This window comes from Salvelinus sp. IW2-2015, linkage group LG5, assembly GCF_002910315.2.
Source record: "Salvelinus sp. IW2-2015 linkage group LG5, ASM291031v2, whole genome shotgun sequence".
NCBI lineage: Eukaryota > Metazoa > Chordata > Actinopteri > Salmoniformes > Salmonidae > Salvelinus > Salvelinus sp. IW2-2015.
In genome coordinates this window covers 30,381,128-30,451,252 of record NC_036844.1, presented here as the reverse complement: position 1 = coordinate 30,451,252, position 70,125 = coordinate 30,381,128, and the positions used below count along the sequence as shown (strand labels likewise).

Genomic DNA, 70,125 nt, shown 5'->3' with positions numbered 1-70,125 from the left:
ATTTTCTAAATGTAAATTTATATAGTATTCGTGATGTATTTGGGGGGATTGTGCAAACATCACTCTAACTTGCGACAGATGACCATGTGAAAAGACAAAATAATTTGTATGTTTCATTACAAAAATTGATAGTATAGTTAGTTTCCTCCATACCTATACTGTGGATATTGATCAGAAAATATGGAATTACCATCATTGTATCTCCTCTGACCACAATACATCTTAACTTGATAATAATTTTATCCTTTGACCTCTGAGTGTCTGATGTCTGTCGTTGTGCAGCTCCCTGCAGCCCCCACAGGTCACCCTATCGGGGCTCACCAAGCCGGGCTAATCGACGGAGGCTCCAGGGCTCTCCAGAGGAGTCAGCAGGGGGGTCTATCTCCACCCCTCAAACCCCCAAGGTCAGACTTGTTTTACCTACCCACTTTGTTGTGGAATAGACAGAAACCAGTGAAGAGTTGGCAGGGCCATGTTGGCAGGGCCATGTTGGCAGGGCCATGTTGGCAGGATTACATACACATGCACACACACTGACATTCTCTCTGGTGTGTTTTCAGAAGGAGAGGTTGCGCAGAGAGAGAAGGACTGGCTCCCCGGCGACAGGCTCCCCTGTGAGAAGAGCAGAATCCCCAGCCATGTTCACCAGACGCTCAGCCTCCCCCGCCACCCCCAAGTAAGACTCGCTGTCCTGCTGCTGAATCCATGTGGTCGGTCCTAGTTATTGTGACAGAGGGTGATGATGTCTTTCTTGTTGCTAGGTTGCTGAGCTGTACCCAGTCTCCCTGCACTGTGCGCCAGTACCACTCTTCTCCCATCAGGCACAGACCCACCACCCCGGTTACCAACGGCAACAAGAAGGAGGACGGACAAGTTGAAGAAGCCAAAGGGCACAACAACATCAGTGACAGAAATGTCTCCAAGCCAGAGACCCCTGTGAAAAAGATGTCTGATATTCAGAGCCCTGAGAAGTCTTCTCAAGCCGACACCGCTGAAAAAAAACTGTCCAACACCGAGACCCCAGAAAAGAGATTCCCAAAAACTGAGACCCCCAGTAATAACTTAAAAGGTGAGATTTCTGAAAAGAAGGACAACCCTGATAAGAAGAGTCCTATGGCTGAGACTACTGATAGGAAAGCATCCAAAATAGACCCTCCAGACAAGAAGATGCCAAAGTCCACCTGCAGCGACCTGAATGCAGATAAGAGCACAGGTGAAACTCTTTACCAATCGTTTTGTGTATATCAATATTTATGTACATCTATCAGTGCATTGTCGCAAGGGCACGAGTTTCAATGCACACTGATTTGGGCATTTATCTTTGTGACAGAGCCATCGTCAGTGACGCCAACAGGAAAAGGAATTGCTGGAACGACAAGCGCAGAGGAAGCATCTAGACTGCTAGCGGAGCGTAGGCGTCTGGCCAGGGTGCAGAAGGAGCTGGAGGAGAAACAACATCGTGAGCAGGAGGAGGATGAGCGGTAAGGAGACTGTTTGTCTCAGTGGTTAGTGTCACCATGCGTCTCTTTGTTTGTCAGTACATGACGGACAGATGGTGTGTCTGCGTGTCTGTGGATGTGACTGATAGCATATACTGCAAGTCATCATGTCTGTCTCTGTGTCACTCAGTCTGAAGGCGGAGCAGCTGAGGAGGAGAAAGGCAGAGGAGCGGGCACGGCAGGAGGAGGAGAAGAGCAGACAGGAGGACCTCCGCAGGAGGAGAGCGGAAGAGGAGAAACGGCAGAGGGAGGTCCGGGAGAAGGAGCTACAGGTCCAGATGGACAGAGAGGTCAGGGGTCACAGTGGGGGGGTCACTTTATGTATGGTGATATGTTTCTCTGGTGTATGTGCATGTTTGTGTGTAAGGTTGTGTATATGCACAGTACATGTCTTACATTATTCCAAGCATAAATCCTGCGTCTTTATCAATACAGAAGGAAGAGGGCGAGTTTCAGGCTCAGAAGGATGCAGAGCGTCAGCATCAGGAGAGAGAGATACTGAAGCTGCAAGAGGAGGAGGAGAGACAGCTGAGGAAGAAGGTTTTTATGACTCCAAATTCAATTATTATTGAATTAATCAGTATATCTGATACCCAGTCTGCAGCACTCAGTACATATCAAAGTCTGTATGTTGCTACATCTCCACAGAGAATTGAGGAGATAATGAAGAGAACCAGGAAGAGTGATGAGAACCAGGAAGAGATGAAGGTACTGTAGAGATGCCTGCCGTTCTCATAGCTCTGCACGCCTCAAGCAAAGAGACCTGCTGACTCCTATAATACCCACGTGATGTTTTGTGATCTTGTCAGGTATTGCATACCAANGGGGGGGGGGGGGGGGTCACTATGTTGTGACTGTCTGTATGGTGATATGCAGAAAGTATACTCTGGTGCATGCTTAACATGGGTTGTTTGCACAGTACACTGTACTGTTCCACTTCCAAGCATAAATCCTCTATCTTCATCAATACAGAAGGAGGAGGCCGAGTTACAGGCACAGAAGGATGCGGAGCATCAGCGTCAGGAGAGAGAGATACTGAAGCTACAACAAGAAGAGGAGAGACATCTGCGGAAGAAGGTTTTTATGACTCAGAACTCAATGCTTATTACTGAATAAATCAGCCTCTGAAACCCAGTCTGCACCGCTCAATACACGTCATCAAAGTCTGAACCAGTCCTTAATCAAATGTTGATGCAATCCCCACAGAGAATTGAGGAGATAATGAAGAGAACCAGGAAGAGTGATGAGAACCAGGCTGAGATGAAGGTACTGTAGATGTGCCTGCCGTTCTCATAGCTCTGCACGGCTTCAAGGAAGGGACCTGCTGACTGCTGTATTATCCATGTGATGTTGTGTGATCTTGTAAGGTATTGCATACTAACATAGTATGTGCTTTGCAGCTTGAGCTTTTGTTTTTATATCTATGTTGTGATCATTATCAGGATTAAATTGTATCATTGTTGATACATTGGTTTATGCGTCCTGATTACTACAGGTCTTAATCACACAACATTGTACATCATTTTGTTCTTATTTGCTGTGGAATAATAAATGTTCCCTCCATCTTTGTTCCATATTGAAGCAGAATGAGGAAGGGCAGGTGGATACTCTGCCTCAGCCTGTCTCACCACCAGGTAGGTGATCCATTCCACTCATCCACTGATACTCTGCCTGCCCAAGCAGGAAAGACCCCCTATGAATGTATAAATGCTTACTAAAGCATGTTGTATAGGAGTCCCACCCAGTGGCAGCAGTGGGTTAGTCTGGGCATGGTGGGTGAGAGACCCCAGTACTTTTCCATCAACATAGGAGACTCCTGCATGGCTGTAATTTAGCAGTGTTTTTCCAATACCTGTCCTCAGGAGAGGATTGGATTCGCTCTGCATCCTAGATTATGTTCAAGGTCTTTGGCTATTTATAACTCCTCTGTTCCTGCCACAATGCAGCCCTCAGCATGTAACTTCATCCTTACTATTTTTCACTAGAAAGGTTGAACATCAAATCAAATGTTATTTGTCACATGCGCCGAATACAACAGGTGAAACAACCTTACAGTGAAATGCTTACTTACAAGCCCTTAACCAACAATGCAGTTTTAAGAAAATACAAAAAAAAAGGGAGATAAGAAAAACAAATAATTAAAGAGCAGCAGTAAATAACAATAGCGGGGCTATATACAAGTGGAATCGGTACAGAGTCAATGTGTCAATGTGCGGGGGCACCGGTGTCGAGGTAATTGAGATAATTATGTACATGCAGGTAGGTTGTTAAAGTGGCTATGCATAGATAATAACAGAGAGTAGCAGCAGCGGGGGGGGGGGGGGGTGCAAATAGTCTGAGTAGCCATTTGATTAGCTGTTCAGGAGTCTTATGGCTTGGGGGTAGTAGCTGTTTAGAAGCCTCTTGGACCGAGACTTGGCGCTCCGGTACCGCTTGCCGTGCGGTAGCAGATAGAACAGTCTATGACTAGGGTAGCTGGAGTCTTTGACAAATTTTAGGGCCTTCCTCTGATACCGCCTGGTATAGAGGTCCTGGACGGCAGGAAGCTTGGCCCCGGTGATGTACTGGGCCGTACGCACTACCCTCCTGAGAGGGAATAGGTTTTGTCGTGCCCAATTCATGACTGTCTTGGTGTGCTTGGACCATGTTAGTTTGTTGTTGATGTGGACGCCAAGGAACTTGAAGCTCTCAACCTGCTCCACTGCAGCCCCGTTGATGAGAATGGGGGCGTGCTCGGTCCTCCTTTTCCTGTAGTCCACAATCAACTCCTTTGTCTTGATCACGTTGAGGCGGAGGTTGTTGTCCTTGCACCACATGGTCAGGTCTCTGACCTCCTCCCTATAGGCTGTCTCATCGTTGTCGGTGATCAGGCCCACAAATGTTGAGTCATCAGCAAACTTAATGATGATGTTGGAGTTGTGCCTGGCTGTGCAGTCATGAGTGAACAGGGAGTACAGGAGGGGACTGAGCACGCATCCCTGAGGGGCCCCCGTGTTGATGATCAGCGTGGCGGATGTGTTGTTACCTAATACATACAGTATTTAGAAAATGTAATGAAATTGAAGAGAAAGACGAATCTGCATTTCTTGTTCTATTTGATTAGCTGATGTAGAACAGAGGGCAGTAGCAAATCTGCCTGTCTACTTGATCTTGGAAACCCCTCTGGCTCACAAAGGTAGTCATGTATGATATGTTGCCACAGTGGTGTATATAGGTTAAGGAATGGGACAATTTCAAGGGGTAATAGTGGCCAGGGATTTAACAAATTCTGACATGATTCTAGGGGAGGCATGGGATTTGTGTATATTTAGCATATTTTTAAGCCGTCCTTGGTCAGGTCTTGTGGTGCTCTTTCTCAGGGAATAGTCCTGTGCAATGTGATAATTTTGTTCTCTACAGGGGAAATGCAAATGAACTCAAAGATGAAGATTGAAACTAATGCTCAGGTGAATGTGCAAGAAAACCCAAAGGTTGAGTCTCAGGTTAATGAACAGGTCACTATCCATGTCAACAAGCAGGACAGTGCCATGGTGAAGGGACAAGCCACCTACCAGGTAACCCCACTGAAGAATGATCTGCAAAAGGGACAGCACGCTAAACAAATAAATAAACAACAGACAGCCCAAGTGAATGGACAGGGTGCAGCCCAGGTTCTCAAGCAAGAGAGTGTCTTTGTGAAGGGACGGGTCGCTTCCAAAGTGAACCAGCAAGAGAGTGCACAGGTGAATGCAAAGACCATTGACCAAATTAATCATCTGGATAATACAAAGAGACCCGATGCTCCCCAAGCGGGAAAACAGGAGAGTGTCCAAGTGAATGTACAGGTGAAGAAACCGGAGGAAACCCAGGTGAGCAGCCAAGCCACTGCTCAGCTCAAAATCCAGAAGAGTACCCAAGTAAACGTGAAGTTGACCACACAGACAATCGGACAAGAGGTGCAGCCCAAGAAACCGTCCATGGCGTCCCTACCGGTGGGCCGACCCCCACCTCCACTCATCAACCTGGAGCCATTGGTTGTGAAAAGCAGCGGGGTGTATGACGAGGTGCAGTCCATGGAGGTCAGGTAAGCCATCAGAGCAAGGCCATGTCTATCTACAGGAATACATGATGATGTACGTATAACTGATTCAAACAATAAATGCAACTGATACTGGTTAGTATGAACATTTGCATATGTATTGCCCACCATACCAGCTACCTATGCGTGTTACCCTCAGGGCATATTAGGGATTTTGTATCAACAGAATCCTATTTGGAGCTTTTCCACAGCACTTCGTCATACCCTGAGGAATATTGATAATGAAAATGGCTTCACATTTAACACTTTGCATAATAAATTATTCACCTCATATCCGCCCTTGATTACTCAAGGGCAGCATGCTCCATAGTAGTATACCATCGAGGGAATAACCATTATGAAATTTACAAATTTGCTCCATCCCTTGTCCTCTCTCAGCCCAGTTTCCAAGGAGGAGCTCGTCTCCATCCCAGAGTACTCCCCAGTCAATGAGGTCCAGCACAACGGCATGAGTAATGCCCGAGCCCTGGAAGATCTGCTGGACCTGACGGGCCATGTGGCCTACCCCAAACTCTCCCCCATTGGAAGCCTAGGAGACTGCAACAAGAACCTGATTGAGGGGCTCTGTAGCCCCGGTGCCGATTCCAAGCTCATCCAATCTCATCCTCCACCCTCACACAAGTTCAACTACCAGTAGTCCGGTACATAAAAATTAATGTGAGGATGAGAATGTGAATCTATGAGAATGTTCACAGGTGCATGTTTACACACTTTACATCACAAACGCAAGTTGTCAGATACCGTAGCTCGCCCACACTAGCTTCTCTCAAACACACAGAATCTTATGATGACCTTTTTCTTTTCAGAGCCCTGGACTGGCAAGCCATGATGGAGAGAGCAGAGGGAATGCATCTATGTTGTCTGGTGTTATTGAGGATGGAAATCTCTGCACCTCTTGAGATGAGAGAGAAAGGCACTCTGAATTTAGTTTTTGATCCTCCTTGTTGGTCTCCAACCTTGAATGTCCATTAACCTTCAACCTCCTACAATGCATCTGTCTTTATAGCCTTGGACCACGGAGCATAAGTGACAATAATATTCATAGATTTACTGTACTTGTCAGATAATACCTTGATGATAGTCATAGCTATCTGTGTCATGTCATGTATTGCATAGAGCCGTTGTTAGTGTCTGAAACGTGTGTGTGTGTGTAGGACTGTCTCAATGAAACAAAGTGCCCATGAAGCAATTTACTTTTGACTATCTGTCATGATATATAGCAGTTAGCTAAGAAAGTTCAATCTAATTTAAAAACAAAAGCTCTTATTCTGTAGTTGAGTAGAAACACAGACTGGTGATTGCCTCTCTTCTCCTTAAATAATTGTTATAGTGAAAGACCCCACATACCCATGTAGAGAATCATATCAGTAAGTTGCCTTTGCTACTGCAGTATTGTTCCTCTTACGACAGAAGTATTGTTCCTTTAATGATTGAAAGATTAATGTTGGTCTGTATCCACCCACTGTAGTTTAGTATGTACTGATCTTTCAATTAGATTGTTCCACTGAAAAGTCCAGTTTTGTCTGGCTGTGGATGCCTCAGGCTAGCTTGTATCTCCCTGGACATAATTCACTCCCAAGAGACTCAAGCTTGTTGTCACAATGTATGTATCCAACCTGCTGTGCGATTGGGATTGTAGCATGTGTGCCATAATACTTGAACCCAGGTCAAACAGTAGGCCCTACTGCAACTCAAAAGTCAACATAAAGAAGCTGTACAGAAACATTCCTCAGTATAATCCAGATTGTCACTAACCCATGCATTGCAGGTTTTGTTCTCTCTTTCCTCCTCGATCAACAAAGTACGGAGCTGTGCCTGATCCCTCAAAAGTCTGAAACCAGTGAGCTGGTATCATTTGAATGTTAAATGGCTTGCAAGATGGAATCCAGTTGGCTGTGTTGTCAAAATTAAGTAATTTTGGTGTGTATATGCACAGATGTGAGTGGTCAGTCACTGGTTCCACTTTGACTGTATTGTGTTTTGAGAAATAATGCACCAAAAGATGGCAAGATTTTTACTTGAAGACTAAGCAACCAGGGATGTAGAAAATCAGTTTTAAAGAGAAAAAATGTTATTAACAGTTCAAACCTACTGTGTCTGCCGTATCTCTAACTAAAGCAGCATTGCAAGGAATAAAAAAATGTGACTATTGTAGACATTGTGCATGGGTCATTAGCATGATATGATAAATATCAGTACTATTAATAAACCTTAAAACAATAATGTATTGTTGTATCTGAATGCCTACAGTAGGTCACAATGCCACTTAAAAATGTAACAATTTATATTTGATAAAAATCTGAATATGAAATGTCAAAAACAAGACTAGCTAGTGTGTGCCCAGTGGGTAAATACCAATGCCTTAATGGTTTCATGTCCTGTACAATCATTTGATAATAACTAATGAAAAAATGTTGTACAAAGTCAGTGTACCAACCCAAACTTCATCCTACAATCAATTTTTCATCAATTGTTAGAAAACAGCCCGATGCCTCTACCAACTGTTAGACTTTTTCTTATCCTATTGGCTATAGCACTTTAGGTGTTGTGCTCTTCATTCCAATTATGAAAGTGGAAAGGTTTAGCCATATACAATGCATTCGGAAAGTATTCAGACCCCTTGACTTTTTCCGCATTTTGTTACGTTACAGCCTTATTCTAAAATGTATGAAATTGTTTTTTCCCCCTCATCAATCTACACACAATACCCTATAATGACAAAGCAAAAACAGGTTTTTTGACATTTTTGCAAATGTACACTACCGGTCAAAGGTTTTAGAACACCTACTCATTCAAGGGGTTTTCTTTATTTTTTACTATTTTATATATTGTAGAATAATAGTGAAGACATCAAAACTATGAAATAACACATATGGAATCATGTAGTAACCAAAACAGTGTGAAACATATCAAAATATATTTTATATTTGAGATTCTTCAAATAGCCACCATTTGCCACACAATTTGCACACACTGGAATTATCTCAACCAGCTTCATGAGGTGATCACCTGGAATGCATTTTAATTAACAGGTCTGTCTTGTTAAAAGTTAATTTGTGGATTTCTTTCCTTCTTAAAACCGCTTAAGGATCCGCCCCTTTTTTTAAATTTTCGCCTAAAATGACATACCCAAATCGAACTGCCTGTAGCTCAGGCATTGAAGCAAGGATATGCATATTCTTGATACCATTTGAAAGGAAACACTTTGACGTTTGTGGAAATGTGAAATGAATGTAGGAGAATATAACACATTGGATCTGGTAAAAGAAAATCCAAAGAAAAAATCTACCGTTTCATTGTATTTTTTTTGTACCATCTTTGAAATGCAAGATAAAGGCCTTAATGTATTATTCCAGCCCAGGCGCAATTTAGATTTTGTCCAATAGATGGCAGCAGTGTAGCTGCAAAGTTTTAGACTGATCCAATGAACCATTGTATTTCTGTTCAAAATTTTGTTTCAAGACTGAACAAATGTGCCTAATTGGTTTATGAATAACTTTTCAAGTTCATAACTGTGCACTCTCCTCAAACAATAGCATGGTATTATTTCCCTGTAATAGCTACTGTAAATTGGACAGTGAAGTTAGATTAACAAGAATTTAAGCTTTCTGCCAATATCAGATACAGTGGGGAGAACAAGTATTTGATACACTGCCGATTTTGCAGGTTTTCCTACTTACAAAGCATGTAGAGGTCTGTAATTTTTATCATAGGTACACTTCAACTGTGAGAGACGGAATCTAAAACAAAAATCCAGAAAATCACATTGTATGATTTTTAAATAATTAATTTGCATTTTATTGCATGACATAAGTATTTGATCACCTACCAACCAGTAAGAATTCCGGCTCTCACAGACCTGTTAGTTTGTTCTTTAAGAAGCCCTCCTGTTCTCCACTCATTACCTGTATTAACTGCACCTGTTTGAACTCGTTACCTGTTATAAAAGACACCTGTCCACACACTCAATCAAACAGATTCCAACCTCTCCACAATGGCCAAGACCAGAGAGCTGTGTAAGGACATCAGGGATAAAATTGTAGACCTGCACAAGGCTGGGATGGGCTACAGGACAATAGGCAAGCAGCTTGGTGAGAAGGAAACAACTGTTGCGCAATTATTAGAAAAATGAAGAAGTTCAAGATGACGGTCAATCACCCTCGGTCTGGGGCTCCATGCAAGATTTCACCTCGTGGGGCATCAATGATCATGGGAAGGTGAGGATCAGCCCAGAACTACACGGCAGGACTCGGTCAATGACCTGAAGGAGCTGGACCACAGTCTCAAAGAAAACCATTAGTAACACACTACGCCGTCATGGATTAAAATCCTGCAGCGCACGCAGGTCCCCCTGCTTAAGCCAGTGCATGTCCAGGCCTGTCTGAAGTTTGCCAATGACCATCTGGATGATCCAGAGGAGGGATGGGAGAAGGTCATGTGGTCTGATGAGACAAAAATAGAGGCTTTTGGTCTAACTCCACTCACCGTGTTTTGAGGAAGAAGAAGTAGAGTACAACCCCAAGAACACCATCCCAACCGTGAAGCATGAAGTGGAACATCATTCTTTGGGATGCTTTTCTGCAAGGGGACAGGACGACTGCACCGTATTGAGGGGAGGATGGATGGGGCCATGTATCGCGAGAATCTTGGCCAACAACCTCCTTCCCTCAGTAAGAGCATTGAAGATGGGTCGTGGCTGGGTCTTCCAGCATGACAACGACACGAAGCACACAGCCATGGCAACTAAGGAGGGGCTCCGTAAGAAGCATCTCAAGGTCCTGGAGTGGCCTAGCAGTCCCAGACCTGAACCCATAGAAAATCTTTGGAGGGAGCTGAACGTCCGTATTGCCAGCGACAGCCCGAAACCTGAAGGATCTGGAGAAGATCTGTAGGGAGGAGTGGGCCAAAATCCCTGCTGCAGTGTGTGCAAACCTAGTCAAGAACTACAGGAAACGTATGATCTCTGTAATTGCAAACAAAGGTTTCTGTACCAAATATTAAGTTCTGCTTTTCTGATGTATCAAATACTTATGTCATGCAATAAAATGCAAATTAATTACTTAAAATCATACAATGGTGTTTTCTGAGTTTTTGTTTTAGATTCCGTCTCTCATAGTTGAAGTGTACCTATGATAAAATTACAGACCTCTACATGCTTTGTAAGTAGGAAAACCTGCAAAATCGGCAGTGTATCAAATACTTGTTCTCCCCACTGTATGTCTATGTCCCTGGAAATGTTCTTGTTACTTACAACCTCATGCTAATCGCATTAGCCTATGTTAGCTCAACCGTCCTGGGACCCACCAATCCTGAAGAAGTTTAATGCGTTTGAGCCAATCAGTTGTGTTGTGACAAGGTAGGGGTGGTATACAGAAGATAGCCCTCTTTGGTAAAAGACCAAGTCCATATTATGGAAAGAACAGCTCAAATAAGGAAAGAGAAACGACAGTCCATCATTACTTTAACACATGAAGGTCAGTGAATATGGAAAATTTCAAGAACTCTTAAAGTTTCTTCAAGTGCAGTCGTAAAAAACATCAAGCGCTATGATGAAACTGGCTCTCATGAGGACCACCACAGGAATGGAAGACCCAGAGTTGCCTCTGCTGCAGAGGATAAGTTAATTCGTTACCAGCCTCAGAAATTGCAGCCCAAATAAATGCTTCACAGAGTTCAAGTAACAGACACATCTCAACATCAACTGTTCAGAGGAGACTGTGTGAATCAGGCCTTCATAGTTGACTTGCTGCAAAGAAACCACTACTAAAGGGACACCAATAAGAAGAAGAGACTTGCTTGGGCCAAGAAACACGAGCAACGGACATTAGACCGGTGGAAATTTGTCCTTTGGTCTGGAGTCCAAATTGGACATTTTTGGTTCCAACCACCGTGTCTTTGTGAGACGAGGTGTGGGTGAACGGATGATCTCTGCATGTGTATTTCCCACCATAAAGCATGGAGGAGGAGTTGGTATGGTGTGGGGGTGCTTTGCTGGTGACACTGTCTGTGATTTATTTAGAATTCAAGGCACACTTAACTAGCATGGCTACCACAGCATTCTGCAGTGATACGCCATCCCATCTGGTTTGGGCTTAGTGGGACTCTTTTTCAACAGGACAATGACCCATGTCGTGGCAATTTCCTGTATTACCAAATGAGGAGAGTTACAAACCACACACCAGTCAGAGTTATACTTAAACTTAATCTTTTAATAATATGAGCTTCACCATAGCCCTTTGACTCTCAGATCAATTCAGTGTCTAATGAATTCTGAGAGTCCCTACAGTCGAATACAAAGATATTTTATAGCCAAGATACACCCCTCTCAATTTACATGACGAACCACAGATCTTAGGAAAACTTCACAAAGGGCCTTTTACTTGAGAAAGGAGTATCCCATAGCCAGATAGCATTAGCTATAAATTATCGTTCAGTTTGGTCTCGAAGACGAGGTTCTAATCTCGTTCCTGGTACTTCATAGTACCAAAACATTACCTCATCCAAGGCATAACTCAATTGTCAACTCTATATTCTCCCATCTCAAGTAAACCCCCTCTTCTCCCCACTCCTGGACAAGCTCACTGAGGGGAGTGACTTGCGCACAGACATTGTGGAGCCAAGAGATAATTGGTTCCCCCTTAATCACACCATCCCTTCACATGGTTTAACAGATACATTCACATATGAAGACAATGTTCCATTCTGACCTCTCCCCTCTCTGGGCCCCAAGTGACTTTTCCCTAGCTGAGAAGGGAAAAGTGCAACTGCCAACAGTATAGTCCAAAAGGAGACATTCTAATGACAAGTATCTCACATAAGCATATTATGTAAATAAAACATCTTATTTATCTATGTTACCCAACTAATTCGGATTCATCCTCCACACCCAACACACCTCCAGGCTGTGTAAGGGCTATTTGACCAAGACGGAGAGTGATGGAGTGCTGTATCAAATGACCTGGCCTCCACAATCACCCGACCTCAACCAAATTGAGATGGTTTGGGATGAGTTGGACCGCAGAGTGAAGGAAAAGCAGCCAACAAGTGCTCAGCATATGTGGGAACTCATTCAAGACTGCAAGCATTCCAGTTGAAGCTGGTTGAGAGAATGCCAAGAGTGTGCAAAGCTCTCATCGAGGCAAAGGGTGGCTATTTGAAGAATCTCAAATATAAAATATATTTTGATTTCTTTAACACTTTTTTGGTTACTACATGATTCCATATGTGTTATTTCATAGTTTTGATGTCTGTAAATATTATTCTACAATGTAGAACATAGTACAAATAAAGAAAAACCCTTGAACGAGTAGGTGTTCTAAAACTTTTGACTGGTAGTGTATATACACTGCTCAAAAAATAAAGGGAACACTAAAATAACACATCCTAGATCTGAATGAATGAACTATTCTTAATAATATTTTTCTTTACATAGTTGAATTGTGCTGACAACAAAATCACACAAAAATGATCAATGGAAATCAAATTGATCAACCCATGGAGGTCTGAATTTGGAGTCACACTCAAAATTAAAGTGGAAAACCACACTACAGGCTGATCCAACGTTGATGTAATGTCCTTAAAAACAGTCAAATGAGGCTCAGTAGTGTGTGTGGCCTCCACGTGCCTGTATGACCTCCTACAACGCCTGGGCATGCTGCCTGATGAGGTGGCGGATGGTCTCCTGAGGGATCTCCTCCCAGACCTGGACTAAAGCATCCGCCAACACCTGGACAGTCTGTGGTGCAACGTGGGCGTTGGTGGATGGAGCGAGACATGATGTCCCAGATGTGCTCAATTGGATTCAGGTCTGGGGAACGGGCGGGCCAGTCCATAGCATCAATGCCTTCCTCTTGCAGAAACTGCTGACACACTCCAGGCACATGAGGTCTAGCATGTCTTGCATTAGGAGGAACCCAGGGCCAACCGCACCAGCATAATGGTCTCACAAGGGGTCTGAGGATCTCACTCGGTACCTAATGGCAGTCAGGCTACCTCTGGCGAGCCCATGGAGGGCTGTGCGGCCCCCAAAGAATGCCACCCCACGACTGACCCACGCAAACGTCATGCTGGAGGATGTTGCAGGCAGCAGAACGTCTCCACAGGCATCTCCAGACTGTCACGTCTGTCACATGTGCTCAGTGTGAACCTGCTTTCATCTGTGAAGATCACAAGGCGCCAGTGGCGAATTTGCCAATCTTGGTGTTCTCTGGCAAATGCCAAACGTCCTGCACGGTGTTGGGCTGTATGCACAACCCCCACCTGTGGACGTCGGGCCTCATACCACCCTCATGGAGTCTGTTTCTGACCGTTTGAGCAGACACATGCACATTTGTGGCCTGCTGGAGGTCATTTTGCAGGGCTCTGGCAGTGCTCCTCCAGCTCAAAGGCGGAGGTACGGTCCTGCTGCTGGGTTGTTGCCCTCCTACGGCCTCCTCCACGTCTCCTGATGTACTGGCCTGTCTCCTGGTAGCGCCTCCATGCTCTGGACACTACGCTGACAGACACAGCAAACCTTCTTGCCACAGCTCGCATTGATGTGCCATCCTGGATGAGCTGCACTACCTGAGCCACTTGTGTGGGTTGTAGACCCGTCTCATGCTACCACTAGGAGTGAAAGCACCGCTAGCATTCAAAAGTGACCAAAACATCAGCCAGGAAGCATAGGAACTGAGAAGTGGTCTGTGCTCACCCCTGCAGAACCACTCCTTATTTGGGGTGTCTTGCTAATTGCCTATAATTTCCACCTGTTGTCTATTCCATTTGCACAACAGCATGTGAAATTTATTGTCAATCAGTGTTGCTTCCTAAGTGGACAGTTTGATTTCACAGAAGTGTGATTGACTTGGAGTTACATTGTGTTGTTTAAGTGTTCCCTTTATTTTTTTGAGCAGTGTATATACAAAAATATATATCACATTTACATAGTATTCAACCATTTACTCAGTACTTTGTTGAAGCACCTTTGTCAGCGATTAAAGCCTTGAGTCTTCTTGGGTATGACGCTACAAGCTTGGCACCCCTGTATTTGGGGAGTTTCTACCATTCTTCTCTGCAGATCCTCTCAAGCTTGCCAGTTTGATGAGGAGCGTTGCTGCACAGCTATTTTCAGGCCTCTCCAGAGATGTTTTGATCGGGTTCAAGTCCAGCTCTGGCTGGATCACCCAACTAAATTCAGAGACTAGGCCCGAAGCCACTCCTGTGTTGTCTTGGCTGTTGCTTAAGGTCGTTGTCCTGTTGGAAGTGAACCTCTGCTTTTAACCAGGGCAAGTGACCGGAAACATGACCGAATACAAACAGTGTAGCTATTCCCTCCGCAAGCAATCAAACAAGCAGTGCCAGTATAGAGACAAAGTAGAGTCGCAATTCAACAGCTCAGACACAAGAGGTATGTGGCAGGGTCTACAGTCAATCACGGATTACAAAAAGAAAACCAGCCCCGGCGCGACCAGGATGTCTTGCTCCCAGACAGACTAAATAACTTTTTTGCTCGCTTTGAGGACAATACAGTGCCACTGACACGGCCCGCTACCAAAAACCTGCGGGCTCTCTCTTCACTGTCAGCCGAGGTGAGTAAAACATTTAAACGTGTTAACCCTCGCAAGGCTGCAGGCCAGACACGCATTCCCAGCCGCGTCCTCAGAGCATGCGCAGATCAGCTGGCTGGTGTATTTAAGGACATATTCAATCAATTCTTATCCCCATCTGCTGTTCCCACATGCTTCAAGAGGGCCACCATTGTTCCTGTTCCCAAGAAAGCTAAGGTAACTGAGCTAAATGACTACCGCCCCGTAGCATCCACTTCCGTCATCATGAAGTGCTTTGAGAGACTAGTCAAGGACCATATCACCTCCACTCTACCTGACACCCTAGACCCACTCCAATTTGCTTACCGACCCAATAGTCCACAGACGACGCAACGCAACCACACTGCACACTGCCCTAACCCATCTGGACAAGAGGAATACCTATGTGAGAATGCTGTTCATCGACTACAGCTCAGCATTTAACACCATAGTACCCTCCAAACTCGTCATCAAGCTCGAGACCCTGGGTCTCGACCCCGCCCTGTGCAACTGGGTCCTGGACTTCCTGACGTGCCGCCCCCAGGTGGTGAGGGTAGGTAACAACATCTCCACCCTGCTGATCCTCAACACTGGGGCCCCACAAGGGTGCATTCTGAGCCCCTCCTGTACTCCCTGTTCACCCACGACTGCCTGGCCATGCACGCCTCCAACTCAATCATCAAGTTTGCGGACGACACTACAGTGGTAGGCTTGATTACAACAACGACGAGACGGCCTACAGGGAGAGAGGTGGGCCTCGGAGTGTGGTGTCAGGAAAATAACCTCACACTCAACGTCAACAAAAACAAAGGAGATGATTGTGGACTTCAGGAAACAGCAGAGGGAGCACCCCCCTATCCACATCGACGGGACAGTAGTGGAGAAGGTGGAAAGTTTTTAAGTTCCTCGGTGTACACATCACGGACAAACTGAATTGGTCCACCACACAGACAGCGTTGTGAAGAAGGCGCAGCAACGCCTCTTCAACTCAGGATGCTGAAGAAATCGGCTTGTCACCAAAAGCACTCACAAACTTCTACAGATGCACAATCGAGAGAGCATCCTGTCAGGCTGTATCACCGCTGGTACGGCAACTGCACCGCTCACAACCGTAAGGCTCTCCAGAGGGTAGTGAAAGTCGCACAACGCATCACCGGGGGCAAACTACCTGCCCTCCAGGACACCTACACCACCCGATGTCACAGGAAGGCCATAAAGATCATCAAGGACAACAACCACCCGAGCCACTGCCTGTTCACCCCGCTATCGTCCAGAAGGCGAGGTCAGTACAGGTGCATCAAAGCAGGGACCGAGAGACTGAAAAACAGCTTCTATCTCAAGGCCATCAGACTGTTAAACAGCCACCACTAACATTTAGTGGCCGCTGCCAACATACTGACTCAACTCCAGCCACTTCAATAATGGGAATTGATGGACATTATGTAAAAATGTATCACTAGCCACTTTAAACAATGCCACTTAATATAATGTTTACATACCCTACATTACTCATCTCATATGTAAATGTATATACTGTACTCTATATCATCTACTGCATCTTGCCATCTTTATGTAATACATGTATCACTAGCCACTTTAAACTATGCCACTTTATGTTTATATACCCTACATTACTCATCTCATATGTATAGACTGTACTCTATACCATCTACTGCATCTTGCCTATGCCGTTCTGTACCATCACTCATTCATATATCTTTATGTACATATTCTTTATCCCTTTACACTTCTGTGTATAAGGTAGTAGTTGTGGAATTGTTAGGTTAGATTACTTGTTGGTTGTTACTGCATTGTCGGAACTAGAAGCACAAGCATTTCGCTACACTCGCATTAACATCTGCTAACCATGTGTATGTGACAAATACATTTGATTTGATTTGATTTGACCTTCGCCCCAGTCTAAGGTCCTGAGCGCTCTGCAGCAGGTTTTCATTAAGGATCTCTCTGTACTTTGCTACGTTCATCTTTTCCCTCAATCCTGACTAGTCTCCCAGTCCCTGCCACTGAAAAATCATCCCCACAGAATGATGCTGCAACCACCATGCTTCACCGTAGGGATGGTGTCAGATTTCCTCCAGATGTGACACTTGGCATTCAGTCTAAAGAGTTCAATCTTGGTTTCATCAGATCAGAGCATCTTTTTTCTCATGGTCTGAGAGTCCTTTAGGTGCCTTTTGGCAAACTCCAAGCGGGCTGTCATGTGTCTTCTACTGAGGAGTGGCTTCTGTCTGGCCACTCTACCAGAAAGGCCTGATTGGTGAAAGTGCTGCAGAGACAGTTGTAGTTCTGGAAGGTCATCTCATCCCCACAGAGGAACTCTGTCAGAGTGAACATTGGGTTCTTTGTCATCTCCCTGACCAAGGCCCTTCTCTCCCTGATTGCTCAGTTTGGCCGGGCAGCCAGCTCTAGTCTTGGTGGTTCAAAACTTATTCCATTTAAGAATGATGGAGGCCACTGTATTCTTGGGGACCTTTAATGCTGCAGAAATGTTTTGGTACCCTTCCCCAGATCTGTGCCTCGACACAATCCTGTCTCGAAGCTCTATGGACAATTCCTTCAATCTAATGGCTTGGTTTTTGCTCTGACATGTACTGTCAACTGTGGGAGCTTATATAGACAGTTATGTGCTTTTCCAAATCATGTCCAATCAATTGAATTTACCAGAGGTGGACTCCAATCAAGATGTAGAAACATCATAATGATGATCAATGGAAACAGGATGCACCTGAGCTCAATTTCAAGTCTCAGCAAAGTCTGAACACTTAATGTTGAAGTCGGAAGTTTAAATACACTTAGGTTAGAGTCATTAAAACTCGTTTTTCAACCACTCCACAAATTTCTAGTTAACAAACTATAGTTTGGGCAAGTCAGTTAGGATATTTACTTTGTGCACGACACAAGGGGGTCAAAAGTTTACATACACTAAGTTGACTGTGCCTTTAAACAGCTTGGAAAATTCCAGAAAATGTTGTCATGGCTTTAGAAGCTTCTGATAGGCTAATTGACATCATTTGTGTCAATTGGAGGTGTACCTGTGGATGTATTTCAAGGCCTACCTTCAAACTCAGTGCATCTTTGCTTGACATCATGGGAAAATCAAAAGAAATCAGCCAAGCCCTCAGAAAAAAAATTGTAGACCTCCACAAGTCTGGTTAATCCTTGGGAGAAATTTCCAAACGCCTGAAGGTACCACGTTCATCTGTACAAACAATAATACGCGAGTATAAACATCATGGAACCCCGCAGCCATCATACTGCTCAGGAAGGAGATGCGTTCTGTCTCCTAGAGATTAACATACTTTGGTGCGAAAAGTGAAAATCAATCCCAGAACAACAGCAAAGGACCTTGTGAAGATGCTGGAGGAAACAGGTACAAAGTCTATATATCCATAGTAAAACAAGCCCTATATTGACATAACCTGAAAGGCTGCTCAGCAAGGAAGAAGCCACTGCTCCAAAACCGCCATAAAAAAGACAGACTACGGTTTGCAACTGCACATGGGGACAAAGATTGTACTTTTTGGAGAAATGTCCTGTATGGTGGATGGTATAAGAAAACCTACTTTGTCTATATTATTGTTTTTTGCTGAGTCTCCCCCTTCTCATGTAAAGTTATGCTTTTGTGCACAAGCCCCTCCAGTGTTATACATGGAAAGGATTTGGGCATGTATCAAGTGTATGCAGATGGGAAGAATATTGTATGCCAGCTGAGGTTATATGCTGCAACTGTGGTGGCGAACATGAGCCTGAGTCCCCGGATTGCCCTGTTAGGGTGAAGGAGACAGAGGTGGCGAGAATAAGGGCTGTCCAGCATGTCTCCTATCTGGAGGCAGTGACAAGAGTGGAAGAGCGAGTTGCGTTGAAGACTCAATGGTAATTGAAACTGCACTAGTGAATGTTTCTCGGCAATCAAGGGATCCTGATATATTACATGAAAAAGGTGGACTTTGTAGAATGTATTGCAATGGTCATAAACTGCACAGCACAAACAATGAAGAAATCAGAGAAAATTTTAATTATTGTGAGTGCAGCAGATCGCTTTTTGGGGCTCAGCGAGTTTAGAGTTGAGGCATTGCAAAAAATCTTGTGAAAAAATGTTCGTTCCTCAAATAATACTGATAGGTATCAGTCTGGTATTTTCTGTAATGACCTTAGTGATCACTATTTTACAGCCTGTGTTCGTAATGCTTGCTCAGTGAAACGACCTGTCCTGATTTGTAATAGAGTTTGCTAAAAAACTTTAATGAGCAATCCTTCCTTCATGAACTGGCCTCTGTAAAATGGTATAGAATCAGCTTGTCTGTCGAAGACGCTTGGACCTTCTTTTTTAATATTTTCTGTGGTATTGTTAACAAACACGCCCCCATAAAGAAAATTAGAATTAATAACAGGTTCAGCCCCTGATTCGGCCGTGATCTGGCAGAGTTACTTCACCTCAAGAATTACATTTGGTGAAAGGCTCGGCACACGCACTCAGGCTGACTGGCTCTCGTTCAGGCAAATGAGATATAAGTGTACTCATGCTATCTGGAAGGCCAAAGTTAGTTACTTTAAGGAAAAGTTCTCAGTGGGTGTAACCCCAAGAAGATCTGGAAAATGGTTAAAGACCTGGAGAATAAAACCCTCCTCCTCACAGCTGCCCATGTCCCTTAATGTTGATGATGTGGTTGTTACTGACAAGGAGCACATGACTGAGCTTTAATCCCCACTTCATTAAGCCAGGATTCCTATTTGACTCAGCCATGCCTCGTTGCCCGTCCAACATTTCCTCATCTCCCACCTTTCTAATGCGACTAGCCCAGATGCTCCTCCCTCTTTTTCCCCTGCCCCGCTACAAAGTTTCTCCCTGCAGGTGGTCACTGAGTCCGAGGTGCTAAAGGAGCTCCTTAAACTTGACCCCAAAAAAACATGGTTTAGACCCTTTCTTCTTTATAGTTGCTTCCCCTATCCTCACCAAGCCTATATCTGACCTTTTTAACCTGTCTCTCCTCTCTGGAGAGGTTCCCATTGCTTGGAAGACAGCCACAGTGCGTCCTTTATTTAAAGGGGGAGATCAAGCTAATCCTAACTGTTATTGGCCAATTTCTATTTTACCCTGTGTATCAAAAGTGTTGGAAAAACTTGTCAATAATCAACTGACTGGCTTTGTTATTGTCTATAGTATTCTCTCTGGTATGCAATCTGGTTTACTCTTAGGTTATGGATGTGTCACTGCAACCTTAAAGGTCCTAAATTGTGTCACCATTGCACTTGATTCTAAGCAATGTTGTGCTGCCATTTTTATTGACTTGGCCAAAGCTTTTGATACTGTAGACCATTCCATTCATGTGGGCCTGCTAAAGAGTTTTGGTATCTCTGAGGGGTCTTTGGCCTGGTTTGCTAACTACCTTGCTCAAAGAGTGCAGTGTATAAAGTCAGAACATCTGCTGTCTCAGCCACTGCCTGTCGCCAAGGCTAAATCCTAGGCCCCACGCTCTTCTCAATTTACATCAACAACATAGCTCAGGCAGTAGAAAGCTCTCTCATCCATTTATATGCAGATGATGCAGTCTTATACTCAGCTGGCCCCTCCCCGGATGTTGTGTTAAACACTATACATCAAAGCTTTATTAGTGTCCAACAAGCTTTCTCTTCCCTTAAACTTGTTCTGAGCACCTTCAAAACAAAGGTCATGTGGTTTGGTAAGAAGAATGCCCCTCTCCCCACCTGTGTGATTACGACCTCTGAGGGTTTAGAGCAAGTACTTGGGAGTATGGCTAGACGGTACACTGTCCTTCTCTCAGCACATATCAAAGCTGCAGGCTATGGTTAAATCTAGACTTGGTTTCCTCTATCGTTATCGCTCCTCTTTCACTCCAGCTGCCAAACTAACCCTGATTCAGATGACCATCCTACCCATGCTAGATTATGGAGATGTAATTTATAGATCGGCAGGTGAGGGTGCTCTCGAACGGCTAGATGTTCTTTACCATTCGGCCATCAGATTTGCCACCAATGCTCCTTATAGGACACATCACTGCACTCTATACTCCTCTGTAAACATCTCTGTATACCTGTTGCAAGACTCACTGGTTGATGCTTATTTATAAAACCCTCTTAGGCCTCACTCCTCGATATCTGAGATACCTACTGCAGCCATCATCCTCCACATACAACACCCGTTCTGCCAGTCACATTCTGTTAAAGGTCCCCAAAGCACACACATCCTTGGGTCGCTCCTCTTTACAGTTCGCTGCAGCTAGCAACTGGAACGAGCTGCAAAAAACACTCAAACTGGACCGTTTTATCTCCATCTCTTCATTCAAAGACTCAATCATGGACACTCTTACTCACAGTTGTGGCTGCTTCGTGTGATGTATTGTTGTCTCTACCTTCTTGCCCTTTGTGCTGTTGTCTGTGCCCAATAATGTTTGTACCATGTTGTAGTGCTGCCATGTTGTGTTGCTACCATGCTGTGTTGTCATGTGTTGCTGTCTTAGGTCTCTCTTTATGTACTGTTGTGGTGTGTCTCTCTTGTCGTGATGTGTGTTTTGTCCTATATATATATATTTTTTTAATCCCACCCCCTGTCCCCGCAGGAGGCCTTTTGGTAGGCCATCATAAATAAGAATTTGTTCTTAACTGACTTGCCTAGGTGAATAAAGGTAAACTAAAATAAAAGTGACTTGAATTGGAAGGTGACTAGTGTGGGATGCATTTTTTTATGTGTGTATTTTTTATGATGTCAGCTTTTCCCACTTTTTATTTCAATGGATATTTTTTCTATAGGACCGCCATAACACCATAGAAGAAGAAAGTTTCTGAGTGACCGTTAACGCAAAGATGTTTAACTAAACCAAGACAACCCATCGTTTCAAATGGGAACAAGTGAGTCAGAGTGGGCGGAACAAGCAAGGAGGTTGGCAATGCAAAATCACAAGTTAGCGAGATGCTATTGGAGTATTTCCGTTAGGGGACGCCTACTCTGAAGTGCGCGTGTGCAATAACTCAATTCGCCTTTGCACTCCTATACAATGCAATTAGTTTTTTTTTACTTTGGCAAAGGGTAAATTGTACAAAACTTAGTCCACTGTTCGTTATATATTTTAGTTTTGGGAACTGAAAACTGTATTAACATCAAATGTTTAATCGATGAGAAAATTAGCAGGATGTCGGCCAAAATTCATCTCGTTCCATCTTCTCCCACTACCAGCCACTGGGCTTCTTCTCACTACCATAATTTGGTAGTGAGTGTAAACGCCAAGCGGATTGCTTCACATCTGGTGAAATATGTCTCATTGTTCTAACTGTGCCTCAAGCGTTTGCAGCACTGAGGGTTAGTTATACAAATATTTGACTGGGTATAATAAGGTTTGCAGCGGCACACCCTCCACCAAATCTTTTTTTTGTTTATTGCACATTTCTATGTCATCATTTAACTTTAGCACAGTGTTTTCGTTTCGACGGACCTGACTGTAGAAGAACGAAGGCGTTTAGTGTCGGTTACAAAATTGAAAGGTAAATTACTATTAAAATGTCCCATTACAAACAACTAGTTTTACGTGGTGGTATGCAAGTCAACTTTATAGAGACGTCGCTAGCTGGTAGCTAGTTAACGTTAGGCAACACAGGCTTTGGGAGTTTAGCTAGCGAGAACGTACAGTGTAGCACTGGCCTCTTAATTTATATTCAATAACAGATGGCTATTTAATCATGTAAACCGCAACGTTTGTTTATTAACGTGAGCCAACTAACGTTAGTTGATTTAGTTAGCTAGGTGGACTTGTTTTGCGAGACGACATCAAAATATAACGTTACTGATATATGGCCTACTATAGTCGAAGTTGTTTGGTACAGTACGTTTAGTCATAACATCATCCCACACTTCCCCCACTCGTAAATCTCCATTCCTATCAGATGACGAACTACCTTTTATAGCAACTGTTACATAACGTTACAGTTGTAACTTTAGCTAATTAGCAACCCGGGGTAGCTAACGTTAGCTAACAAACAAGCTACCGGCTAACATGTGCCTTTTTAAAATGGCCGCAAAGGTCGTTATGGTTCAGCTAGGTATTTATCCGAGTGTGTCACGTTAGTAGCTAAATCTGCATAGTGTACATTGGCTAACTAGCTATAGTTTCGCTAAATCGGCTAGCTAATTAGGCATATTTTTACAACTCACTGGCACCTCTGTCAATGCAAAAACGTTATTTCTTGTCTTCAGATTATTCAGTGTATGCCAAAGATGGTCAGACCTTACTCCGGACCTCCTCGGTTCAAACCCAGGTATGTGCAGGATTGTTGCAGAGTTACAACAAAAGGGGCAGTGTATACGAATTAATAATTGGTGATGTCAATTAATTTGGATTTTAGTTTATTTTACTTGTGTAGACTAGATATGGCTAATGATATAAATAACATGAGGGTGTTTCAAGTTTCTTCAATACTTTTTTTTGTTATTCAACAGGCCTTACTCTGATGGCTACAACATGCCACATGAAGAGAATTACAGCCCCCACCCCAGGAGTCAGAGAGGATTCCGGGGCCACTCAGGAAAGGTCCCTCCAAGCTGGAGAGGCAGAGGACGTGCTCACTTTGTCAAAAGGCCCCCACTGATGGGAGAACAGAGGCCCCCACTGATGGGAGAACGGAGGGAGCGACCTTTCAATCAGTGGAGGTCCCAAAACCAGGATTCCTTCAACACATGTCCCCCTCAATCGGAGCCCCATCATGGCCACAGGAGGGCACCCCCATCCAGGCCAAACGGTCCTCCCCAAGCCCAGCATAGGTCCTCCCCACACAGTCCTGCACAATGGCACCAGGGCCAGAGGGGAGCACCTATCCATGGACAACACCCAGGTCACAGATCACCCTCACCACACCATTACCATAGCCAACCCCCTGACAGGAGGCCACCACCCTCACAGTCCCCCCACAGTTCCTTCAGGGGCCCTCACAACCGCCCAAGTCCGTCCCACGAAGAGGACAGGAGCTGGGGTGCCCGGCTGCCTTATAGTCCCAGGGAGAGGCAGTTTGAGCGCCCAGGTCGTGGGGGGATGCGCTGGAATGGGCCAGGGCCCATTCCCCGACCACACAATGGTGAACGTGGGCCCTCTGGCTCCCCCCAGAGAAAGCCACGGGAGTTTCATGGCAGAGGTCCTTATCCAGAGAGGTACAGGAGTGAAGATACAGTATGGGCTGGGTAAATGGAGGGGGAAAAGTGTAAACCCACGTAGTCCTCTGCGTCAGAGGTCTAAATTATCGTTCAGTATTACAATGCTGATAAACAGTTAAATGCAGTGATCTGATGTTATTACACTACTAGTCACCTGCCACTGGAAAGTATATGCTCCCAAGGTTTTACTCTCCTACCTGTATCATGGCATAATGGTGAAGGGGCAGCATAAAGGAAAGCTAAACCTCCGTTTCACACGATAATGGATCTTCCAATGTAATCATTTTTTGTATTGTTTGTGATGGATGTGCAGGTGGTCTGCTGAGCGAGATCCCAGGCAGCAGCATGGAGTGGTGGGAAGGGAGAGGGAGGGCAGCGGACGCCGCAGTGCTGAGTGGGCACAGGAAGGCAGCCCTCACCACCCTCCCCACAGATCCCCCACATGGAAAGGAAGTTGGTCGTCGTCCTCGTCCTCTTTCCACGAGAACAGCCCCCAGGCAAGGCCAAGTGGACCACCACACAAGCGGAAGTTCCAGGAGCGCGGGATCCCTCCTGCAGGCCCTGATGTGGAGCATGGTCACCCAAAGCGCCCTCGCAGAGAGATTCCACATTACTTCAACGCCCCTAGGGGATTTGGCGGCCGTCCCTTGTCATTCAGGGACAAGAGTCGTTTGCTGAAGGGGCGTAAAATGAGAGCGGAGTCGGTGATGAGGCTCAAAGCACCTCCACCTCAGCCCCAAGGAGCAGAGATCCATGAAGAGGAAGTGCCTCATACGTCCAGGGGAAATGCGCCATCCAAGTTTGCTCTTCGGAGGGAGCGTTTCCAAGCAAACGCTGGCCCACTGAGGAAGAGGCCGATGCCCCATCAATCACCTCCCAACCCAGAAGCCAATTCAACCAAGTCTTCCAGGGACTCAGAGTCACAGAAGGAACAAGTGGAGTCTCAGCGAGCCTTGAGCACACACAGGTACGGTATCTTCCTTCTCACTCTGGGAGCAGGGGCGTGATGATGTTTAGAAGGTCAATCTTCAAAGATATCTGAATATGAAGGGAATGCCAAGTTACAGCCATTTTCCTGTGATGGAGGAAATGGAGTTACAGTGATGTCCTGTATCAGTTAAGTTTTGAAATCAAATATCCAAAGACCTCTGGGGTTGCACTTTCAAGTGTGCTGGCAGTGTACAAAATAATTCACAAGGGATTTTTCTGGGCACCAGTCATTCAAAGTTGAATTAATATCTGCCTATTCGATACTATGTCATTGAAAGATACTAGAACATCTCTGTGTTGCGAGGCTTGTCCCTCTGTGGTGCTATTGGGGTCTGAAGCTAGAGGTGCTCTGAGGAGCTTCTAGAGGTGCTCTTCTCTGACCAAGTGGAAAAGTTGAAGAAACATGCTCACGATGCCAGACGCAACGTAACCCCCTGACACAACAGAAGTTCAGAAGAGCAGTTCATACATGAAGAGGACTGCTAATAAGAGAACTGGGGTCATGCCCTTTAAATCAGCTGAAATGCCAAAGTCGTTGCACACCAACATGCATGACTCATAGGAAAGCAGGAGTTTGATGTTGATCACCATATAGAAGACTCTGAAACTGGAAGCTGTCATACTGGTTCAGGTTACACAATCTGTCAGTTTGAGCAATAACATTCAGCAATAACATTCAAATGGCAAATTAATATGCACCAGCTTCCATGAAGATGATGTCCAGAGGAACTTTGGGGATAATGCATGATACTACCACTGGCAACAACAGGAAAAGCAGCAAGAGGAGAGGACGGTTCCATATTTTTTTTTTTTTTTTTTACAACAACAAAAAACATTTGAATAATTTAGCAGACTCCTATCCAGTAATTTACAGTAGTGAGTGCATAAATTGTCATACTTTTTCATACTGGTCCCCCATGGGAATCAAACCCACAACCCTGGCCAAGTGCCACGCGCTACCAACTGAGACACATATAATACATAGATCATACAATACTACTTTTAATTCTTAGACACAGAATGCAGACGTGCAGTTGACTCAATATCTAAAAATGATGAATTACTCCCCAAATGAACAATTTGATCTTCAAGAAGCAAACCGATGACTGAAGAGATAATGGACCACACCTCTGTACGTTAACAGCACACTGAACTTCATCTGGCTAGGCCAGTGAACAGTGGACCTTTTCTGCATGCAAGAATACATAAAATCTGTGTCTATACAGAACATATGCAGTGGACTACAGTTCTCTACACTACATAGTGGATCTAGTCTCTACACAGCAAGTTTTGCAGAGGATGGCAGCCTTACAAGTACAACAATTGGAATGTTTACAAGCGAACAATGGATTCCATTCATACAAAGTGCAAGCTGCTTTACAACAATTGCTCTGTATATGGCTTGTTTATTCAAGCGTACAAAGTTTTGACTGAAGATGTACAAGTTGAACACTGACCGTACACTGACCATCTCGAGCTGAATTCGTCACACTACTTTCACCAGACAGGACGCAAGATTACAAGATCATCCCCCTTTGAAATTGAATGCCGAGGGTTTGAAGAGGAGTTTAGATTTGGAAGGTGAGACTGACCTTAACGAAGACTAGTAAGGATGAACTAAAGATCAACAGGGAAATCATGGATAGATGGACCATTTGGCTGAACAGATTAGACGCTCGTCTCCCTTTGTCATCATTATTTCAATAGTAAGTGGAGAGAATTGACAGCCTTTTGAGTCCAGCTTCAAGTGAAAATCTGGACAGCAAGAGACCAGTTCCTCAGAGCTTTCGGCAACACTTTTCCATTCATGCGTGTCAATTTTCACTCTGAATTTGTGAGGAGCGCTACTGGGAGGTCAGGTGGATTCGGGGTTCAGTGACAATACAGCGTTAAGAAAACATGGACATTACGTGCTCTTTGTAAGTACCTGAGTGATGATCAGCTTATAATTATTTTTATTCCACATGTAGACCAATGGTCTTTCCTGAGTAATTATGTGAATGTAGCCTTTCCAACAGAACTCTCCTTTCTGTCCATTTTTTGAGATAAATTATTTTATTCTGTAGAACAAAAAAAATGTACATTTTCCAAGGCATTATTTAGACTGATGGAATTTTCACTTACAGGGCAACGTCTAAAGATGATGCTAGTAGTAGTAATGTTCTGCTCCGCTGCTTACCAAACCTGGCCTCACAGGCTCCACTGATGGGATGCTCATCACTTGTAATTCTCTGTCTTGGCTGGTCCCGCTCCAGCCCTTCCTCTATAGACAAACGGCTGGCTCGTGACCTAGTCGTTGTGTCCCAGTGGCAGGCACCTGGGACTAACTCAAGCTCAAAGGACAGCCCCCCAAGGGATAGAAGTAGGACACCAAAAAACAAAACTGGCAAGTGGCCCCTGATTTGGTTTGGTCTCATTTTGTCTGTTGGCTAACAGTTTGATGCTCAACGGGAATGCTATGTCTTTTGGTGAATTTAAGATTATTCATTATGAGAATGATACCTCTTTTACTCACTCTCACCTCCTGACTTTTCAGAGCGGTATTACAATTCAGATGAACAACTTACACTGAATGAACGCTTCTCTAAAATTCATGACTCCAGTCCTTCCCCTTCACCAAGAGACCGGCGATATGCGGAAAGGTAATCCACCAATATGAGAATCAATATAAAAGATTTGATGTGAAGTGACTCTTATGATTGTATTGCATGGAATATAACAATTTTATTTGTTTAAATCTCGGAGCCTAGTGGGTACTTGGTAATGATGTTTCACACGATGGGTGTGGCTTCACACCAATAACTAGTTTCATTCAAGGTTATTTAGTCAGATAATTCACTTTTTACTTGTTATTTTAGGCCAACGAACGTGCCACAGGAGAACCACAGACCAGAAAGACCCTTCAGGAAACCAGGACCACAGGTGAGAACTTCCTGATGGCTGGGTTCTTTGAAAGCTGAGTGTTCATAGCTTTAGTCTTGGGAGTGGTAACGTGTTTACTGTAATGAGTAGGCCGCCCAGGGATACAATATGTTGAATGTTGCCTCCCATACATTTTGGCAACCTCTGAGCAATTAAATTTCTCGATAAACTCCATTCCACCATGTATGCACATGCTTTACTCGTATGTCCCACAGAGATCGAGCTTCCGTCCCACTCGCCCAAATCGCAAACCAGGTCCTCCTCCCCAGAGAAGACCAGGCCCTGAACCGCCTGGTCCCTTTAGGAAGCCACTCATGGTATGTTGCCTTTTTGAGCAGCTCTTATTATAACTTGTGGCCAGTAGGTCTTGTCTTAGCCCACTGACTGTGTTCATGTGCCTCTTGGCCTTTTGAAAATGGAGGTAGTAATATCACAGGGATGAAGCTGTAGGTCACAAACTGCATTTCTGACCAGTTTGGTTAAATTTCTTTCCCCCCTCTGTAGGGAGGCTTTGTACCACGTCCTTTCTCTCAAAGGCCTGTGTTCAGGAAGAGCCAGAGCGTCCTGTCCAAATACCGTAACATGCCGACGATGCGTCAACATGTACCCCCCAACAGAGGGTCTAATTATCGTCGCTGGTGATCAAACTAGAGGGACCAAGGGCACAGTTCAGGGTTACACACCCTTTCCCCCTTGGCCTTGGGTTGCATCTTTGTCCTGGAGATGGTCCCCCAATGGAACTCTCCCTGTCGTCAGAGTACATCAGAAAATGACAGATGCACTGTTTATTTTTTATTTTTTGACTGTTTGCATAAGATGTGTTTAAATATACAGAATAGGCTATCAGTTTCTAGTCTTCCAGACTAGTTATTATGGACACTGTTTTTTGATTTCACAACCATGTTACACCTCTCATATGATGTAAATTATGAAGATTTTACCTTTTTATAGTTACCAGTACCACTTTTTTGTTTTCCCCCAGTGCTTAGAGAAACAAACTTTTTGCTGTAAAGTAGAAGCAGTCTTCAAGACGATTCCCCAAGGGCTGTTAAATATGATGCTCAGTCTAATTCTCAACCTGTAAAAACTACTGATGCCATCTTCATGTCCTGCTCATTTCATCCTATGTACATTGTTTTGTTTAAGATATTGCAAATAAATGGCTCAACATGCCTTGTGTGGAATTGTCTGTTGTGGAGTAGGATACACAATAGAATTGTATCTATTGGATGTGTTTTCATAAGGACTGGGGAGATCTAGTTAGCATTTCACATTGCGTGTCACCAATTTCATAATGTGAAATAGATGCTTTATTACTAGTTCCCTTTACTCCAATAGAAGCTTAAAAGAAAAAGCTGTAATCAGAATATAGCTGGGAAATTCAATAGACTGATTCGTATTTATGAATACAATGATGTAGCTGATTTATGTAAATCAAGTCTTGTTGAAAATCATACAGTTGAATATCATACAGTATGAAAGTATCTTCACATCAGATCTCTTTCAGAGCCTAGTGTTTTGAGTGTTGGGCCAGTAACCGAAAGGTTGCTGGATAGAGTCCCCGAGCTGACAAGGTAAAAATCTGTCGTTCTGCACCTGAACAAGGCAGTTAACCTACTGTTCCCTGGTATGCTGTTATTGTAAATAAGAATTTGTTCTTAACTGACTTGCCTAGTTTAAGGTAAAAAAAAAACTGCATGTCTAAATGCAGCTAAGGCAAAACCTTGACAGATGTTAAAGACAAAAATGTACAGAGAAAGAATCAAATAGAAAAATGTGTGAAAGAAGGAAATGCGCTGAAGTGAGAGGTGGAGACAACTGTTCTCTGGGGCGTGCAGTAAATAAATTCCTTGGGGATCACCAGTCTGACGAGCCGTTGGCGCTGTAGTGTTAGCTAGCCATGTCCTTTCCTGTGATTGGTTGTACAATGTCACCATAAAAGGAGAGGACTGCAGGGGACCTTGCTCCTGGCCTTTTCCACTCATCCATCTGTTTTTATGGACAGAAAAGAGCAGAAGCTCTGAGCTATCCGATCAGGCCCATTGTCTATGTTGGACTGGTTGCATCCCAGAAGTGTCAAAGGTTTGACAGCTGAAGGAAGCTCGTGGGAATAACGGGTGTAGACATATAGAAAAGTAAGAATTTAAAGAAAAGGAGACAACGGTACAAATACATTTCTTTACAGATTTGCTACAAAGGTAACATTAGGTAGCAGGAGGGCTACAAGACCACCACCCACTTTTACTCTACAAGAGTTGCCCTTATGAAAAAAGATTGCTTTCAGAGTGCAGTATAACTGCAGAATGCTGAAAATACTCTGTCCAAAATATATGTATTTTTTTTACTGCAGTAATTTTGTAGTGTAACTGTAGTTACAGTGCAGTATTACTGTGCCACATTTTACTGCAGTGACTACTTTTACTGCGGTTTAAAACTGCAATGTTTTTTGTAAGGGTGGAGTTAGTTCCACTTGGAGTGAGAATGGTATAACAAAGGACAGGTTATGGTTAAATATCATTACTTAATATTCTACTCATTTTGGTAGACAGAGAGTCACATATCATCTCTGTGCATAATATACAAAAACTAATGATAAACTGGTTGCACTTCATATTCCAATTCAACATCCAATCCAGCTTCCTCTTGACTTTTTCCATTCAAATTCGAACTCAGATTATGGAACTGACTTGGTATTTTCATGGCATGCTGTATAGATCTCAGCACCCTGCTCTCCCCTCGGGAGATATTGGATAAATGTGTGTGTTCGATGCCCTGTAGTCTGTCCCTTTAAGTACTCCCAAGTCTGTGTCCCTGCAAAGTAGTTGTATCAGACCACCTCTCATCACACTAGCACAATTCACAATGGAACCAGGAGTGAATGGTGTAGAGTTACCATCAATGGAGCTGTATTGCGATAGGAACACTGGCCAAACAAGGTGAATGTGTACAGCAGAACTCCTAACACCAGCTAAGATTGCTGTCTTGTCACTCAATCGGTGTCTATTTTCTTGGCTGTAACAAATGGTAACTGCTGACGCTTGGCATTTCTTCTAATGTGCACAGCACTCTGTTCATAGTGTCTGTAATTATGTTATATTTCAAACAACAGTTGAACCTAGTTTATTTTCTTGATAAAGAATGATTCATTAATTATCCTCTTGGCTGTTGATATCTGATAAGTTTGACGCTTTTCAAAATAGGCTTGAACACGTGCATGTCTATGTTCTGATTGACTAATGTGCTTAGTTGGAGAAATCCCAAAGACTATCTACTGACTTTACTCACTCCACTCTGTCATAATTTTTAGATAAACATTCTAAGCTTCTGGAGCTCTTTTCTCACTTCCATTTTGACGCTCGACATCACGTTGGCATTCTTCTGTATCACCATGGGCAACTATAGCTCTGGCCTTACAGTGGGTAAGACATGTCATCATTCTCAAATCCTTTCTTATGTTCCTTTTAACTCACCTATGATGCTTTAGATGTACCGAACTGTCATCAATGGCAAAACAATTTAGTACTGCCTGACACTCTGTTTTTGACAGCCTGTTGTTTTGCTCCACCATTAATTATGTCTTCAAATCAAGTCAACAATTTGTCTAATGCGTCTGTTGGTTTGTTTTATTTCTCCAAGACAGTGAAGATTTTGAGTCACACAGTGTTTCAGTCACACTGAACCAATTGGCAGCACGTGTGGCGGATGAAAGATTTCAGTCACAGATTTTTTCACTGGTATGTATATTTGTACACTGATGTCTATGGCTATCTGGTTATTATTGTGGAGTAGTGCAGCATGCTAGAGGGTTGTTTATTGTTTCTGAGGAAACTTTTCAACTACTCACTGTGTTCTGTTTGTGTCCCATTTGTCCTTGAGTTAAATTTACCTAATTTGAGCTGGCAAGATGGCAGACAACACAAACGTACATTTGATGTGTGTTAAATTGAAGTATTCCATATACTATAGTCATTAAGGACTACAGATCAAACGACCACAATATTACCATAACTACATGTACATGTAACAGGATATATGTCAATCAAAATAACAAAATCCTTCTTCTATCAATCCTCATGTTTCTGTCTGTGTTTGCTTGTGTCCTCTCAGGCTCCTCAGTCTAACCTTGACTTACAGGAAGAGGTACAGGTAGCCCCTACACAGGTGGGTGAGACGCAAGAGAATGAGAAAGAGGACCTGGACCTCTCCTCTGTCATATCACTCATCAGCAGCCTGGCAGCACCTACAAATACCCCAGTGTTACCTGTAATTCAATTTTCACCTTACTATGCATGCTGCCCAATGTCAATGTGGTCTATAGAGTTGCTTATTCAATCAATATTGTTCCATCAAAACATTTACACCCAAAAGGATCTTCAGCATGCCTCTTGAATTTGTTTGACCAGTTGTGCTGTTGTGATGTGTCGTTGGACAGGTGGTTGAAAAGAAGCCTAACCGGACTTCAAGGCCAACAATGCTCTCCTCCTCATTATCCACTGGTGCCAGTGCTCCACACCCCTTTTCCACACTCATCCCTGGGGCTCTCTCAGCTATCCTGTGTACTACCCTGCCCCCTCACCTTACCTCTGACCCCAAGCCCAGGAGAGAGCCAGGTGCCCAGGGCCAACTGACCCTCGAGCAGCTGCGGACAGAGCTCCAGGACCTAAGGGATGAGGTCGAACTGATGAAGAGCCAACACAAGTAAGTATTTTTTTTATCTGTGTGTGCAACTACAGTAATGTCTTCTATTGTTACAGTATCTCTGTTTGTGCAACTACAGTAATGTATTGTATTGCGTTTTCTAAGTGTGCCACTGATTTAGGATTTCTCTTTATGTGTTAGCAAAGAGATTCAACTGCTGAAGAATGAGCTGGATGAGGAGAAAAGGATTCGCTTGTCATTACTGTAACGGTATTCGTCGTCTGAAGAAGAGGAATCATCGGACCAAAGCGCAGCGTGGAAGGTGTTCATGCTTGTTTTATTAAAACTGAACACTATAACACAAATAAACAAGAGAATAACCGAAACAGTCCTGTAAGGTGAAAACACTAAGCAGAAATTAACTACCCACAAAAACCATGTGGGAAAAAGATACCTAAGTATGGTTCCCAATCAGAGACAACGATAGACAGCTGTCCCTGATTGAGAACCATACCCGGCCAAAACAAAGAAATAGAAAAAAGAACATAGAATGCCCACCCAAATCACACCCTGACCAAACCAAAATAGAGACATAAAAAGCTCTCTACGGTCAGGGCGTGACAATTAGAGGTACTGTAGGTCTGTCGGTAGACGTCTGCATATGATCCAAGTACTGAATACATCACTCTATCAGATATGTACCTAACAGAGATTAGGGGTGTACCTCCACATTGTATTAGTGATACATTTTATTACATTAACTTTTCCTGACTTACAGGACCAATGCAGTTTTTTTTTACATCAATATTAAATAATTTCTGGGTAACAATATAGTACCTTACTGTAAGTTTTCCATTAAATGTACAAAAATAGCAATAATTTAGCTAGGACTGTCTGGGAGTGGTCTGAGTGGGGAGGGGGGAATCTGAAAGCTAGCTCTCGGCAGAGTGGTTTGTAACTCTCTTTGTTATTAGTTTATTAACCAATTTACCACCTGGTGATGTCACCAGGTAAGTTGAAACTCCCGCCCAGGCAAACCTGCTGATTAGAAGGTCCTGTTTAGATTGTATTTTCAACCAGAATAACACTAATCAGCTGTTGTGCAATATGATACAAAACACAGACAAAACTGAATTTTGACTGTACTGGGCTTTTAAGACAAATTTCTGTTTATTACAAGTCAGATTGATTTCTTATCACGGTACAGTGCTAGCTTGCTCTTGTGTCCACTTGATGTTACCTCTGGGTCTCATGTCTGTGTGTTGTCTTGTGTCCCAGATGGACGTGGCACAGATGAAGAAACACAAGTCTAAATAAGCAGGCAGGCTCAAACAGCATGACATCACCAACAATGCCAGAACAAGTGGTAATCTGTCTCTTAGAATCTTCTCTCAAAATTAAGTATCAATGAAATCCAGGAATTTGCCTTATAGTATCAATCATTTATGAAACAACAGAAAAACTATAGTGAATATTTTTTAAATATAATTAATAATGAACAATCTTTGTTGTCTATTTGAGAAAAGTTGATGTAACAAAAAAAAACGAATGAGCATCTTGTACAAAAACATTTTATATTTGCTTATTATGTGACATTTTTTATAAAATAAAAACAAGCATGTTCTTTAAGTCAAGTGGTTTAAAGTACATTTTCAATTGTATTGGGGTCATTCCACCAATTTGGTGTAACTTGGTCAAATTTCTTTTTGATTTCACCTAACTTTAAGTGCCAAATTAAGTAACAGGGTTGATCATAACAGGGTGGGGCTTTACAATGAGGGTGGAAACTTGGAGAAATGTTGGGGTCAAGTCAGTTAAAATCTTCCAAGAAGTCACAGAGGGTGCACAGAGGGAGCACAGAGGAACATGTCAAAATGCTTAATTTTGGCACTTTAGCAAGTCTTTATATATATAAAAAATCTGTATTGAATTCTCCACGTGATGTTTAAAAAATATATGTATTTAACCCCTTATTTTTGGCACTAAACAGTCTAAGCCCTGACTAAGTGTGTGTGTGGGGGGGGGGGGGMGGTTCTACTAAGCTATATGGAATCATTTTAAGGTCATACTAAGGATCATTTAGATATTAGATTTAGAATTGTAAAAAATATTTAAAACAATTATTTGATGAACATTTTTATTTGGCCTTACTGCTATTAGCCCATACAAATGCATTGAATAACCAATTCACTACACGGGGAAAAACAGACAGCCCCCCCCCCCCCAAAAAAAGAATCTAAAGGAAGTTTGTTCTTAAATGTCTGTCGTATATCTGAGAGATATAAGAAAGAGCAGGGAACATGTATTTAACCCTTATTTTTGGCACTAAACAGTCTCAGTATATACTTCCATAAAATAAATTCAACTGGTACCGGGGGACCTTCAGACAAGTCTTGTGAGGTCCTAGAGCAAAACAACTGATATTTACTGACAGACGAGTCCCAAGACACTTGTGGGGGTCGTAGAGCAAAACGGAGAACACAATCGTGTTCGAGAGAGTCATCTTTCCGTAGAGGGGTTAAGATATCAAAGGGATACAAAATGCACTCTTTTTGTGTAATGACCCATTGACGTGGCTCTCATTCCACATGTATTCAAATGTATTTACGTTAATAAAATATGTATGTAGTAGTGGTTTCCCAGAGATATTATACCACACAGTGGTCTCAGTGATACAGACACAATCATCATAGTACTTTTTAAGAATTAATAAATGAATACAATATATCATTCATTAAAATCATCACACTTGCATGCATTTACAATGCTCTGGACTCATACTAGACTTAAGCCACTGAATACAAGGACCAGAGGGTGAGTAGCATGTAGGCTACCTGGGTCAACCGCCTCACTCCATTTACCCAGAGAGCCATCAAATGGCCACTGATGACTCTCTACATCATACTGTGTATCTGTTATTGTCTCAGAAGTTGGACTCCTTACAGGGGATGGATCTGAAGGTCACCTCTCTGTTGTCCTCCAGGAGAACGTCATAGCGGCAGAGAGGCCTGTGTGTGAGAGAGGGTGACATGGATGATTTAGTAAAAGGTACGAGAAGTAAGATGAGAGGTGAAAATGTTATGCAAAATGCAGAGAGGAAACAGTGTTTTCACATATTGTTAAAGCTACTATATCTCTCCTCTCGCGAATCGGTACTCAACCCGGACCTGCCTATCTCACAGCAGTCAGTTATTCCTTGTCCTTGATCCCAAGAGGCCTGTAAAAAGGCTTCTTTGCCTTGACAACAGACTGGTCACAGCTTGGGTCTGGACTAAGCCTCGGTGCCAAGGGCCTTACCGAATAGCGAGCGATCCTACCTCACCCTCTTGTGAGCAGGGCTTCTACCGTAAACATTAAGTACCAACCTCTCCTTGCCTGGCTAGGACTAGATTGAGATACTATACAGACTCCTACTAATGCTTTACCTTTGACAGCTGGGTGTGGAACCATTTCTAGAAACCAGGACTCTTAACGCCTCCAGCCAGAACTGTCAATAGGCTAACTGAAATGTTTTGTTGTTTTAAGAGGGTCTTTGAGATTCTTGCTGTAATTAAAAGCGCTATACAAATTAAATCTTATTATTAATATTATTTATTATTATTATAAAATCCTCAATCAACTAACTAGAACAAAAGTCCTGAGTAAAACGACATGCACTTGTCTGACTCTTTAATTTAATGGAAACAGGTTTGGAAATAATAAAACAAGTTAATTAAAGGTTTCACAACAGGTTTAAGAAGTCCATGTGGTTACATTTATTCACATGTACATGACAAATGCAGTATTTATTTGACAATACATAATGCTTTTGGCGCCTTTAACTACATCTCTTTAGGCATTTTTTTATTGTGTTGACTGTGTTTCTGAATGTTTAATACACTACATGACCAAAAGTATGTGTACTCTTACTTGTCGAACATCTCATTCCAAAATCATGGGCATTAATATGGAGTTGTATTTATTATGGATCCCCTGCCAAGGCAGCAGCTACTCTTCCTGGTGTCCAGCAAAATTAAGGCAGTTCATACTATTTTAAAAACATAACAATACATTCACAGATTTCACAACATACTGTGTGCCCTCAGGTCCCTACTCCACCACTACCACATATCTACAGTACAAAATCCATATGTTTGTATAGTGTGCGTGGTATCGTGTGTGTGTGTGTGTGTGTGTGTGTGTGTGTGTGTGTGTGTGTGTGTGTGTGTGTGTGTCGAGTGTGGTGTGTGTGTGTGTGTGTGTGTGGGGTGTGCATGTGCTGTCTGTTGCCTATGTTTGTGTTGCTTCACAGTCCCTGCTGTTCCATAAGGTGTATTTTAATCTGTTTTTTTAATCTAATTTTACTGCTTGCATCAGTTACTTGATGTGGAATAGAGTTCCATGGGTCTATGTAGTACTGTGCGCCTCCCATAGTCTGTTCGGGACTTGGGGACTGTGAAGAGACCTCTTGTGGCATGTCTTGTGGTGTATTCAACATGTCAATACCTCTCATAAAAACAAGTAGTGATGAAGTCAATCTCTCTGTACATCCAAGGGCCAGCCGTGCTGCCCTGTTTTGAGCCAATTGCAACTTTCCTGTCCTTTTTTGTGGCACCTGACCACACGACTGAACAGTAGTCCAGGTGTGACAAAACCAGGGCCTGTAGGACCTGCGTTGTTGATAGTGCTGTTATGAAGGTAGAGCAGCGCTTTATTATTGATTTACTTCTCCCCATCTTAGCTACTGTTGTATCAATATGTTTTGACCTTTTGCTACTATAACAGCCTCCACTCTTCTGGCAAGGCTTTCGACTAGATGATGGAACACTGTTGCGGGGACTTGCTTCGATTCAGCCACAATAGCATTAGTGAGGTCGGGCACTGATGTTGTGCGATTAGGCCTGGCTCGCAGTCGGCATTCCAATTTCTCCCAAAGGTGTATGATGGGGTTGAGGTCAGGGCCCTTTCCAGGCCAGTCAAGTTCTTCCACACCGATCTGGATAAACCATTTCTGTATGGAGGTCGCTTTGTCCACAGGTGCATTGTCACAATGAAACAGGAAGGGGCCTTCCCCAAACTGTTGCCACAATGTTGGAAGCACAGAATCGTCTAGAATGGCATTGTATGCTAAAGCCTAGCCCGAACCATTAAAAAAAGCCCCAGACTATTATTCCTCCACCACCAAACTTTACAGTTGGCACTATGCATTCGGGCAGGTAGTGTTCTCCTGGTATCCGCCAAACCCAGATTCGTCCGTCGGATTGCCAGATGGTGAAGCGTGATTCATCCCTCCAGAGAACGCGTTTCCACTGCTCCAGAGTCCAATGGCGGCGAGCTTTACACCACTCCAGCCGACGCTCAGCATTGCTCATGGTGATCTTAGGCTTGTGTACGGCTGCTCGGCCATGGAAACCCATTTCATGAAGCTTCCCGACAAACAGTTCTTGTGCTTACGTTGCTTTCAGAGGCAGATTGGAACTCTGTAGTAAGTGTTGCAACCGAGGACAGATTATTTTTACGTGCTTCGGCACTCAGTGGTCCCGTTCTGTGAGCTTGTGTGGCCTACCACTTTGCGGCTGAGCCGTTGTTGCTGCTAGACATTTCCATTTCACAATAACAGCACTTACAGTTGACCAGGGCAGTTCTAGCAGGGCAGAAAAGGTGGCATCCTATGATGGTCCCACGTTGAAAGCCACTGAGCTCTTCAGTATGGGCCATTCTACTACCAATGTTTGTCTATGGAGATTGCATGGATGTGTGCTGAATTTAATACAGCTGTCAGCAACGGGTGTGGCTGAAATAGCCGAATCCACAAATTTGAAGGGGTGTCCACATATATATATATAATAGTGCATTTTCCTAGAATAATTACGGACCATAGCCCTTTGTCCTTTATGTTTAAGCTCAAAAGCAAAAACATAGCAATTTAACACAATGTTACTCAACACAGAAAGACATGTTTTTGGAAAAACATTTATACAATGAAGTATGCCCAACTATTGTCTGGGAATCTGTTAAAGCAAGAGACTGTATCATGTCTTACTCTTAACATGAGAAAAAGAAGACCCATATAGAATAATAGAACAGAAAATCCACGACTTAGAAAGAAAACACAATTTGGATAGAAAAGTTGAAACCCTTCAACAGTTGGAACACTTTGAAGCTTGAATATAACACAATAAGCACCCGATCTGCAGAGATTGCTGCCATCAAATCCAATAAGTTAAGAAAGAGGAAGAGGAACGTCCCATCTACTGTATAACATTCAAACCAAAGATGGTAGCATAACAATGGATCCTTCTAAAATGAACTCGGTCTTAAAAACATTCTATCACAAACTGTATCAATTTGAAAAACAAAAGTTCATAGGAGGATATAGTCAATTTCCTTAAGGCTGTTTTACCAATTATAAGTGCACCAGAGAAAATGTATATGGATAGAAACATTACCCCATGTGAACTATTGGAGGCCATCAATAATCTACAAATTGGGAAATCTCCTGGTAATGATGAATTCCCAGTGGAGTTTTATAGACATTTTTGTCCCAAATTATTAAAGCCAATGTTACTTATGCTCACAGTAGCACTAGAAAAAAAATGAACTTCCCCAGTCACTATGTTTGGCTACAATCCTGCTACTTAAAAATAAAGTAATGCAGAGCCTTCCGCCCAGTATCAATTTCGAATGTGGATTACAAAATCATTGCTAAAGTATTGGCTTTTCGCAAAGAAAAACATTTTTAGTTGATTCACTCAGGTCAAATAGGGTTTTCAGACAATCGCTGCAGTTTTTTCAATATAAATACATTTACATTTTAGTCATTTAGCAGATGCTCTTATCTTGAGCGACTTACACTTACAGTAGTGAGTGCACACATTTTCGTACTTTATAATTCGTACTTTATAATCCATCATTCCATATGGTGTAATGTGCATATTTGGTGGCTGTCTTAAAAATGTTTGGTTTTGGTCCGGTTTTTATTTAGTGGATTGAACTATTGTACAAATTTCGCCAAAGTGTCTATACAAACAAATGGACAGATGTCTAAATCATTTAAGTTATCAAGAGGGACAAGACAGGGATGACATTTGTATAGTTATTTATTTTCTCTAGCCACAGAACCCCTAGCATCAATAATTAGAAATCATGGCTCAATCTGGGGCATAGAGATTGGTGGAGGTCAACATGTGATATCATCGTATGCAGATTACATTTTACTTTATTTATCTGAACTAGAACATTCTCTGTCATTTATTTTCCTACTGTTGGACACCTATGGTGGTGTATCAGGATTCAAAGTGAATTGGGAGAAAACTGAAATAATATATATTTCTACTTCTCAAGCTTAGAAAGTACATTTAAGTGGAAATGGACAAACACACATATGCAATACCTGGGTGTACTTATACCAAGCAATCTGGAGGAGGCATATAAAATCAATTACTCTCCTTTAATAGATAGGTTTGAATCTGATGTCCAGCGATGGAGATCAATTCCATCCAACCTTTTAAATAGAATAAATGGCCTGCTCTCCAACTTTATTTGGAATGGAAAACCTCAAGAGTCAAATTGACTGTTTTAAGCTTACCCTATAAAGCTGGAGGTCTTGGACTACCTCATATGAAGATGTATTACTGCACAACTGCGTTCAAAGGACAGCAGACTATCCTTGTGCATGGAGCAGTATCGAAGCCACAAATGTAATACTGTATGATCTAAAATATACTTACTACTTCGGGTCCATGGCGTTGAAGAAAAAAACAGACAATCCAACAATCAATAAGACTGTTGAACAATTAGGCTAATTGACATCATTTGAGTCAAGTGGAGGTGTACCTGTGGATGTATTTCAAGGCCTACCTACAAACTCAGTGCCTCTTTGCTCGACATCATGGGAAAATCAAAAGAAATCAGCCAAGACCTCAGAAAAAAAATTGTAGACTTCCGCAAGTCTGGTTCACCCTTGGGAGCAATTTCCAAACGCCTGAAGGTACCACGTTCATCTGTACAAACAATGGTAAGCAAGTATAAACACCATGGGACCACACAGCCGTTATACCGCTCAGGAAGGAGACGCGTTCTTTCTCCTAGAGATGAACGTACTTCGGTGCGAAAAGTGAAAATCAATCCCAGAACTACAGCAAAGGACCTTGCGATGATGCTGGAGGAAACAGGTACAAAAGTATCTATATCCACAGTAAAACGAGTCTATATCGACAAAACCTGAAAGGCCGCTCAGCAAGGAAGAAGACACTGCTCCAAAACCGCCATAAAAAAGCCAGACTACGGTTTGCAACTGCTCATGGGGACAAAGATCGTACTTTTTGGAGAAATGTCCTCTGGTCTGATGAAACAAAAATATAACTGTTTGGCCATAATGACCGTTGTTATGTTTGGAGGAAAAAGGGGGAGGCTTGCAAGCTGAAGAACACCATCCCAACCGTGAAGCATGGGGGTGGCAGCATCATGTTGTGGGGGTGCTTTCCTGCAGGTGAGACTGGTGCACTTCACAAAATAGATGGCATCATAAAGAAGGAAAATTATGTGGATATATTGAAGCAACATCTCATGACATCAGTCAGGAAGTTAAAGCTTGGTCGCAAATGGGTCTTCCAAATGGACAATGACCCCAAGCATACTTCCAAAGTAGTGGCAAAATGGCTTAAGGACAACAAAGTCAAGGTATTGGAGTGGCCATCACAAAGCCCTGACCTCATTCCTATATAAAATTTGTGGGCAGAACTGAAAAAGCGTGTGCGAGCAAGGACGCCTACAAACCTGACTCAGTTACACCAGCTCTGTCAGGAGGAATGGGTCAAAATTCACCCAATTTATTGGGGGAAGCTTGTGGAAGGCTACCCAAACGTTTGACCCAAGTTAAGCAATTTAAAGGCAATGCTACCAAATACTAATTGATGGTTGTGTGTAAACTTCTGACCCACTGGGAATGTGATGAAAGAAATAGAAGCTGAAATAAATCTTTCTCTCTACTATTATTCTGACATTTCACATTCTTAAAATAAAGTGGTGAATTTTTACTAGGATTAAATGTCTGGAATTGTGAAAAACTGAGTTTAAATGTATTTGGCTAAGGTGTATGTAAACCTCCGACTTGAACTGTATGCATAGTCACTTTACCCCTACCTACTTGTACCAATTACCTAGACTAACCTGTACCCCCACACATTGACTCGGTACCGGTACTCCTGGTATATAGCCCCGTTATTGTTACTTTTTATAATTTTTTACTTTTGTTTATTTGGTAAATATTTTCTTAACTCTTTCTTGAATTGCATTGTTGGTTAAGGGCTTGTAAGTAAGATTTTCATGGTAAGGTCTACACCTGTTGTATTCGGCGCATGTGACAAATAAAGTTTGATTTGATTCTCAATACCATTAGTATTTGGGAAAATGTACATGAATTCATGAAGTGGATAAAAACCAATATAGCCAGGTACCACTATTTGGAATAACCCCACCTTACATCCAGTGTTTAATGACAACACCTTTAAGTTCTGGTTCCAAAGTGGCATCGTGAATTTTTTAAATCTCTACTGCCATTCAGTCAATATCAAAAAAGAGTTGTATTATTCAAGGGAAATTTCTTTAAGTTCTTACAACTCTGGCATCTAGCACAGAAAAAATACTGAAAGAAGCTGCTACAACAAAGAAGTTGATTGAAGTTATATTAAGGGTTTATTAAAACTCTACCTGATGGTTCAGAACATATAAGGGAAAAATGGGAAACAGATCTAAAGAAAGAAATTGAGGAGAACCATTGGTCACAGATATGTGAAAATGTTCATACCTGCCCTACAACCTAAAAGATAAACTAATGCAATTTAAGATAAGCTATAGGACTTACTTCACTCCTGCCAGAAAGCATGTAATGCACCAAGAAATGTCACATCTGTGTTAGAGATTCAAAAAGCACAAAGGAAATCTATTACATATATTGTGACAAACTGACACCATTTTGAGATAATGTATGTCAGGGATCATAAACTAGATTCAGCCACAGGCCAATTTTTTTTCTTGAGCAGATGGTCTGGGGGCTGGAACATAATTACAAATCATTTGTAGACTGCAAATCGACTGCAACAGTTATAATATAATTTGATTAAAACAATCATTTCAAACCTTGCGTACATTTGTATACGATCACGTGCTTTCTATTATGCATCGGAATACTTGGCCACAGATTAACAAAATTAAAATAAATTGGAGCTGATTTCCTGGTGTTTTTACAGTCTTTTATGTCCAACAATTAAAAAAAATATATATTTATTTATACAGTATATACAGTACCAGTCAAAAGTTTGGACACACCTACTCATTCCAGAGTTTCTTTATTTTCACTATTTTCTACATTGTAGAATAATACTGAAGACATCAAAACTATGAAATAACGCATGGAATCATGTAACCAAAAAAGTGCTAAACAAATCAAAATATATTTCATATTTGATATTCTTCAAAGTACCCACCATTTGCCTTGATGACAGCTTTGCACAGTCTTGGCCATGAGAAACAAGATTCTCTGATTTGATGAAATCAAGATTGAACTCTTTGGCCTGAATGCCAAGCATCACTTCTGGAGGAAACCTGGCACCATCCCTACAGTGAAGCAAGGTGGTAGTAGCATCATGCTGATATTTTTTCAGTGGCAGGGTCTAGTCAGGATCGAGGCAAAGATGAACAGATCAAAATACAGAGAGATCCTTAATGAAAACTTGCTCCAGAGCACTCAAGACCTCAGCCTGGGGTGAAGGTTCACCTTCCAACAGGACATCAACCCTAAGCACACAGCCAAGACAACGCAGGAGTGGCTTCGGGACTAGTCTCTGAATGTCTTTGAGTGGCCCAGCCAGAGCCCGGACTTGAACCTGATCGAACATCTCTGGAGAGACCTGAAAATAGCTGTGCAGCAATGCTCCCAATCCAACCTGGCAGAGCTTGAGAGGATCTACTGAGAAGAATGGGAGAAACTCCCCATATACAGGTGTGCCAAGCTTGTAGCGTCATAGCCAAGAACGCTCGATGCTGTAATCGCTGCCAAAGGTGCTTCAACAAAGTACTGAGTCTGATACTTTTTGCTAATAAATTAGCAAACATTTCTAAAAACCTGTTTTTCATTTGTCAGTATGTGGTATTGTGTGTAGATTGATGAGGGGGGAAAAACAACTTAATCAATTTTATAATAAGGCTGTAACGTAACAAAATGTGGAAAAAGTCAAGGGGTCTGAATATTTTCCGAAGGCACTGTATGGAGACTGTTTAGTTAGATACCTTTTTTTTTTAACATGTATTTTTCTTATCTCTTAGATATAGGATAGACACTTCAGAACAAACTTCCTTAACATTTTTGGGGTGGGACTATCTGTTGTTCCATGTAGTGAATCTGTCATTCAATGCATTTGTATGGGCTAACAGGGCTTAGACTGTTAAGTGATAAATAAGGAGTTAAATACATGAACAAAAAAAAACATGTTTCCTGATCTTTCTGGTATCGCTCAGATATAGGACAGACAAGACTTCTCTTAACCCTAACAGCTAGGGCTAGCTAATGTTAGCGTTAGCCACCTAGCCACTTAGCTAACGTTAGCCACAACAAATTGGAATTCGTAACATGTCATACGTTTAGCAAATTCGTAACATATTGTACGTTGTGCAAATTTGTAACTTATCATACTAAATGGATTAATACATACCATACGAAACAGCACTGTACGTACAGCACCATTCTCAGAAAGTCCTCAACAGTACAGAACTCCAAATGGACCAATTTTGGATGGGTGCACTTACTGTATACAATGATTTATGTGTGTCTCTAAGTGTGCATATGCTATCTCCCTGGGTATAAAACCTTGCTCCTTTTTTAACATACGCTGCTTTTCAAATGGAACATATAACATTTCTATAGTATACCTCAAACTGCAGATACACAGGATGTCATTATCTAAGTATAATTTCCTGTTGCAACAACAGACTTTTAATCTTCTCTCAACCCCAAAAGATCCCTTGCATTGGCAGTATTCACATTTTACTTCACACAAGGTTTATTTAACATTTCCAATTTTAATCAAATTATAATTGCTATCAACCTTTTCCAACAACACGAAAGGGAAAAGTAAAAGAAAAGGTGCCACGTAGAAAATAGGTCACACGTGATAGAAGCTTTAGAGGAAAGAGGATGTGACGAACACTGACCTGTCTTTGCGCTCCAGGTGTGTGAGACGGATGCGGAGCACCCGTAGTTTGTACTTAGGTTTAAATGCATTCACCCTGGAGAATTTGATTGAGATCTTGTGGACTTTCTGAAGGTCTTTTTCAAACTGGGCCAGTAATCGGGTCTCTGAGTACTTCTTAAAACTGGATGCTTTACTGAAGAAGGAGAGCATATGAGATGTTAATGAGATTCCCCAGAGTGTATATCTATACTGTATGTACAGTATGTGTTGTTTTGGTAATGATACAGTGAGTAAATAGTTACTTACTGGTTTATTGTTGCCTCTGTCACCTCACTACCATTGTGTAGTTTTATGGTGATGTAGCCCCAGCGAGTATCACGGTTCCATGTTACAATGTCCACCCAATAGTTTGTCTCTGAGAGAGAGAGGTAAAAAAGTACATACATTCATTTGATTTCCTCTGACCAATGACCTAGTTACAGATCTCTGTACGTTTCCATTCATTGAATAGGCACAGCAACATATTTTTTAACAACTTTGACAGAGCTCTTGTTAGTCTTGCTATACTGTACGTTTTGCCTGATCATTTAAAATAAGCCAGGGATGCAAAGCTAGACCAGGAAGACCATCACAGAAAAATGACTGGCCATTATGTACAACAGTATTCCCGGCAAATCTCTCTTTAGAGGTCAAATGTGTGTGCAAGCTGATGATTATCCTCTTACTGCAGTATGGTGTCTGTTTATTGGTGGTGAAGAAAGCCTTGGTTTGCCGCAGAGGCACCAGAGACTCCTTCCACTCTATGATGTCATAACCTGAAACAACAGATAAAACAGCCATGTTATGTCTACGTGAAGGGACACTGCATTCCAAAACAGATTGCGTTTCACATTGAAGAACTATGGTTGCTATTGGACAGGCATGTGAAAAGATCTGATGTGATTGGTCAAAATAGCAACTAGTGTGATTTAAAAAAAATCAGAATTGGGCTGCATGTGTAAGTGCAGCCTATGTGTGATTCAGTAATGTACATTCGCTTAATTAAGGCCTTGATTTTGGCGAGTAGGTAAACTATCACATCTTTACGTGATTAAAAAAAGCTTTTAATGAGATGAAACTCATGAATCTAAGGGGAGTTAGAGGGCCCACCAAATACAGGGCATCCGGCAGGTTTGAATTGATCACAGTCCATGCAAAGTCCGTCCAGGAAGTCAGTGTAGGAGGTGCAGGGGAAGGCCCTGATGTTACAGGTCCGGTTCAGGGAACCCAGATAGAGGAGCACTGATCTCTGGTGGTCACACTTAAAATAGCTGGACCCTGGGAGAGTAGGAAGGGGAGAACTGAGGATGGATTTAGAGGTAATCAGTGATGTATTTACCATTACAGGAATAAACTATGTGATACACATGTTGAATTCATATCTTATGTATCAATCGAAGGACGGTCTCTTACTAAGCGACTTACCTGATAAGATGGTCAGTGGACAGCCAGGCTGGTCGGCTCCACCGTTAGCATAGAAATCAATGTGGCCCAAAGGCTTCCTGAAACCAAATGCTGGTAACGCACAATGAACACGTGACAGAACAGGAAACACATCACATGACTACATGATTCCCATTGTATTAAACCAAACAGGCAAGCAGAGGCACATACCGTCCATGTCTGTGTGCACAACGTCCACAAACTGTGCATCTGTAGGGTCCAGACGATCCTCAGGGGGTTTCCCGTTGAACTGAGGCCCCGCTGGATCTACAGCTGATCAGGTCAATATCAGATCAGTACAGATGTAGGATCTTCATTTTATCACTCTTTGCAAACTTGTAGTGTATTCAAGGTTTAAAAAGGCTTCTAAAGTTTGTATCCATAATAAAAACGACAAAGAAGAAACAGAAAATCTATTCTAACCTGTGATCCTCCCAATTTTGCCATTGAACTTGGCTCCAACAAAGCCTGTGATGTGAGCTCCTAGACTGAGCCCAATCATATGGATGGAACTAAGAGAGGCCCCATTCTCCTGACACAGACAAAACAGGCAAAAGAGATACTACACTGTTAGTACAAAGTAATACATTTGGCCCTCATCAAATATGTTCGGTATTCAGACTAAGCACCCATTCTTAACCTGCATGTTTCGGATGAAGGCAGTGAGGTTGTCCGCTGTATCTCGTGAGTAGGTCACAACTTTCAGGTAGTTGATATTGGCAGCTCCGTGGTTCCAGTCCACCACCAGGACATTCATGTCTCCGCGGGCCAACAGCTGCTCTATGATGTTATTCAACCAGTTGGGCGGAGCGCCCGTAGGACGGTAGCCATGAACGACAAAAGTGGTGGGCTTGGTGAGGTTGAACTGGGGCTGGGCTGACAGGTTATGGTGGGACAGCTCCTGACCACAGGTCAGATTAGCTCTGGTGTACAGCAACAGCTTCACATACAGACTGGTTCCAATGATAGCGTGATAAAGGTCCAGATAAGTGAACACATCACATTCATGGGCTAGAGACAGGGTTAGTCAAGGGGAAAGAGAGAGAGTCAGAAAGAAGAAATCACCATCATTGCTGATTGGGAAGTAACATAAGCAGCCTTTCCTTTAAGTGACTGCTTACACAGCCTGTTTATGTGATGATTTAAAGTTTCCAAATGGTCGGCCAATAGCTGGGGGGGTATTATTTGATGTCCCCACCCTATGTGTAGCACAGTTAAACTGCACTTAATCAAGTGTGTATGTATGTGTGTGTGTGCATGCGTGTGTGTAAGGTCACCATACCTCTATATATTTCAACAGATCCCAGCAGCAGTGCCAGGAACCACCAAAAGATCATCATTCAGTTCTGCAATGGTTACAAAATGCCATAAAACAGGGTGAATCCCTTTCTCCAACTATTGTAAAGTAACACTATTTGATTGTACATTAACATGGTGAGACCAGTTGACTGAGCTGGATAGCTCTGTCCCTCTCGCTTACATTGTGTGATTATGGTGAATTTGTGTACTACTGGGCATGCCGTGGTGCTGCATTTGCTTCACCGCATCAATAATGGCATGTGTAAGCTTGTAAAGTAGGCAAAAGAGGGAAGATTTCAAAAAGCGTAAGTTCTCTAAAGCTAGTGAGCTATTTTTGATTGCAATTGAGAAGTATCCCCCAATTGTCACTGGAGAGTCACTCTGTCATCAGAACAGCTCATGGACATAGGTTGATACTGAAGCAGCACTCTGGTCATGTAAATGTAATGACAGATCAGCACTAGGTAATTTACTAGGTAGTTTTCTAATCATGATTCTGCAGTGTGTGGCTTTCTTCATTGTTACAATAAAATTAATGAGGAGATAGGAAGACATTCTTCCTGACTGATCCTGCATTCAACTCGAATAGTGATAGGCATTACTGATGGGCATTGATATGGCAAGTATCAGATGCATTTTTTCTAACAGATGTCAATATCACATTGGTTTGAATGAATAACATTGTGTGGACTGTGTGGGCTTCACTTCAAAGGCTTGTGAAATTCAGACAACTGCTTGCTGATTGCCCATTGGGTCAGGTATGAGTGTTCTGGGGTCCTAACCTTCCCAGTCAGTTTGAATACAATGGGAAGGCATCAGCAGGCAGTTAAGTATGCTAAACTGAGAGCTGGTGAGAGGGTTTGTGATGGCCGGAACAGTCATGTATGCTCTCTTACATAAAAGTGTAGGTTAACAGCAAGGATAAAACAATATCTTGATATGCCTTGCTCAAACAATAATGATATCATATTGCATTATTGATATTGGTGCTCACCACTAAGACAGCACGGACACCTTCTTAATTAGTAGCACAGATATAAGCACATTATCATTGCATTCTTTGGAACTCAAGTGACAGTAACTTCCAAAGTTGCCTCACCCTCCCGGCTACAGTTTCACTTCCTGTTTGTATGACAAAGGGATCCAATCTTTGTCTTAGTACAGTTTTTAATAAAAACATATTCCTAGGAAACGTGTAAGCCTATAGCATGCATAAAAGTAAGTGTGTGTATGTGTGTGAGAGAGAATGAGAGAGAGATAATAAAAAAGGAATTTGGTAAAAGGAAAAAAATGGTTTCAGACCACCATAACCTAATGCAGTAATAACACCTTTGATCTCCCCTGTGACAACGACACTGCTTGGCCATCAGTGTGAAACCTTGTGGTTAATCCTTGTGGTTGTGTTCAAAACTTCTTGGATGTGGTCATGTACTGAGCTGGATTGTCGTCAAAACACAAAGCTAATAATCCACACAACCGGGAGCCGGTTAGATGACTGAATGTAATGTAAATGTTGAATGGCTTCAGTGCAGGTAGATTGTAGGTTTTAATATTCAGTAATTAGAAGGGGGGAAAAGGTTAAAAGTAATCCACACAATCAGAAGAACAACGCCTGTACATGTTGCTCACAGACAAGGTGTTTTATTTATATTATTAGACCTCACATGTTTACAGTAATAAAAACCCTGCTGTAATGCCATTCTCCATAGTGTACATGCTGTAGTCTGCTCTGCCAACAATCTACTCTATTATAGAATAATAATACTGCTGAAGAAGCTTTAAAACCTGATTCAGGGAGAAATATAGGGAGTATGAGAGAGATAAGCAGAGAGGAATTGAGACATTGTGGAAGTCTTACCTTGTTGTTACCTTGGGAGCACTGGTTCCCTGGGCTCAGTGTGTCAAGAGATCCAGAGCCCTCTATTCATGTCTGCGTGTCTGTGTTCACTAGAGAAAGTAAGAGGTGAGACCACAGAGCGATATAAACTCCCACTGTTCTAGCCTGGCCACACCCCCCTGCCCAAGGACATAATTTGACACATTCCTACTCAGGTTGCTGAGATAGCTATCTAGCCCTTTCACACGTACCATCATACATGGTGTGATCGTTCTACAGTGGTCCCTGAAGCATACGATCACACCCCGTGTGATTAGAACACTCATTTAGAACGCTCATTTAGAACGGCCAGTTTCGAATAACGCAACAATCAGCATTTGAGCTGGCCACACTTTTTTCAGAAACTATTTACACAAACACTGTCGTCACAAAGTTATGTCCCGAATGTGAGCAGTTTATTTTTGGATGCAATGTTCAGTTATTCACAAAAGTGTATATATAGCATAACACAATCATCCTAAACGGAAAAATGTAGGCTACATTTGTCCTAGCGCTAACTGAGGAAAGATTGAGCAACACAAGCGGTCATATTTTCTAACTCTCGGCTGACATAAACTACAATATGAATTAGCTAATAGCAATTACTATGTATAATTAATCACATCAAGCGTGAGCTCACTGTTGATCAAAATATTTGAGTAAAACACTTTCTAGAAATCGAAAGTAATCCGACGATTAGTTTCAGCACGCAGCCAGGCTTTTTCCCCTCACAGAAATCAAAGATAAGACAAGATGAGTTTGGTCTGTTTATAGTATGCATGTTGAAGGTGTATGTCGTCTACCATCGTTCACATCCCACATTCACTTCCTGAAGTTCTCAAAAAATGAGTGAACCCTTACTCATTTTGCTATAGCATCTTTGGTCCGACAGACGATCAAGTGAAACCCAGCATGCATTGTATGTCAACAAACATGGCTCCACACACATAGCTGGAATTAGCTTAGCTCATCATAATCAGTACAACCTTCCAAAACATTATTTTACACACATACTATGTGCCCATTACAATCTATGCAAAAATAATCGGAATGCATGATTTATCACCGGTAATTGAAAAACGTGAATGAAATAGTAAATAGTAAATATATCAATAATACCACACAAAACATTTTCTGATAGTGATTTATTGATACAAGTGGCGCGTGCTGGCAGTCAACCACGTAACCTCCCACTCTGAGCCATTCAGTGTTGTTATGTATGTAGCTAGTGAGCTAAGCTGTAGCATTAGCAATGTCTTTCAAAAGGAGACAACTCACAAATAAAGAAATTCTGGAGATAAAAAAAAAAATCTGACAATGAGTCTGAAAGTCAGGAATCAGATTCTGACAGTGACAGAGGACCCCTTGTCCACTGACAAAGTCCCAGTTCCATTAGAAGATGCTGGTGGTGATGGTGGCAGACTGACAGTGGATGAAGTACAGGAGTTCTATGGTAGCTGGAAGGCTGCCAGCCATTTCACCCCTCCTGGCCCTGCTGATTGTGTAGATGAGTCCCAGTCTGTAGTGCAACGCCCCTTGCCATTTCCATCAGAGGCAGAGTGCTTCAAGTTGTTTCTGACAGAGGAGCTGGTGGGAAACATAGTAGAGACCAATCGCTATGCCTTGGAGCTACAGGATAAGAGAGAGCAAGGAGTGGGGGGACAACCACAATTAGTGAAATGTATACATTCCTGGTGACAGTAAAGAAGAACTCCCTAAGAGAATACTGAAGCAGAGATCACATTTTTGCAACTCCTTTCTTTGCCACCCTCTTTTCCCAAGACTGCTTTCTAGTTCTGCTGCTATGACTGCATTTCATCAACAACGCTACTACCATCCTAAATGACCCGTTATACAAAACAAGAAATGTTAACAGCTGGCAGTAAAGTGCCATGACAAACGAGACGTCCATGTCCTCTCCACTGTCCATACAGCAACCATGTCGGCCACAGGGAAGGTGGACCACCTGACGGGAGAGAGAAACAAACCAGACAGAGAAACATCAAACCAGACTGCGTGCTTGACTATTACCTCAAAATGGGGGCAGTGGATAAGGCTTACATGATAGACAGCTTTGTGAATGCACTCAGAAAACGACCAAGTGGTAATAGATATTTTCAATTTTTCCAGGGTACGTCAAAATACACATGCAATACTTCTGACGCATTTAGCATTGTTTTACAGAGCTAATAGAAAATGTAACTAGCTACATAAGCACGATTGAATATAACACCATAAAGGTGGTAACGTTTACCTAGCGTGTCCGCGGTTATAAGGAATATACACAAATATATTATGCTCCATACACACAGTGAGCTACAGTAGAAACGGTATAAACACGACACAAACTATTATAACGTAATTAGGCACTTACTTTGATAGAAACGCAGTCTGGATTTGAAGATGGGTGTCTGTAGTGACGCCTCTAGCACTGAGACGCTTGGTCCACTTGAGTCATAAAGCCAGGGTAGCTTCAAAATACAACACATGCTAATACTTCCCTGACGCAATTAGCATTGTGTTTCCAGAGCTAATAGAATAATGTAGCTAGATACCTAAGCGTTGAGTATAACACCAATAAATGTTATGAAATGAGTAACGTTACATCTGCGTGTCCGCGGTTATTAAGGAATTATCCAAAAACATGATGCTACAGTGGAAACGACATAACACGACATGCAGAAAACTATTAAACGTAATAAGGCACTTTGATAGAAACGCACACATTCCAAAGTTATTATTGGTAACGGAAAAACAACTTTGATTGCGATGCAGGCGACAGGTGGAAAATATGAACACGTGTATGCAGGACGGCAGATGAGTAAATGACTTGGCTGGAGATCACTCTGTCATGCTCTTTGAGTTCGAATAACAGACTGGAAGCTTCAAAAGGAGGGTGGTACTTGGAATCATGGTTCTTCTCTGTCAATCATGGTTTAGCTGCAAGGAACACGTGCTGTCATCATTGCTTTGCACAAAAAGGGCTTCCAGGCAAGGTATTTGTAAGATTGCACCTAAATCACCCATTTATCGGATCATCAAGAACTTCAAGGAGAGCGGTTCAATTGTCGTGAAGAAGGCTTCATGTGCCCAAGAAAGTCCAGCAAGCGCCAGGAATCGTTCTCCTAAAGTTGATTCAGCTGCGGGATGGGGTACCACCAGTAAGAGCTTGCTCAGGAATGGCAGCAGGCATGTGTGAGTGCATCTGGCAGCAGTGAGGCAAAGACTTTTGGAGGATGGCCTGGTGTCAAGAAAGGCAGCAAAGAAGCCACTTCTCTCCAGAAAAACATCAGGGACAGAATGATATTCTACAAACGGTAACAGGGATTGGACTGCCGAGGACTGGGTGTAAAGTCATTTTCTCTGATGAAATCCCCTTTCCGATTGTTTTGGGCATCCGGAAAAAAGTTGTCCGGAGAAGACAGGTGAGCGCTACCTATCTATCTGTGTCATGCCACAGTATATAGCATCGCCTGAGACCATTCATGTGTGTGGTTGCTTCTCAGCCAAGGGAGTGGGCCCACTCACAATTTTGCCTAAGAACACAGCCATGAATAAAGAATGGTACCAACACATCCTCCGAGAGCAACTTCTCCCAACCCTCCAGGAACAGTTTGGTGACGAACAATGCCTTTTCCAGCATGATGGAGCACCTTGCCATAAGGCAAAAGTGATAACTAAGTGGCTCGGGGAACAAAACATCGATATTTTGGGTCCTTGGCCAGGAAACTCCCCAGACCTTAATCCCATTGAGAACTTGTGGTCAATCCTCAAGAGGCGGGTGGACAAACAAAAAACCACAAATTCGGACAAATTCCAAGCATTGATTATGCAAGAATGGGCTGCCATCAGTCAGGATGTGGCCCAGAAGTTAATTGACAGCATGCCAGAGCGGATTGCAGAGGTCTTGAAAAAGAAGGGTCAATACTGCAAATATGGACTCTTTGCATCAACTTCATGTAATTGTCAATAAAAGCTTTGACACTTATGAAATGCTTGTAATTATACTTTTGACAAAAATATCTAAAGACACTGAAGCAGCAAACTTTGTGAAAATTAATATTTGTATCATGCTCAAAACTTTTGGCCACGACTGTACATCTGGAGTTGTAATTTTTCTACAGTAATCATATCAAAAACATTTACTTTTGATCAATAAAATGTAATCCGATGACTGTATATGGTAGTCTAATCTAATGTCTCTGATAGCCGTAGGACAAACTTTTGGTCTCTGATGAATTTTCACTCCTAAAATGAGCAGCATAGGAGCTTTCAAAAAGCAACACTTTTTGTGTTAAACGCTCTGCAACAAAGCTTTCTTAGTGTCCAACAAGCTTTCTCTGCCCTTGACCTTGTTCTGAACACCTCTAAAACAAAGGTCATGTGGTTTGGTAAGACGAATGCCCCTCTCCCCACCTGTGTAATTACTACCTCTGAGGGTTTAGAGCTTGAGGTAGTCACCTCATACAAGTACTTGGGAGTATGGCTAGATGGTACACTGTCCTTCTCTCAGCGCATATCAAAGCTGAAGGCTAAAGTTAAATCTAGACTTGGTTTCCACTATCGTAATCACTCCTCTTTCACCCCAGCTGCCAAACTAACCCTGATTCAGATGACCATCCTACTCATATTAGATTATGGAGACGTAATCTATAGATCAGCAGGTGAGGGTGCTCTCGAGTGGCTAGATGTTCTTTACCATTCGGCCGTCAGATTTGCCACCAATGCTCCTTATAGGACACATCACTGCACTCTATACTCCTCTGTAAACTGGTCATCTCTGTATACCCTTCGCACTGGTTGATGCTTATTTATAAAACTATCTTAGGCCTCACTCCCCCCTATCTGAGATACCTACTGTACTGCAGCTCTCATCCTCCACATACAACACCCGTTCTGCCAGTCATGTTCTGTTAAAAGTCCCCAAAGCACACACATCCCTGGGTCACTCCTCTTTTCAGTTCGCTGCAGCTAGCGACTGGAACGAGCTGCAAAAAACACTCAAACTGGACCGTTTTATCTCCATCTCTTCATTCAAAGACTCAATCATGGACACTCTTACTNCAGCTAGCGACTGGAACGAGCTGCAAAAAACACTCAAACTGGACCGTTTTATCTCCATCTCTTCATTCAAAGACTCAATCATGGACACTCTTACTCACAGTTGTGTCTGCTTCGCGTGATGTATTGTTGTCTCTACTAGAGGTCAACCGATTAATCGGCATGGATGAGTAATTAAGGCCGATTTCAAGTTTTCATAACAAACGGTAATCTGCCTTTTTGGACGCCGATTACATTGCAATCCACGAGGAGACTGCATGGCAGGCTGACCACCTGTTACGCGAGTGCAGCATCAAAAGGACCTTGTGGCTGCAAGGCGCCAAAGTAAGTTGCTGCTAGCATTAAACTTATCTTATAAAAAAACTATCTTCACATAATCACTAGTTAACTACATATGGTTGATGATATTACTAGGTTAACTAGCTTGTTCTGCGTTGCATATAATCAATGCGGTGCCTATTACTTTATCATCGAATCACAGCCTACTTCAGCTTCACCAAACGGGTGATGATTTAACAAAAGCGCATTCGCAAAAAAAACACAATCGTTGCAATAATGTACCTAACCATAAACATCAATGCCTTTCTTAAAATCAATACACAAGTATTAATTTTTAAACCTGCATAGGTAGTTCAAAAAATTCATGTTAGCAGGCAATATTAACTAGGGAAATTGTGTCACATCACTTGCGTTCAGTGCAAGCAGTCAGGGTATATGCAACAGTTTGGGCCGCCTGGCTCATTGCGAACTGTTGAAAGGCCATTTATTCCTAACAGAGATCGTAATTAATTTGCCAGAATTTTACATAATTATGACATAACATTGAAGGTTGTGCAACGTAACAGTAATATTTAGACTTAGGGTTGCCACCCGTTCGATAAAATACAGAACGGTTCCGTATTTCACTGAAATAATAAACGCTTTGTTTTCGAAATGATCGTTTCCGGATTTGACTATATTAATGACCAAAGGCTTGTATTTGTGTCTTTATTATATTATAATTAAGTATATGATATGATATTTGATAGAGCAGTCTGACTGAGCGGTGGTAGGCAGCAGCAGGCTCGTAAGCATTCATTCAAACAGCAGCTCTTAGCAATGCTTGAGGCACAGCGCTGTTTATGACTTCAAACCTATCAACTCCCGAGATTAGGCTGGCAATACTAAAGTGTCTATAAGAACATCCAATAGTCAAAGGTATATGAAATACAAATGATATAGAGAGAAATAGTCCTATAATAATTACAACCTAACACTTAACTGGGAATATTGAAGACTCATGTTAAAAGGAACCACCAGCTTTCATATGTTCTCATGTTCTGAGCAAGGAACTTAAACGTTAGCTTTTTTTTACATGGCACATGCTGCACTTTTACTTTCTTCTCCAACACTGTGTTTTTACATTAAAAAACCAAATTGAAAATGTTTCATTATTTATTTGAGACTACATTTATTTTATTTATGTATTATATGAAGTAAAAAAGTGTTCATTGTTCATACAGTATTGTTGTAATTGTCATTTATTACACACATATACAGTGGGGAGAACAAGTATTTGATACACTGCCGATTTTGCAGGTTTTCCTACTTAACAAGCATGTAGAGGTCTGTAATTTTTATCATAGGTACACTTCAACTGTGAGACGAAATCTAAAACAAAAATCCAGAAAATCACATTGTATGATTTTTAGTATTAATTAGCATTTTATGCATGACATAAGTATTTTGATCACCTACCAACCAGTAAGAATTCCGGCTCTCACAGACTTGTTAGTTTTTCTTTAAGAAGCCCTCCTTTCTCCACTCATTACTGTATTAACTGCACCTGTTTGAACTCGTTACTGTATAAAAGACACCTGTCCACACACTCAATCAAACAGACTCCAACCTCTCCACAATGGCCAAGACCAGAGAGCTGTGTAAGGACATCAGAGATAAAATTGTAGACCTGCACAAGGCTGGGATGGGCTACAGGACAATAGGCAAGCAGCTTGGTGAGAAGGCAACAACTGTTGGCGCAATTATTGAAAATGGAAGAAGTTCAAGATGACAGTCAATCACCCTCGGTCTGGGGATCCATGCAAGATCTCACCTCGGGGGGCATCAATGATCATGAGGAAGGTGAGGGATCAGCCCAGAACTACACGGCAGACCTGGTCAATGACCTGAAGAGAGCTGGGACACAGTCTCAAAGAAAACCATTAGTAACACACTACGCGTCATGGATTAAAATCCTGCAGCGCACGCAAGGTCCCTGCTCAAAACAGCGCATGTCCAGGCCCGTTGAAGTTTGCCAATGACCATCTGGATGACCCAGAGGAGGATGGGAGAAGGTCATGTGGTCTGGACAAAAATAGAGCTTTTTGGTCTAAACTCCACTCGCCGTGTTTGGAGGAAGAAGAAGGATGAGTACAACTCCAAGAACACCATCCCAACCGTGAAACATGGAGGTGGAAACATCATTCTTTGGGGATGCTTTCTGCAAAGGGGACAGGATGACTGCACGTATTGAGCGGAGGATGGATGGGGCATGTATCGCGAGATCCTGGCCAACAACCTCCTTCCCTCAGTAAGAGCATTGAAGATGGGTCGTGGCTGGGTATTGCCAGCGACAGCCTGAAACCTGAAGGATCTGGAGAAGGTCTGTATGGAGGAGTGGGCTAAAATCCCTGCTGCAGTGTGTGCAAACCTGGTCAAGAATCAGGAAACATATATGATCTCTGTAATTACAAACAAAGGTTTCTGTACCAAATATTAAGTTCTGCTTTTCTGATGTATAAAAACTTATGTCATGCAATAAAATGCAAATTAATTACTTAAATCAATACAATGTGATTTTCTGGATTTTTGTTTTAGATTTCGTCTCACAGTTGAAGTGTACCAATGATAAAAATTACAGACCTCTACATGCTTTGTAAGTAGGAAACCTGCAAAATCGGCAGTGTATCAAATACTTGTTCTCCCCACTGTATATATACACTGCTCAAAAACTAAGGGAACACTTAAACAACACAATGTAACTCCAAGTCAATCACACTTCTGTGAAATCAAACTGTCCACTTAGGAAGCAACACTGATTGACATAAATTTCACATGCTGTTGTGCAAATGGAATAGACAAAAGGTGGAAATTATAGGCAATTAGCAAGACACCCAATAAAGGAGTGGTTCTGCAGGTGGTGACAAGACATTTCTCAGTTCCTATGCTTCCTGGCTGATGTTTTGGTCACTTTTGAATGCTGGCGGTGCTTTCACTCTAGTGTTAGCATGAGACGGAGTCTACAACGCACACAAGTGGCTCAGGTAGTGCAGCTCATCCAGGATGGCACATCAATGCGAGCTGTGGCAAGAAGGTTTGCTGTGTCTGTCAGCGTAGTGTCCAGAGCATGGAGGCGCTACCAGGAGACAGGCCAGTACATCAGGAGATGTGGAGGAGGCCGTAGGAGGGCAACAACCCAGCAGCAGGACCGCTACCTCCGCCTTTGTGCAAGGAGGAGCACTGCCAGAGCCCTGCAAAATGACCTCCTTGCATACTGAGCCAGAGAACCTATGTTAGTCGAAATAGAACAGACCGCATCCTAAGCTCTAAGAGCCTGACATTGCCCCGGCCTCTACGGTTCAATGAGTCATCAATTTTGCCCACAGAGATTTCAAATTCACTTATCATTGATCAGACGTCACAGGTCCAGTTTGTCAGACTTTGAGGAGTATGACTCAGATACCACTACAGATGGAGAGTACTACTTGAGCAGTGGTGATTGGGAGAAAGAGTCAATACTCTAGCAAAGGGGGGATGTTTTGAGTAACATTGTGCAAATATTTTTATTTAGCAATTCACATTTTTGTGAAAATTATTTCTTACAGGCCTCTGTATTGTTGAAAAACATGACTAAAACGGGACTAAATCTATGCATTAATTGAATTCATATTTTAGGCAACAATCACATCTCTACTGTTGCAGGGCTCTATGCTTTTTTACAAGTTGAAAAATGTTTGCAAACACAAATAAATTGAAGAGCACAATGAAAAATATTTGAGGTAATAAAACTAGAATCTTACATTTTTCTAGTTTCACTGGTGCTCCTAAATAAAAATTCCAGGTCGCACAGCTAGATGTTTAAGCGCATATGCGAGTAAAATGCTCGCACCGTAGAGCCCTGCGTTGCACATATAAGCACAGTTAATATTTTTGTTTAAATATTTTTTGTTAAGCCTATGTACTGTTGCTTTGCGTAAGCGGAACTAAAGTATGGATCCCAGTGGACTACACCGAGGATATTTTCATGGTACATTCACAGTCTGGAAAAAAGTTCGAGTGACATTAAACGAATCTTGTTTAATTAAAAGCGTGTAATATACGGTATTCTTCTGTAATATCCAATCGATAATTGGTCTGTGTAAACAAATGCTTTTTCCTGTGCGTATTTCATCAAAATTCCTCAATACCCACGAGTCCATACATCGTCCAATCACACTCCGCCAAATCAAAACTTCACCCCCGATCTCCACCCTTTTCTGAAGACGAGATGCTGCCTACATAATTGGTACCCTAAAAATATATATTAGTTTGCTAGTCTACTTTTAGAAATTAACTATGACGCGTAAAGATAATCTACTCATCCCTATACGGAGTTTATTTCCGTTAGTTTGTATAGTTTTAATATTATCCACATGTTGTAGTGACTTTCCGTGTTGTCAAGCTAGTGAAGTCGGTCCTGAAAAATGTCTTGTTTGGGGTCCAGGGCTCGACCCAAAAGTCGTTTTGCCCGTCCGATACTTCATCATCCAGACTGTCAACTCAGCTGGGGAAAACTTCACCCTCTCTCCAGGTAAGTGTTGATAAACTGCAGAATTACCTCAAATCAATGGGCGCAACCGACTGAAGACGAAAGTTGAGTGACGTCGGGGGAGGTGCATCTGCGACAGCCGAAAGTAATGTGGTTTTCCAAAGCAAGGCTCAGATCAATATTTTATTTAACTAGGCAAGTCAGTTAAGAACAAATTCTTATTTTTAAGACAGATTTTTACCTTGGGATTCAATCTAGCAACCTTTCGGTCACTGGCCCAACGCGCCAACCACTAGGCTACCTGCCGCCTCAAGAAATGCAGTGTTGTCATTGTTTATGTCAGCGTTGCCATTGTTTATAAAATGTTTTCTTTATGTCGAAAAAACATTTATCCAACACCAATATCACACACTCGCAACCTGGAATCACATGTGTGCAATCAATTAGTGAGGGAGAGCCTCAATCACATGTAGCCTCATTCTCTGTAGGCTACACATGAATTGTAGCAAATTGGTTTCTGTTTCTTTCGCGTGGGTCAAGTAAAAACACCCTAATGATTGCTTGACAATAGCGCCTCCCACAATGCAGGTGATGGCTGCAGGATGAAATTGGTGAAGAGCAACTGCAGAAATTTGAAGTCAACTTCATGACCTTTGATCTCATGATTTTTGTAAGGTTCATGCAGTGCATAGTCACTTTAACTCAACCTACATGTACATATTACCTCAGCTAACCGGTGCCCCCTGTATATAGCCTTTCTACTGTTATTTTACTGCTGCTCTTTAATTATTTGTTTTAAAAATGTTTTAACTGATCTGTTTTTTACTTATACTTATTTTTCTTAAAACTGCATTGTTGGTTAATGGCTTGTAAGTAAGCAGTGGACATGTAGACGCAAGTCAGACAATTTTTATCCCAGAATGCAACACACTTTGAAAGGCTGTGAACAACGATAGTCACCGACTTGACAAAAGTGATCCGGTCGAACGCACCCAATTATTTCATATCTGTTGGATGTTCATCCCTTATCAAAGATCTCTTTTGGGAAACGTTTTAGCAACCCATCCTTTTTAAGGCATTTTACCCCAATATCAATTGAGATCTCATATACAATGGGGAGTTTGTCATCTACCAAATACATGTTTTTGTTGCTCTAGCCAATGTTTTATTGCTGCACAAAATCAAACTCTTAAACAGTGTCCATGATTGGGGACCCTTTTATTCCCCCAGTTAGCTTAGTCTTTGCAGACTGAAAATTACTCCATCTCTAATTGACCCTATGGTTACATTATTGTTTCCATTATAGAGGTGATCCATCTAACTAATTTTATTTCTCTTTACATGTAGGTAAAGACTCATTCAGAGTGAAGATTGTCTCACTCTCACAGAAGGAGCATGTCCGCATCCACGTCCCCCTCCCCCTGGACAGAGGAGATGGTTCTTTTCTGATGAGGTACCGTCTGTATGGCAGTATCCTCAAGGGACTGAAGGTCGAAGTACTCTACAGAGACAGTCACGTTGCAAAGTCACCTTACACCCTACAAGGTACCTATATCAGTCAATGGCTAACTTTCACAGATTATTTCAATGAAAGCAGATTAGTGTGATCATTTGACAGAAATTACAAGTGAACTCCTCATCAGAGTACGCCTGTATGAATAATATAGGCTAGATCAGTGTGTCCTCCAATACCCCCAACAGCACACATTTTTATTGTAGCCCCAGACAAAAATACCTAATTTAACTTGTCAAGGGCTTGATGATTAGTTGACAAGTAGAATCAGGTGTGCTTGTCCAGGGCCATAACAAAAATATGTACTGTTGGGGGGACTGGAGCTGGGAAACACTTGATTAGATGGCAGTATGTTGTAAATTTTATCTATTCTCACTGCTTCCACATGATGCATCCCTTTGGTTGTATATACTCAGGCCCAGTCTATCATGAGTACTGTGACTGCCCAGAGCATGATGTTCCCACCTGGCAGAGCATTATGCAGTGTCCTGCTGAGGAACCCCAGATCCAGAGGGACTTCAATGCCTTCCCCTCCATTGACCTGCAGCGCCTCCTACAGGAAGTTCCCCGCCGGTTCTCCAACAGAGGAGGTCTCATTCACTATGCTGTCATCAACAACCAGGTGTACCGTCGCTCGCTGGGAAAATACACTGACTTCAAGATGTTCTCTGATGAGATGTTACTATCCCTAGCCAGGAAGGTAAAGAGTTGCTTTGTGGGGGGTTTTGTGTGCAGGTCTCTGTCCTTTCATCAAGAAGTATGATCATGTTCCTTTCTGAACTGTTTTGTGATACTTTGTCCCTTGCCTGAAACTCTCCTAATACCGTATTTTCAATATAATTGTTTAGTTCATTGTTCTGCATAAACTGAGCTCCCCTGTCTTTGTCTCTGAATTTGAATTGAAAGGTGAGGCTGCCTGATGTGGAATTTTACATCAATGTAGGAGACTGGCCAATGGAAACAAGGAAAGCAGATGACGATCCTGGGCCTGTTCCAATCATCTCCTGGTGTGGCTCCACAGACACCCGAGACATCATCCTGCCCACCTACGACATCACTCACTCAACCCTGGAGACCATGAGGGGCGTTTCCAATGACCTACTGTCAGTCCAAGGCAACACAGGTAAGATGTATAACCTCATACACTATCCCTTAACCTCATTCTGCTTACTTACACCTCATTACTCACAATAACCTTATTCTGTTTCCTTGGTGTCTAGGTCCCCCTTGGGCCAACAAAACGGAACAGGCCTTCTTCCGTGGCCGGGACAGTCGTGAAGAGCGCCTTCACCTAGTCACTCTGTCCAAGAAAAACCCAGAGCTGCTAGACGCCGGGATCACTGGCTGGTTCTTTTTCAGGGAAAGGGAGAAGGATCTGGGGAAAGCAAATCTTGTTGGATTCTTTGACTTCTTCAAGGTGAGGGAACATTCTGAACACTCCAATCACCCAAAGCCAGCAGTTTCCCATTTGAAAACTGATTTTACCTGTGTGAGAAGATAAAGAAATGTTAGCCGTTGTTGATTTAATTTATTTATTCAGAACTGTGATACCTTGAGTTCCCTCTCCCATTTATAGTATAAGTATCAGGTGAACGTGGATGGCACAGTGGCAGCTTACAGGTTCCCTTACCTAATGCTGGGGAACAGTTTGGTGCTGAAGCAGATCTCACCATATTATGAGCATTTCTACACCCATCTGAAGCCAGGCACCCACTACATCCCTGTGAAGAGGAGTCTCTCTGACCTCATCCAAAAGATTGAGTGGGCTAAGGTAAGAAAGGAGAGAGTCAAATCCCCCCCAAAATTGTCACTTGTTACGTAAACAATATGGGGGAAACTAATAGTGAAATGCTTACTTACGGGCCCCTCCCAACAATGCAGAGAGAAAAAATAATAGAAAGATAACATGAGGAATAAATACACAATGAGTAATGATAATTTGGTAATATACAGTGAATTCGGAAAGTATTCAGACCCCTTCACTTTTTCCACATTTTGTTACTTTACAGCCTTATTCTAAAATTGATTAAATTAATGTTTTCCCTCATCAATCTACACACAATACCCCATAATGACAAAGCGAAAAAGTTTTGACATTTTTGCAAATGTATTGAAAATAAAAAACATACCGTATTCAGACCCTTTGCTACGAGACTCGAAATTGAGCTCAGTTGCGTCCTGTTTCCATTGATCATCCTTGAGATTTTCTACAACTTGATTGGAGTCCACCTGTGGTAAATTCAATTGATTGGACATGATTTGGAAAGGCACCTGTCTATATAAGGTGCCACAGTTGACACTGCATGTCAGAGCAAAAACAAAGCCATGAGGTTGATGGAATTGTCCGTAGAGCTCTTGAGACAGGATTGTGTCGAGGCACAGATCTGGGGAAGGGTACCAAAAAATGTCTGGTCACTGAACAGAAACCAATGGCCACTCTGACAGAGTTCTAGAGTTCCTCTGTGGAGATGGGAGAACCTTCCAGAAGGACAACCATCTCTGCAGCACTCCATCAATCAGGCCTTTATGGTAGAGTGGCCAGATGGAAGCCACTCCTGAGTAAAAGGCACATGACAGCCCGCTTGGAGTTTGCCAAAAGGCACCTAAAGGACTCTGACCATGAGATACAAGATTATCTGGCCTGATGAAACCAAGATTGAACTATTTGGCCTGAATGCCAAGCGTAACATCTGGAGGAAGCCAGGCACCATCCCTACGGTGAAGCATGGTGGTGGTGGCAGCATCATGCTGTGGGGATGTTTTTCAGTGGCAGGGACTTGGAGACTGGTCAGGATCGAGGGAAAGATGAACGGAGCAAAGTACAGAGAGATCCTTGATAAAAACCTGCTCCACTGTGCTCAGGACTTCAGACTGGGGTGAAGGTTCAGCTTCCAGCAGGACAATGACCCTAAGCACACAGCCAAGACAACGAAGGAGTGGCTTCTCTGAATGTCAAATTAAGAATAAGGCTTTAACTTAACAAAATGTGGAAAAAGTCAAGGGGTATGAATACTTTCCGAATGCACTGTAGGTAGGGGTAAAGTGACTAGGCAACAGGATAGATAATAAGCAGTAGTAGCAGCGTATGTGATGAGTCAAAAGAGTTAGTGCAAAGGGGGTCAATGCAGATAGGTTTGGTTAACTATTTAGCAGTCTTATGGCTTGGGGTAGGTAGAAGCTGTTCAGGGCCCTGTTGGTTCCAAACTTGGTGCATCAGTACTGCTTGGCATGCAGTAGCAGCGAGAACAGTATGACTTGGGTGGCTGGAGTCTTTGACAATTTTTAGGGCCTTCCTCTGACACTGCCTGGTATAGAGGTCCTGGATGGCAGGGAGCTCAGCTCCAGTGATGTACTCGCACTACCCTCTGTAACGCCTTGCGTCGTATGCCAAGCAGTAAGTGCATGTTAAGGAAGGACATGCAAAGGAGTGCTTGTCAATGTTTGTCAATATGCATTGCTACCATTTGTATGTTTGTCTGCTTGCAATGCGAATGCATTTTTTTACCATTAGGATTTAGCTGTTTTTTTGTGGATATTTGATTAAGATAGTAATGTCTTTATTTTCCCTGCAGGAGAATGATGCTGAAGCACAGGCAATCGCTAAAGCAGGCCAGGCAATTGTAAGAGAGCTGGTACAACCGAACAGACTGTACTGTTACTATTATAGTGTGCTACAGGTAATTGCCTCCTGGGAGTGTTTTTATGCTATGCTTGCCAATGCTAAATCAGCTCATATATTAAGGTAGCATTCTTATCATTGATAAAAGAAACCCGGCTGAGGAAGTTCTTTCCTGTCATAACAGATGTACTCTGAGCGTCAGACAAGCCGGCCGACACAACATCCAGATATGGAGCTGGTGCCCCAGCCTTCAGACCAGAGTGCCCTTTGCAGCTGTCAGCGAGAGCCTCAAATAGATGATCCCAGACGGAAAAAGGATGAACTCTGATCAAAACACTGTGAAAGGAAAGGGGAGAGACCCTAGCTATTTCAATACAGAAAGTGCTTATTAAAGGAAGAATTACTGCTATGATCAGGACTGCTAGCTAAGTGGATGTACCAACATTCATATAGAGAAATATTCCATTTGGAATATGACGTCACAGCTCACTTTGCTGAGCCTGGAATATGACTGCTTTATTGACAAGACCATTATGCAAACATCTATTTCCACTGTTTTCACTGTCCTCTGTGATATTTTGTACTGCATTTTGTAATTGTATGATGGTCATCATGATTACATTTTTATAAAAATGTATATATTTTTTATATTTTCTTATATTGCCTTTGATGTTGTTAACCTCCTGATTGACCAAGATCATGTCCTTTGCCTTGGTTATTTATTTTTTATTTTATATAACCTTTATTTATTAACTAGGCAAGTCAGTTATAAACACATTCTTATTTACAATGATGGCCTACCAAAAGACCCGCTACAGGGATGGGGGCTGGGATTAAAAATTAAATAAATGAAATAAAAATATTGGACAAATCACATCACGACAAATGATACAAAACAACACTACATAAAGAGAAACCTAAAACGACAACATAGCATGGCAGCAATGTCCATTACTATAGATATTCCTTGGATGGGGACAATATAAAACAATTTGTTGGCATGATATACTATAGATTGATTGCTTTTTGGACTCTTCTAAAGCAGGTTAGCGTTTTTCGGCATAAATATTGGTCTGGAAGAGGCTCTGCAGAGTGGTCACTAGCTGGCACAGCCACAAAGTCATCAAATCTGCTAACTGCTAACCATAATGCCTAACCCTAACCTTAAATTAAGACCAAAAAGCGAAATGTTTTCATGAATTTGTACAATATAGCTACGTTTCACTTTGCGGTTCAACCATCTAGCGGAAATCGCTAAATTCTGCCTTCAGAGCAAGACTCGTGACAATAACCTATGATTGTGCAATTAAACTACATATTTGCCTCATAGTTACTGTTGCTTGTGGTCCATCAGTCTTGTCTATAACTAAGACTAAAAATCAGAAAAATGAGGGGGCACCCGGATTTGAACCGGGGACCTCTTGATCTGCAGTCAAATGCTCTACCACTGAGCTATACCCCCTGCGCGTGTAAATGAAGGAATATTTTAACATATATAACTACTTATTGAACAGCACATAGATGACTATGCGTATATTGTTACATTTACGTAGGGTATGCTTTAGTACTAATAGCTACTCGTTCAACAGCACAGATGGCTATGCTTAGATTGTAAAGCTTACGTAGAGTATTACAACATTGACTTCACTTTGGACTGCTTGTGGTTTTATTTCCTAGATAATTTAAATGTTTTGACTAAAGTCTATCGCTACAGTTTTGATACAAACCAAGTATATTTTTCTAGTAGTAGCTCGACGCTATCTAGTTGTGGTGATGTGTGTTTTGTCCTACATTTTTATTTTTATTTTTAATCCCAGCCCTCGTCCCCGTAGGAGGCCGTTTTCCTTTTGGTAGGCCATCATTGTAAATAAGAATTTGTTCTTACCTAACTTGTCCAGTTAAATAAAATAAATATAAAGTTTCAGAGCCTACACCGGAAGTAGGCAGTCAGTATTTGTTCATTTGAATGACAAGACAGCAGCCATGGTGAGCATTTTGAGTAGTTTGCTAGCCAGCTTTGTAACAATTTCTTATAACCCAGTATCATATAGCATATTACTCTAGAAAAGCTTTTCATACTGATCCCATTTCGAGAGGTCAAAAACAATGACCCTCTTGACCTAAAATCCAAGCCGATCCTTTTTCACCTTTGATTCCTATCCTTGTGATTACAAATGATTTTACTCTTTACCAACCAAGTCTAGTTAATATCTTACAATCACCTTCATCCTAACTATCTAGATAAGTAGCTAGCTGACGTTAGCTAACCATTTACCGGTATAGTAGCCAGCTAGCTTTGTTTGGTCCATCCATACCAATGATCCATCATACTAGCTAGTTAGCCAGTTTTCAAGGAATTTGCTAGCTAGCTAGTTACCTTGCTAAATGTACTAAGCTAACAAAATGATTGTACATTTAATTGCTATCTAGTTAGTTTTCAGTGTCTTTGATTGTGTACTACACAGGCATCTGTCTTTCCCACACTTTATTACACTGTCATCTTATCCTAGGAGACTCGGCGCTTGACTTCCTACAAAGGGTGTGTTCGTAAATTCACTCTGGCTATCAACTCCAATTTCAGTGCACTCTCGTCTAAGTGTGCCAGATTGCAGAATAATTTAGGAATTCCTACAAAGTTCCAACCTTGCCCTAGACACACTCAGTGGGAGTGATGAGAGCATCTGGTTTGAGGATGTTCTTAATGGTGAGTATTTGAATACTATAAAAATAAAAAAGTTGCACACACTAATCAATTATGCCCCTGATCATTTAATGGGTGTAGCACCCAACGTTTTGGCACACAGTGGCTTCTTCAATCCTGAAGAAAGAACAACACTGCATGCCGAAACGTTGGTTGCTACACCCATTAAATGTTTTGGCGCATAATTAGTATGCAACTTTATTTGTATAGTTTACTGTTTACTAGAGTATTTGAAAACTGCCATCATTCAGCTGTTTTACAAAGGGGTGTGACTAATGTGGTCATATTTATATTTTCTTGCAGATCCAGCTCAATGTGAATTGATGGGAGAGCCACATCTCAGGATGGAGTACAAGTTGGGACTGATGTAAGAGTCTCCCAACTAGTGTTACATTTGTCTGTGGGTTTATTTCTGTATTTAAGTTTTTATTACATGCCAGATACATTCATATTTCACACTGCAATTGTATGAGGATGGACAACATGTTGTTTAATGTAGTTTTTATTATTGGTTTGTGTTACGAAGCAGCACACAGGCGTTTTTAATAGAAAATAAGCAACTCACAAGAGTCGTACCTTCCTATACTGCAGTCCACAGAGAACATTACTCATGTTTATATAGTCAATTCATTTGAGTTCATCTGTTGTAGCAAACTCCATTTGACATTATCTTAACTATTAGGACAACACTGCTTCAACTTAGTAGGGAAGGTAACTAGGACAGTTTAAAGAAAACACTCAGTGGTAACATTTATTTGATTTACAGCAGTACCAGAGTATTCTGCTTCATCTTTGCACATACAGTATATAACATATGTCTGCACTAAATGTTTTGGTTGCTTATGAGCATTTACTGATATAAAATGGTTGATAAAATACAGGTACAATAGATGTCTTTGTATAGGGTAACGACTAAAGGAGGAAAATAGTTATTAAAAAGCTTTCAGTACAATCTTAAATGTTTACATTGAATGAAAGTCAAAAAATGTCTATATGAATAAAACACTTTTTTCCTAACAATGTGCAGAATAAACAGTAAAACTTAAATGGATGCCGATAATATGATGTAGATATGGATCCATGATCCTGTCTGTTGTAAACCTTCAGTCTAGCTTCTCCTCCTGGAAGTAGTCTGCCTCATTGAGATGGTCCTGGAACTTCTCATATTCCTAAGAGAGAGACATGGGAGTGAAACAGCGAGTGATGGTCAGTAAAGAAAATCAGAGAGCATTGCTTTCTATTCTACACATGTGGAGTTTGGGGGAACAAGTAAAGAGGGTTTACTGAAACAGGCATTAGATAACTCTTTCTTGAACTGTTGGTTAAGAGCTTGTAAGTAGGCATTACACGGTAAGGTCTACACTTGTTGTATTCGGCGCATGTGACAAAGTTTGATTTGATGATTCAATGAGGAGTACTGTCATTTTATGGAGAGTAAGTGGGGTATATACCTCTGAGATCCAGCCACTCTCCTCCAGTTTTGTGAACACCCTTTTCACAGTTTCCTTCACCGGCTCCTCCTCGGCATTCTTTTCCTCCTCCATCACTGTCCGGCAGTGTTGAAACAAGTGGTACTTGAAGTGTTTCAGAGCATGATACACCTCTGTTCGGCTGGCACAAACAGAGCCCACACTGAAAGCCTGTAATTTAGGAAAGACATGCAAGGTAAACCCGTTGTGGAAAACCCTCTCAGACAAACTGCAAACCTGACATTTCACAAAAGGTTAAATTGGTGCAAGGATAAGGATACATAATTATTTGATCTGATGTTGATCTGTTGTGATGTACTTTTTGTTAGGGTGGATTTTATGGGATGCCAACATCACGTACTAAATATGTTCATCTGGGGACAGCGATGGATAAAACAAAGACTGTTGATTTCTTCTCAGATGTAGTACCTGTGTGTCACTGGGCATGAGTTGGTCCTCTTGGAGGCTGTTGAGGTCATACAGTTGCCCCGAGAGACTCACACTGAAACTGCACTGTCGCTGGAGCTTGCATGCCTCACAAACACTCCCATGCAATCCTAACTTCATCAGCTGGACCTTGGGGTAACACTCCACCCGCTCCTGTACATGGACACAAAAACACATACCTCAGTTTGCATATATTGTTTTTTCAATGGAATGGAAGTCTTAGCCAAAGTACAAGCATAGATGTATACAGATCAGTGAATATGCAGCCAATGTTGAATGACTTAAGTTCTCTGAAATGTTTCTTCACCTTGTACCGGTCAGTCCAGCGGCTCCTCTGTTTTAGGTTCTCCAGGCGAGGGAGGATCATCCGCTCATCAAAGTGGAACAGCGACGCCATCATCTCCTGAGCATATCGCTTTGTCCGATCACCGCCTGCTCACAGTGATCAACCAATTAGATTCCCTACACTTGGATGATACAGTCAATTGGGGATGGTGTTAAAGACCCATTATTGTTTAAAAAAACACTTACCATAAAGAGACTTGAGAAAGGTTTCATCCAGGACGTTGATCATAAGGGCTTTGACGACCACTTGAAAGTGATTGAGCTGAGACCCAGTGATGACTAGCAAAAAGAGGAAAATTAATCATAACACATATAGTAGTGGTGATTTTAGGTGTAAACATTGACCCATGATATAGTGTCAGCTAAGACTCACACTTGCGTGGAAGAGAAACAGCCTTTTCATCTGACGACGACTCCTTGTCCCCTGTCTTTTTCTTATCCTCAACTATGAAGTCCTTCTGACTGTCGCTGTCATCTGCCGCCTCTTCT

The 70,125-nt window shown here is 42.2% G+C and overlaps 5 protein-coding genes and 1 non-coding gene across 13 annotated transcripts in view; 3 read left to right on the top strand and 3 right to left on the bottom strand.

Annotated features, from left to right (window-relative positions):
- The window catches only part of LOC111963719 (MAP7 domain-containing protein 2-like), a 24,874-nt gene extending 17,074 nt beyond the window's left edge, over positions 1 to 7,800 (top strand). Inside the window, exons 7-19 of the mRNA XM_023987218.2 lie at positions 283 to 404; positions 561 to 676; positions 762 to 1,213; positions 1,331 to 1,481; positions 1,630 to 1,789; positions 1,935 to 2,039; positions 2,148 to 2,207; positions 2,472 to 2,576; positions 2,706 to 2,765; positions 3,082 to 3,133; positions 4,899 to 5,562; positions 5,956 to 6,234; positions 6,384 to 7,800. Coding sequence (XP_023842986.1) covers positions 283 to 404; positions 561 to 676; positions 762 to 1,213; positions 1,331 to 1,481; positions 1,630 to 1,789; positions 1,935 to 2,039; positions 2,148 to 2,207; positions 2,472 to 2,576; positions 2,706 to 2,765; positions 3,082 to 3,133; positions 4,899 to 5,562; positions 5,956 to 6,214 — 2,306 coding nt within the window. The 3' untranslated portion in view covers positions 6,215 to 6,234; positions 6,384 to 7,800. The remainder of the gene's footprint in view (positions 1 to 282; positions 405 to 560; positions 677 to 761; positions 1,214 to 1,330; positions 1,482 to 1,629; positions 1,790 to 1,934; positions 2,040 to 2,147; positions 2,208 to 2,471; positions 2,577 to 2,705; positions 2,766 to 3,081; positions 3,134 to 4,898; positions 5,563 to 5,955; positions 6,235 to 6,383) is intronic.
- A 14,401-nt stretch (positions 7,801 to 22,201) lies between these two features.
- si:ch211-114c12.2 (serine/arginine repetitive matrix protein 1) lies at positions 22,202 to 29,403 on the top strand. Of its 4 annotated transcripts, XM_023988111.2 has the most exons (10): positions 22,202 to 22,476; positions 22,620 to 22,658; positions 23,368 to 23,429; positions 23,611 to 24,315; positions 24,632 to 25,285; positions 27,564 to 27,694; positions 27,845 to 27,950; positions 28,167 to 28,230; positions 28,446 to 28,547; positions 28,735 to 29,403. In XM_023988111.2, exons 3-10 carry the CDS (start codon positions 23,380 to 23,382, stop codon positions 28,870 to 28,872), a joined length of 1,950 nt encoding a protein of 649 aa, XP_023843879.1. In that variant the 5' UTR covers positions 22,202 to 22,476; positions 22,620 to 22,658; positions 23,368 to 23,379; the 3' UTR covers positions 28,873 to 29,403. The 4 variants fall into 4 exon arrangements, with proteins under 4 accessions (XP_023843879.1, XP_023843880.1, XP_023843881.1 ...); XM_023988112.2 differs by lacking the exon at positions 22,620 to 22,658; XM_023988110.2 differs by having other exon boundaries at positions 22,203 to 22,658.
- A 3,783-nt stretch (positions 29,404 to 33,186) lies between these two features.
- On the bottom strand, positions 33,187 to 52,192 carry LOC111964280 (lipase member H). 5 transcript variants are annotated; one of them, XR_011479940.1, is made up of 13 exons: positions 52,070 to 52,192; positions 49,678 to 51,661; positions 47,803 to 47,866; positions 47,161 to 47,531; positions 46,944 to 47,052; positions 46,692 to 46,793; positions 46,503 to 46,592; positions 46,188 to 46,355; positions 45,764 to 45,853; positions 45,345 to 45,453; positions 45,058 to 45,231; positions 33,988 to 35,876; positions 33,187 to 33,955 (listed from the first exon to the last, which is right to left on the bottom strand). XR_011479940.1 is itself a non-coding variant. In XM_070443689.1 (13 exons), the coding sequence occupies exons 4-13, from the start codon at positions 47,858 to 47,860 to the stop codon at positions 35,792 to 35,794; spliced, it is 1,356 nt and encodes a 451-aa protein (XP_070299790.1). In that variant the 5' UTR covers positions 47,861 to 47,866; positions 49,678 to 49,766; positions 49,908 to 51,661; positions 52,070 to 52,192; the 3' UTR covers positions 33,187 to 35,791. The 5 variants fall into 5 exon arrangements, 4 of the variants coding, with proteins under 4 accessions (XP_070299790.1, XP_070299791.1, XP_023843877.1 ...); XM_070443689.1 differs by having other exon boundaries at positions 33,187 to 35,876; positions 49,678 to 49,766; positions 49,908 to 51,661; XM_070443690.1 differs by having other exon boundaries at positions 33,187 to 35,876; positions 49,678 to 49,766; positions 50,336 to 51,661.
- Positions 52,193 to 59,256: 7,064 nt separating this feature from the next.
- On the top strand, positions 59,257 to 65,322 carry poglut3 (protein O-glucosyltransferase 3). The gene is made up of 8 exons (XM_023988108.2): positions 59,257 to 59,584; positions 60,890 to 61,087; positions 61,472 to 61,755; positions 61,962 to 62,178; positions 62,276 to 62,472; positions 62,632 to 62,826; positions 64,628 to 64,732; positions 64,859 to 65,322. The coding sequence occupies exons 1-8, from the start codon at positions 59,350 to 59,352 to the stop codon at positions 65,000 to 65,002; spliced, it is 1,575 nt and encodes a 524-aa protein (XP_023843876.1). The 5' UTR covers positions 59,257 to 59,349; the 3' UTR covers positions 65,003 to 65,322.
- Positions 65,323 to 66,064: 742 nt separating this feature from the next.
- Positions 66,065 to 66,136, bottom strand: trnac-gca (transfer RNA cysteine (anticodon GCA)). Its single transcript has one exon. It is a non-coding gene; the product is annotated as a tRNA-Cys (tRNA).
- Positions 66,137 to 67,861: 1,725 nt separating this feature from the next.
- The window catches only part of LOC111964276 (coiled-coil domain-containing protein 82), a 3,378-nt gene continuing 1,114 nt past the window's right edge, over positions 67,862 to 70,125 (bottom strand). The window contains exons 2-7 of the mRNA XM_023988105.2: positions 70,010 to 70,125; positions 69,823 to 69,915; positions 69,599 to 69,723; positions 69,274 to 69,444; positions 68,827 to 69,015; positions 67,862 to 68,544 (exon numbers count right to left, since the gene is read on the bottom strand). The exon at positions 70,010 to 70,125 is cut by the window's right edge and continues 110 nt beyond it. Coding sequence (XP_023843873.1) covers positions 68,479 to 68,544; positions 68,827 to 69,015; positions 69,274 to 69,444; positions 69,599 to 69,723; positions 69,823 to 69,915; positions 70,010 to 70,125 — 760 coding nt within the window. The 3' untranslated portion in view covers positions 67,862 to 68,478. The remainder of the gene's footprint in view (positions 68,545 to 68,826; positions 69,016 to 69,273; positions 69,445 to 69,598; positions 69,724 to 69,822; positions 69,916 to 70,009) is intronic.

Bases quoted from the DNA above. Each gene is read 5' to 3' on its own strand.
- poglut3 (XM_023988108.2), top strand. From the start codon at position 59,350: ATGACGCGTAAAGATAATCTACTCATCCCTATACGGAGTTTATTTCCG. The intron at 62,827-64,627 runs GTAAGAAAGGAG...TTTTCCCTGCAG, and splicing joins AAAAGATTGAGTGGGCTAAG to GAGAATGATGCTGAAGCACA. The intron at 64,733-64,858 runs GTAATTGCCTCC...CTGTCATAACAG, and splicing joins ACTATTATAGTGTGCTACAG to ATGTACTCTGAGCGTCAGAC.
- LOC111964280 (XM_070443688.1), bottom strand. From the start codon at position 47,860: ATGATGATCTTTTGGTGGTTCCTGGCACTGCTGCTGGGATCTGTTGAA. The intron at 45,854-46,187 runs GTGGGCCCTCTA...CTGTTGTTTCAG, and splicing joins TGCCGGATGCCCTGTATTTG to GTTATGACATCATAGAGTGG. The intron at 35,877-45,057 runs GTCAGTGTTCGT...TCTCACACACAG, and splicing joins CACCTGGAGCGCAAAGACAG to GCCTCTCTGCCGCTATGACG.
- si:ch211-114c12.2 (XM_023988112.2), top strand. From the start codon at position 23,380: ATGCCAAAGATGGTCAGACCTTACTCCGGACCTCCTCGGTTCAAACCC. The intron at 28,231-28,445 runs GTGAGAACTTCC...TATGTCCCACAG, and splicing joins TCAGGAAACCAGGACCACAG to AGATCGAGCTTCCGTCCCAC. The intron at 28,548-28,734 runs GTATGTTGCCTT...CCCCCTCTGTAG, and splicing joins CCTTTAGGAAGCCACTCATG to GGAGGCTTTGTACCACGTCC.